At 40.3% G+C, this 72,089-nt stretch overlaps 3 protein-coding genes across 3 annotated transcripts; 1 reads left to right on the top strand and 2 right to left on the bottom strand.

Moving 5' to 3' along the window:
- Window positions 1–30,641: 30,641 nt before the first annotated feature.
- Window positions 30,642–31,538, top strand: LOC135932600 (uncharacterized; the record flags this gene model as incomplete). Its single annotated transcript, XM_065470077.1, has 1 exon — window positions 30,642–31,538. A coding segment is annotated over one exon (897 nt), but the record flags the coding sequence as incomplete, so codon positions are not given.
- A 3,556-nt stretch (window positions 31,539–35,094) lies between these two features.
- Window positions 35,095–43,516, bottom strand: LOC134620831 (gastrula zinc finger protein XlCGF57.1-like). Its single transcript, XM_065470123.1, has 3 exons — window positions 43,137–43,516; window positions 40,422–40,515; window positions 35,095–36,363 (listed from the first exon to the last, which is right to left on the bottom strand). Exons 1-3 carry the CDS (start codon window positions 43,514–43,516, stop codon window positions 35,095–35,097), a joined length of 1,743 nt encoding a protein of 580 aa, XP_065326195.1.
- Window positions 43,517–57,251: 13,735 nt separating this feature from the next.
- LOC134620822 (zinc finger protein 85-like) lies at window positions 57,252–58,703 on the bottom strand. The gene is made up of 2 exons (XM_065470075.1): window positions 57,640–58,703; window positions 57,252–57,387 (listed from the first exon to the last, which is right to left on the bottom strand). Exons 1-2 carry the CDS (start codon window positions 58,585–58,587, stop codon window positions 57,277–57,279), a joined length of 1,059 nt encoding a protein of 352 aa, XP_065326147.1. The 5' UTR covers window positions 58,588–58,703; the 3' UTR covers window positions 57,252–57,276.
- Between the last annotated feature and the right edge of the window lie 13,386 nt (window positions 58,704–72,089).

The following is a 72,089-nucleotide window of genomic DNA, read 5'->3' as shown; positions in this document are numbered from 1 at the left end:
GAAACGCTTGGGCCGCTCTGCCCGCCACGGTTTCAAACTGGTCATGTGACTGTATGGCCACGTCTCATTGGTAAAAAAAAATTACCGGAAACGCCACTGACGGCATGTTATCTAATGTGTTAAACTAATTTTTTTTTTAAAGTAACGAGTCGAATTTTGCAAATGTAGCGGAGTAAAAGTACCGTTTCTTCTTCATAAATGTACTCAAGTAAAAGTAAAAAGTATTGTGCAAAAAAGGTACTTAAAAAGTACATTTTTTTCAAAAACTTACTCAAGTAAATGTAACGGAGTAAATGTAACTCGTTACTACCCACCTCTGACAGAGGCCCCTACACCTGCACTGTCTACAGCGGGGAGGGAAACATCCTGATGAAGAAACAAGTGGACCTGAAAGTTGCAGGTCAGTGCTGCAGTGTGCGTGTGTGTGTGTGTTTGTATGTGTGTGTGTGTGTGTAATCCAAGTTTCATGGGATCTGCTTGAACTTCATTTTCATATTATGGGTATCATTTAGGTTTTATTGGGTACCAGTACCAAACCGGTACTTTTTTTTTTTTCTTCTTCTCTCCCCTCCTTTGTATTTACTTATTTGGGCATCTAAATGTATATGTACAGACATAGATATATGATCGTTTATATTATGGTAATTATATTTTATGCAAAAAGGAGGGGGAGAGGAAAGAAAGGGAAGGAGGGAAAAAAAAGCATGTATTTAGTGCATGTGGTTTTCTAGCCAGGTTGTGTTTTTTATTTTTGATTTTTGCACTGTGTTTCTTTCTAGGATATAAAGCTTTGTTTAACAATGCAAACAGTAATTTCCATTCCATATTTTTGTGATAAAATGAATATTGTTGGATGAAACTATGCCTTTAATGTAAATCCCTGCCTGATATGTCTGAAATGTACAGAGTGGCAATGTAAATAAATATGTACAGTGGCAATAAAAATAAATAAATAAATAAATAAAAAATAACAATGTTAGCCTTTTCTGCTGCTACAGGATGTGAGTGAAGTTGCGCCCCCCCCCCACACACACACACACACACACCTTCTTCAAATCCAACAAAAGTGGTATCAAACGTTTGTGCCGCTATAATTTTAAAGATATTAACAAAAATTTCTAGAGGTCAACAGAGGTCAACCAGCCCCCCCCCCACATTAATGGAATCCCAAAAGGGAAAATCCAAAAGGAAATCCCAAAAGGTTGATTCTGTTCATCTGGACATTTTCAGTTGGAGAAATGTTTCGTCACTCATCCAAGTGACTTCTTCAGTCTCAGCTGACTGCAGGTTTCCCCAACCTTATAAACAGTACATTTACATAGTGAAGGAAACCAGCCCACTGAATGAACAATGTGCTGGGGGGTTAGTTCCATGATTGTTAGTATGCAAATTCTTATGACCATTGATCAATGACAACTAATCAAAGTCTACTGATGAATGGCCATGAGTACCATTCACAGAAAGTGGGGAATGGCTACAATCACAGCATTGTAGGATGGCAAAAGATGTACCCTTGGGCCCCCCTTCTCGATTCAGAGATGGTCAGCATCCTGACAGCCCGATGGACGAAGCTCTCTCTCAGTCTCTCTCTCTCTCAGCTAGCTATATCCAACTTTTTCATCCAGACTAAAAAAGTACACACAGATAAAAAAACTAAATACAACAACAAAAACAACATGACAGAAATATTAAATGAAGGAAGAAAAATTGAAAAATATTACAAAATTAGCTACATTTACAATTCATAATGTCAGGATATCACACATACTTACTAGTGTCTTAAAGAAATATCCACACGCCACAACCAAGGGGGGGGTCGTACCCCGTACATATGGATTATATTATGCTGTGTAGAGATAGTCTCGATATGCTAGAGAACTTTAATATTTAATGTGCTAAACGAGGCCTGGTAAGTCTGACATGCAGCTCTATGGTTTCTTGCACCTTCTTTGAGGATTACATGGTCTGAATTTGGGGAAAGTGGCAGCCGTCATTTCTTGTGAATAATTTTTCACTGTAAGTAACTAATGTGTATTTATATAGTGCTTTTGTTTTTCCGCCACTGTAAATAAGAATGCGCTCTTTCCTTGATTAGATAAAGGTTACTCTGACTCACTGCTCCACCTTGTGGCTGAAATTGCTATTACATAGAAGTGCAGCTAAGCCCCAGGTCCAACTTCAATTTTTTTTTATTTATTTGTTCGTCTTTTGATAATTAAACTCTAATTACTTATGTCTGTAGTTGTAGATGGTTGGTGGTTATGAAACACAAGAAGTACTGCACTGACTTGAACATCCTGTCAGTGTTTTAAATATAAGATTACATTTTGCTGCTCTATAAGTTGTAATATAAAGTTGCAGAAATCTCTGTTATATTCAAGGATTACTAACAAATACTACTATTTCCCCGGTGAACAAAAAGATTAAAATGTAACTGGGATAACACTTTAGAGTACTAAGATTCCTCACATCATGTTCACCAGGGAGGACAAAGGATAACTGTTTGCTGAGCTGAGCACTATATGCAGTCCGCCTTTGTTTTCGCGTCTCTGTTCACTTTGAAATAGTTCCACACGGCTCACTTGTCTCGCCTTCTCCCAGCTCCGAGCTGCAGCCGGGGCCTGGGGGCGGGCACTCGGCACCTGTGATTGACCCCTTACATGCCACTCAAACATAGACAGGTCTCAGACCGTGGTATCAGTCCCCAGTATCGGGGGACTTTTAACGAGTACTTTAGAAAATGTGGTATCGAGGCCGATACCAGATACCAGTATCGATATTGGTGCTTCCCTAGTGGTGATGCCAACAAAAAACACATTTCCTGTTTGTATACATTTTTTACAAATAAGATATTATGGGAGAAGGAGGGAGGAGTGTGCATAACACAGGATGAATGGACTCAAATATGGAAAGAACAATGGAAATGCACTACCTCACAAAGATGGAGGGAATTTGGATGGAAAATTTTGATTAGGTTCTTTATCACCTCTTACCAAAAGATTTATTATGATGGGAATCCCCCGTATGCTGGAGAAAATATGGACACAGATGACTACACCTCTGATATTTGAAGGCAGAATTTTAAAGCTTGGGTGAAATGGGGTCAATGCAGTTCTTAAGCATGCATGCAAATGTTCATTAGTCAGCTGTGAGCAAGTCATTCCCATTCATCTTTAAATGCCAGATTTTCACTTCAGGAAGCACACAGCCCCACTCCACTGTTGGCCAACGCCCTCAACGACTTTTACTGCCGGTTTGATGAGACATCAAGCAGCTTTCACAACTCAATAGAGAATTGCCCAACAATAGAGGCACTTTCATCACCATCACTCATGGTAAATGGACTAATTCTTATATAGCGCTTTTCTACTCTCCCGGAGTACTCAAAGCGCTCTATACAACACGCCACATTCACCCAGTCACACCCATTCTCACAAGCAATACCTCTATACTGAGTGCTTTCTAACTCCACTCACACACATTCATACTCCGCTGGATGCATCGGAGAGCAACTTGGGGTTAGTATCTTGCCCAAGGATACTTGGCATGCAGACTGGAGGAGCCTGGGATCGAACCTCCAACCTTCCGATCAGTAGGTGACCTGCTCTACCTCCTGAGCTACAGCCAGCTCCAGCTACAGCAACCCCATCCCCCCACCTTCCCCATTACCACCACAACAGATGCTATGAAAGACTTCACCCACAGGAGCAACCTCCTCACTTCACACCTATGAGGATTTCACACCACCTTCTCCCACTACAACCCTTCATATTCATGAAGCAGATGTGAGGAAGCAGTTTAACCCTTTAGAAATACTAAAGAACAAATTCAATTCAATTCAATTCAATTCAATTGTATCTATCTAGCGCCAAATCACCAGAAAAGTAGCCTCAAGGTGCTTTATATTGTACAGTAGATACAGAGAAAAGCCCAACAATCATATGACCCCCTATGAGCAAGCACTTTGGCGATAGTTCGAAGGAAAAACTCCCTTTTAACAGGAAGAAACCTCCGGCAGAACCAGGCTCAGGGAGGGGCGGGGCCATCTGCTGTGACCGGTTGGGGTGAGAGAAGGAAAACAGGATAAAGACATGCTGTGGAAGAGAGACAGAGATTAACACATAGTTAACACATAGTAAGTGAGAAAGGTGACTGGAAAGGAAAAAATCCTCGTGTGTCATAGTGGTCTGATCAGACAATATATTTACCCTTCTGTGCCATTTCATGTTTAGGTCAGTTATGTTTGTTTAGGTCAGTTATATTTCAGTTATATTGAGACATCAAGCAGCTTTCACAACTCAATAGAGAATTCCCCAACAATAGAGACACTTTGGTCACTCATGGTAATGGTAAATGGACTGATTCTTATATAGCGCTTTTCTACTCTCCCGGAGTATCAAAGCGCTCTATACAACACACAAACTCCTCCTCAGACAATATATTTACCCTTCTGTGCCATTTCATGTTTAGGTCAGTTATGTTTGTTTAGGTCAGTTATATTTCTTTGTGCACTCATTTGGTTTGTTAAGTTTGCAGTTCTTTGCCTGAGTTCAGTTTTGTTTCTTTGACATTTTTTATGAGCTTAACATTAATTACTTTTGTAAATATAATATTTGGGTTAAATGAATGAAAACTTTGTTTTTCTAATACTTCTTGTGACTCCTTCTGCTTTTTCAACTTGGTTCATCACACAGCCCTAAATATTTGTTTAATGTCCTGGTCAAATATTACTCCAAGGTGTTACTGGAGGCCAAGGTAATGCCATCCAGAGCAAGTATCTGGTTAGATACCATATTTCTAGGTATTTTAGGGCTAAGTATAATCAGCAGCATAAAGTTAGTTGTCACCCAGGTCTTTATATCAAGCTCTGCTGTGTTCAAGCTATTAATTACTGCGTGCAGGAGAGCCAAAACACACATCAAACATTAAAGTTCAGTTATGCCAGCTTTAACCTTGGGATGCCTCAGCTTCTCTTTTATATCCCCCACACTCAACTCTCTGCATCAGGAAGCTCCTGCCACTGGTCACCCTGGGAGTTTCGTCCTTCTACACCCTAACAGTTAGCAGATAACGTAGTGAAGCATCGCCAAGCAGTTTTCACAAGGTCATGCTGACACAAAATTTGACTCCGACTTTAAACATTGGTCACTTCAGGTGTTGCTCTGATATACAGGAAATGACATCACGGCTCAAACTCTTTGTCAGTAAACCATTTCTTTATTTAACATATAAAATTTTGGTTTAATTGTTGCAGGATTTCATTACACAAACAAGCTGAAAAAAAAACTGCAGAACACATGGATCAATGCATTCAATAAAAATATAACAGGAAACAGATTTCTTAATCAAACTGCTGGAACAAAGCGAACCACTCAACACAAACACTACAGTAGAACAGTTTAGAAAGCTTAAAATGTAACAAGAGGCACATTTTCATTCAGAGCTGCCTCATCAGATCTTTACAGAAGACTCCACCTGAACTCTGTGGAGCCTGATCTCAAGGGTTTAAGTCTGACCCTGAAACCAGAAGAGGATCTTTCTGTCTCTGCAGATTCACTGTGATCCAGAGATGGCAATGATTTCAGTCCTGCATCACGCTGATGTTTGCACAGAGAAGATAATTTAGTAAATGTTTTTGAACATTGGTAACAGTAAACTTCATAATCATTATGCAAATTTTTACTCTGTGAATGGTACTCATGGCCATTGACCAGTGGTTGTTGATCAATGCTCATAAGAATTTGCATATTAATGATGAAGAAATTGACCTCACAGCCCATTGTTCATTCATTGGGCCGGTTTCAGTCGTTATTCAAATGTACTGTTTACAAGATTAACGTAAAAGCGGGAATCAAGACATAACAGTTTATTTGTAACATGGAATCGTTTCTGAGTGGAGTATGAACTGAGATTACTCAAACTCTTTCACAGATGAAGTTCTCTTTCATGTGTCTGCGTTCATGCTTAGTATGAGCACATGATTGTGAAAAGGTTTTGTCACAGTGTCTGCACTTGTATGGTTTCTCTCATGTGTGGACTCGTTTATGCTTTTCAAGCTGACGTGCACTGATGAAGGATGACCCACACTGATCGCAGACATGCTTTTTAACGCCACTGTGAAGGAGTTCATATTGTTTGAAGTCCTTTGAAGTGGTGAAGCCTCTCCCGCATTCTTTACAGTAGTTCATTTTGTCTCCAGTGTGTCTACGTTGATGTATTTTCAGAGTCCTTCAATGACTTCAAGTTTTTCCACAAAGGTCACAACAAAAGTCTTTCCCACAGGGACGACAGGGTTGAGAACTTGATCCATCTGTGTCGCTCTGCTTCTAAACAAAAACACAAAGACAGTGTAAGTCAGTCCTTCAACATTTTTATCCTGAACGTCACCTGAAATAAAGAGCATCTCTGCCAAAGTCCAACTACATTTTACTGTTTACATTATCACACTCAGCTCAATTTAATGTGCTATAAAAACAATAAGAGTAAAAACATTAAAGTAATACTAGTTTAATGCTACAATAACAATAACACAATTCTCAAACACTATCCCTAAAAACCTGTGATTAGAGTCTGAATAATCATTCACAGCTGCCTTTCCATGCAGTAGAATTGCTAAGATGCTAACACACTTTGATGAGCAGAGTTGTTTCAAACAGTTGGGCTGACAAGATAAAAATATAAATACATACCTCACAGTAACTGCACTTGTAGAGTCTTTCTGGTGTGGATCTGCTGGTGTGTTTTCAGGTAACGTGGAGATTTAAAAGTCTTCTCACACAGGTCACATTTATAAGGTCGTTCCTCAGTGTGGGTAAACATGTGATGTCGTAAATCTGTGTTTGTGGTAAACTGTTTACCACACTGATCACAGCTGTACACATCATGTCTGGTGTGAATGCGTAGGTGTGTATTTCGGCTCCCTATCAGGCTGAAAGTTTTTCCACAAATGTCACAGCTGTACGCCTTAATTCTAGAGTGGGTAACTAGATGACTCTGTAAGCTGTTACTGTGAGTAAAAGCTCTTCCGCACTGATCACAGGTGTACGCTTTAACTCCACTGTGGATGAGCTGATGTGATTTTAAGTGTGAAATGCGTTTAAAAGACTTTCCACAGTCGTCACAGTTGAACGGTCTCTCTCCAGTGTGGATGAGTTTGTGTGTTTTTAAGTGTCCAGACCTGGTAAAAGACTTTCCACACTCGTCACAGCTGAACGGTCTCTCTCCACTGTGGATGAGTTTGTGTGTTTTTAAGCTTCCAGACTCGATAAAAGACTTTCCACAGTCTCCACAGCTGAACGGTCTCTCTCCAGTGTGGATTAGTTTGTGCGTTGTTAAGCTTCCAGACCTGGTAAAAGACTTTCCACAGTCTCCACAGCTGAACGGTCTCTCTCCAGTGTGGATTAGTTGGTGTCTTTTTAAGCTTCCAGACCTGGTAAAAGACTCTCCACAGTCTCCACAGCTGAATGGTCTCTCTCCGGTGTGGATGACCTGATGCATTTTTGGGAAAAATTTTTTTACTGTGAAAGCTTCCCTAAACTCGTCACGGTTGTATTTTTTTCTTCCACTTCTTTCTTCAACAAAATTGTCAGCCTCCTGAGAGCGCTGACTTCTCGATCCACGTTGGTCCTGCAGTGACAGAGATACAAACAGAGGCAGTGATTTGTGGGAAATACATTATTCTAACCGGCCTTTTATTAGTGGTATTTTGTGAGCTTTATAATTATTTTCATACACACATTGCAAATGTGCTCATGAGAGTTGGCATTCAGTCTTTTGAGGGTCAATGCAAACTCGCTTACAGACACAGATAAATATTAGACTTGTTTCTAGGGCAAAGATTAGAGACATTTGGCTGTGCCTGTACGCCTGCTCAGTGAGATTAGCACAGAATGTACTCTGGATGTTTCAGAGACGTGTACGAGGAGAAAAACAGCAGGAAACACAGAGTGTGAGACGGTGAGGACGGTTTTTAAGTGTTATAGAAGTCAAGTAACTGACGCATATTATGATATTTGCTTACGTATTGTGAGGCTAGACGCTTGAAATTCCGTCTCCACCGTTGCTCGACACTGCGTGTATAGAGCAGGTAGTGCAACAATAGAAAAATAGTTGCGGGACGACACTGTGTAGCGTTTGTCTAGGACAGGGGTCTGCAACCTTTAACACCCAAAGAGCCATTTGGATGCGATTTCAACGCAAAAGAAAACTCTGGGAGCCGCAAATACTTTTTGACATCTAAAATTAAGATAACACTGTATATATTGTTTTTTTTTATGCTTTATGTGAACAACTAAGGTGTGTTGCCTAAATCCATGAAGTGCTACAGAGAAAATTAGAATTTTTTATGTAATCAACACATTTTGAACTCTTCAAGAAATATAACAAAAGCAAAGACACCCAGCTGAACTAAAATGATCCATGTAGCAAACAAAAACTGCTGTGAGCCGCCACCCTTATATCGCCTTTGGGCTTTTGGATCCTTGACCTGACTTTTAAAAATTAATTGGTAAAAAACACTATGCTACTGAAAAATTAAAAATAGATATTTGCAAAATTCTGCCCAAACATGTATCTTACCTGGTCAATGCGTGCCGCGGGGCGCGGTCTGCAGCGCCGCTGCAGGGGAGGCGAACGCACCTGAGCGGGTTACAGGAGGAAATCAGAGAGCGGATGAAGCCGCAAAGGGAGCAGCAGGCTATAAAGGACAACAGCATAGGGTGCAGGTAACTGCTGAAGAGGAAGCAGGTATCAATATGTGGGAGGAGGTCAGACGGGCCCAACAGGAGGCTTGTTCCCAGGAAAAGAGGGTGGTCTTTGGAAAGGAGCCACGCTGGACTGGTCCTTATGAGGTGATTGCCAGGACGCCTACAGCAGTTCAACTTAAAGGGAAAGGCGACACTTGGTTTCACTGGTCGCAGTGTGCACCAGCACATGAGAGCTTGGTTGAGGAAGACTCGTCTTCAACCAACACAGGTGTCAACAAACAGAGGCAGAATAAATCCTCTCACCTGTGCAACGGGCCAACCAGTAGTCTACCTGGGAGGCCGAAGAAAGAAGAAGAGCATCGCAGAAGGTCACCGCGTCACCAAAAAGGAGTGGTAACAAATTGAAAAGAACATTAGAAAGAGTGAAGGTCTAGGCTAAAGCTAAAATCCACATAACATCATGGAGATGCCTGAGCCCGAGGGGCGCAGAGACAGGAGGTGTATTCCAATGTTGTATTTGATTTTACGTATCTTTTGAGTATTGATAATGATTGCGGCCGCATGTTTTCTTGTGTATTTTTTGCAGTGCGCACCTTGTGAATTGGTCAGGCGCAGATGCCAGTCCAGCACAGCACTTCCTGAGACAGTAGTTGCTAAAACAGGATCGGTGAAAAGACTAAAGCGCGAGGTGTCAGGTAAAGGTGATGAGTGTCTCAGCATGAATCATGGCATAGAATTGAATTATGTTAAAGGGTCTACCAGCTCATTCACGTTTGATTTGTGTGACGTCATTAAGTGTGCAGGAGCTGGTAGCAGCTGGAGAGCATCAGGGACACAATACACGTACTTTAGCAGCCAGACGTAAGAGAAACATTTTGGCAAAAAGAGGGACCCAGGGCACACATGCATATGACCCTACGTTAAACTCTCCGACCTGGATAGACTCGATAGGAGTGCCCAGGGGAGTTCCAAACGAGTATAAGCTGGCAGACCAAGTAGCTTTAGGATTTGAAAGCATATTGATTTGGGTGACCCCTAATAAGAAAGTGGATCGCATTAGCTATGTCCATTACAACCTGCTGATACTCTTTAACCTTACCAGGGACGCGAAAGGCGGCGTGTGTGCCATGTTCGCAGACATGTGCTGCACCTTTATCCCCAACAACACTGCCCGAGATGGCTCAGTAACCCAAGCTCTGGAGGGCCTGAAAACTTTGTCTAAAACCATGCATGAGCACTCAGGTATTGAAAACCCGCTGGAGAGCTGGATGGCATCCGTGTTTGGACGATGGAAAGGTTTGGCCATGTCAGTGATGTTTTCTCTGACCATACTTTGAGGGATATTGGTCACCTGTGGTTGTTGTGTCATTCCTTGTCTCAGAGGATTGTTGGTAAAGATGATGGCTAGGGCTCCGAATCCCGAACGGGGGGATTCAATGTACCTGGTGAACTTAGCCGCTAGGCAGTGGGCTGAGGAGTGATACAACAAGGTGTGGTGACATTCCTTTTCTGGAATGTCAAAAGAGGGAAATGTGGAGATACAGAGTTGCTTTTATTGCTGCCATATAACCTGCATTGCTATAATTGCATTAATAACATTCTTTTACAGCATCATCCCATTTAATACTATTTCTTTACAGGATTGATATTGCCTTAAAGTTGTTTATTGAAGATGTTCATTTAAGGATTCTTTTATTACGTTGACTTTTATTACAGGAATAACCGGAAGTAGTTCATACATATTGCATAGTGCTGATTTAGAGTTGATGTTCTCTCCATTAAGGGTTTTAAGCCTCACTGGCGCGATGTCCATGTGATACATGCTGAGAAAGATGAGAGCATAGAAGGATAACTGCAATACATGCTTACAATACACATAATCTAGGAATGTGCCAGGCCTCTGTGGCCTCTGAGGCCTTAACTCATTTTTGTGTCTCACTGTACTTTTGTTCTCCTTGGTAACAGATGACTAGAGGTAATAATTAGACCTTAGAGACTTTGCAGATTTAAGGTTATTGCCTTATATGGTAGGTGTTAGTAAAATGAGAAGTTCTATGTCTGATTATAGCCATTAAAGATGTACAAGATGTACCCTTTTCTGCAAAACAATGACTGTACATAATGTATTTTTGACCTGTAATTGACGCCATGGGGGGCGTGTACCCCACTGCTTTATAAGTGTTCTCAAAGTGCATTTTTGTCAGAAGACATGGGCTGATGTTTTCTCCTGGCTGTTAATAAACTCACGTTTGATTGCACGTTTCTGGGGCCTCCGTGGTTTGTTCGCACCGTTCTACACTGATTGATTCCCAACAACAACCAGAGTTACATAAGGCACGCGGGATTATAAGGGGCACTGTTGATTTTCAGAAAAATCAAAGGGTTGATTTTAAGTGCGCAGTATTTTCCAAAAACAAGGTAATAACGACGGCCCGCTAGCATGCTCTACCAAAAATAGGCTTTGTTGTGTATCTGACAGACGAAAGTCAAACCAGTTCCACACCACTGAAGTTGCAGCATTTCTACAAACCAATTCTGGTTCATCCGTTTCATTTAACGACCCACTTTCTCTTCTCGCCGCCATGTGCTTATGTAAACATATGCACTGCGCATGCGCGTTTTACCCATATTCTATCGCAATATTTCATTTTCCTATCGTTGCCCAAAATTACACCGGTATTACCGTGATCGGTATGATATAGCCCAGCCCTACACGTGTCAGTATTTATGTCTCCAGATTGTTTGTATAGTGAGCCATTAAGACTGTACTCTTGGTACAGTTTTTATTTTTGCTGCTTTTGTCTTACACTGTCAAATAAACACAGATTTGCAGCGTTTGTATGTGTTTGCAAAAGCAAATGTGCCAGGCCTCAAAGACAATGGGTGGTTTGCACAACAAAAACAGGATGTGAATCGAGCATACACTGTAAAATGTAATTCTAGATGTTTGTTATTTCAACATATTATTCTATATCAGTTTGACGATAGATGACTGAAGTTGTTGTTATAACATAGAATTACAAGTTAAAAACGTCCCAATTACACCAAAAAAAAAGCTAACTTGAAAACTCATGTCCAGCTAAATCAGCAACTTATGTGAACTTGACAATGTGGGTTAGTTAAGCACAGCAGGATTCAAAACTGCCTCACGTGACTGCTACCGAGGTGCATCATGGGGAACTGGCGGTTAACGACATGCTCACTTTACTTGGACGTTTTCTAATCGTCTTCTTTGGAATATGCTTTCAAGGTGAGTAACATTGGTTATAACTATAAGGAAAGAGAGCTACAAAAGTTGGAACATGTTTTGAATTTATGGCATGATGTGTGTTTTTCTCTTTTACCGAAGCGTTTGCTTTAGCTAATGTAACTTTAGCCGACAAGGTCCAGCTTGTGTGTCATGACCAAACTTGACCTAATAAACTAACATATGGCCTTTTTAATGGGTTTAATTTGGCACTGACCAAATCACAAGTATTGTGCCGCTAGCTTTAAAGTTGTACACTCAACCACTGTTGCGATATTAGCAAGCTAACTCAGCTAATTAATAAAGCTTATTTCATATTGTCTCTGTACTTGTAAATTTCTTTCAAGTTCACAGGCTGTTGTATTTTGGTGGAAGTTCATTTTGGCAATATTTCCAATAACTGGCTGGGTTCAAAAATAACTTTTTGGCAGGACTCCGATGCTTGTTGTCATCTGTTTACCCCTATGTAATCACTTAAGTTGTTATTAACTGCTGCATGCTAAGCTGCAAGAGTGCACTGAGGATTGAGACAAAATATGGTCTACAAACCAGCATTATATTAGTTTTTATCAGATAGTCCTCCAGTGTGTTTATTTTTTGCTTTAATTCTATTGTGCAGTTATTTGTTACCCTGAAATGCTTCATGCTTATTAACAGCTCACCATTTTAACTTATTTTTGAACTCTTGTGATCAGTATGACTAGATTGTGTGAGTTTCCATACTAAAAGAGCTTAGTGATAAAATAATTGGAATAAGAGACACTGATTTTTGGCATGATATACTGCAGAAGTTTTTTTTTTTTGTGTGCATAATTTAACTTTTAATTAAACTGCATTCCCTGTATTGTAACAAAACTAACATTGTTTATATGTCAGAAAACTAGCAAACATGAATAAATGGCAAAAACAATATAATTATATCATATATTTTTAATTTTATTTTAGGTCTGTGAAGCCAAACTTGATGCTGGGGATATATTTTTGTCAGTGGAGTCAAATGGTAAGTTACAAATTTGTGCATTTTGTCATACTGGAAACACCACAGATTATATTGTAACTTAATAGCTCTGTAGAACAAATGATATAAAGATTGTAGTGTCAGGGTACTTCTTAAGAAGTAATATGGCACATGATCACATGCAGGTGGCATAAAATAAATATTCAGACGTGTTACCAACAAATGATTCATTAACAAAAGCAATGGAGCAGACTGTTTAGGTTCTCGTGGTTGTAATAACATCCATAACTGCAAGTTTGTCATTAATTTATTTTCACAGGTCTAGATGATCACATTTGACTTTGTCATTTAAATGAGGTGGACTTGCAAACTTTGTACTCTTTTGGGTAAATTGCTGTCCACTACATATACACAGAATGTGCACAGTTTTTCAGATCTAAAAAGGGAGTATGTAATGGACTTGCTGGCTTTAATGTAAAAAGCCTGTTGTGTAACTTTAATGAGGCAGTTGGACTAAAACAGTATTGCTCATCAAGGTAAACATCTGAGGAATAAGGAAATTGTTACTTGTCCTTTTACTCAGTGTTCTTTTAATCGCACGTTTACTAAAGTTTTACATCACATAAGTCATTTTCACAATCATTCTACTTTAAAAGATTTCAAGACAGAGCTTATTGTTCTCTGAACTTCCTTGTTTGCTGAACGGCAGGTAAAGTGCATCTTTTTGTTTGTTTGCTTTTGTGTGTTTGTGTTTTCTCTAATGGGCCTCAGATGACGGTTTGCTTAAATTTGGGTCTCAAAGAATCTTTTTTTTTTTCTGCCTGTACTCTCCACCCCTCTTCTATTGCTCAGGTTGAAGCAGAATTTGCCCGTCTTACGGTGTGTTCACACCGAACGCGATAGGCGCGAGCGAAAACGCCCCAAACGCCCCTAATTTGACGCCTGCACATTCACACCTCGACGCGTGTCCAACAGAAATCCACCGCGCCTCAAAATTGCATATTTTGACGCGGGTGAACCGGAAATGTGGGAGGGATGTGGGAGGAAGTTGTGCCAGACGGTATCTTTGCTAGATGGCAGCTGTCGAGCTAGCGCTTGAACATGACAGCATGCATAAAAGCAGAACGGTCTTTGTACATCAGTGGGAAATTAGCGGTGGCGTGCTAGCTTTTGTGCGGCTTCCCCGGGTCAGTGAAAAATGTAAAAAGAGAAATGAATGAACTTACCAGGTTGCCCGAACTGTTCACATTTCTTCCTCCAAACTCGGTCCTTTATATTCCTGTCTCGGTACACAAAGCAGCTGGTGTCGTACAGCTCCGGGTTGTTTGCTACGGTGTTGATTAGCCTTCCCTCCATTGAAGAATGAAGGGCTTTGGCTGAATCTGCCCCTTTGACCTGGTTACAGCCACGTCACCAGGCTCCTGATTGGTTGACGCGGCGCGATTTGACGCTGGAGTTCAAATTTTTCGAACTCGAGCGGTAGAGGCGAAAGACGCGTATGCACAAAATGCAACACAAAAACTCACGCGCGTGGTTTTTTCCGCGAGTCAAACGCGCCAGACGCGCTACACTGACGCGCGTTTCAGGCGTTTTGGCGTTTTCGCGACGCAAATCTGCTTCAGAATTTTCACCGGACGCGCAATCGCGTGTCATCAGCCTCTTTCCATTGACTTTACATGTAAACCTGACGCTCTGGCCGCCTCTATCGCGTTCGGTGTGAACGCACCGTTACATCTGTTGACCTGAAAGGGTTCCTTTTTGCTGTGCTTGACCATTATGGAGAGGTTCGTGGAGCTGTACAAAGAGAGAGCGGCATAGGAGGGCTAACTAGGCTCATAAGATGCTTCAATGATGATGTAAGTGTTCAACTGCGAAATGTTCTCCTTTGTTTAAGTTTTAGGTTATCCAGTTCAACTGATGAACTCATTGAAAGAAAGCTGATAAGTAAGTCTGTGATCATATTTCACAACTGGACATTTAGTGAGGTAACTTTTACAGAATCTATGTATATTGGTGGTAGGTTGGATATCATATTCTACTTGAATGTCCTGATAAGCCTGATTCAAAATCTCCAATGATAATCATATATTGATGGAATTATGTATCAAAAAGCTGTGAATTTGGAGCTGTCTACATGCTTCATAAACACTGTTTAAAAAGTGTTTTTGTTTTCTTTTTGACTTCTTTGACCAGAGCCCTACACAAAGGAAGAGGACAGAGGACCTTATTTTCTAAAGGAAGATCCCCCACACACTTTCAAGACTGTGAAGGTTAGCATTGTTTCTTTTAGTAAATTTAATAATGACAGCACCACAGTGGATTTTAAATGAAACATGTGGCATCTATGAAACAATAGTACATGTGTACTTTTTCCTCACCAAATGTACTATTACAAGATCTTTGACACTGGATTTGGTCTAGGTTTCAGAGAAACTAACTGGCAAGCTAGCATTGATATTATTAGTGTCTTATTTTTATTCATGTCTTCACCAGGGTCTTTAACATTTCGCTGCTGTACTGTTCACTTCAACTTTACGTTTGATTTCTCACATTGTATATTGTAATGGCAGAGATATTAGGATATTTAAGGGGCTGCAGTGGCTGCTACAGCTGTGGGGGGCAATACTTTGGTGAAATGTCCTGGACCCTGGAAAAGAGACTGTGTAGACTGGGTAAGCAATTAAAGGTTACTGGCCCAGAGTCATTGGGCAGCTGGGTAAAGGTGGATGTTGATATTCAGTGCCAATTATGCAACCTGTCCAGCCATGTCTATATGCTCTTTTTTCATGCTGTTAATATAGGGGGAAAAATAAACTTTAATCAATAAACTGATTAAAGAAGCATTGTCTATGGAGCCATAATCTGATCCTGTAGTGTAGCTGCAGTTTGCAAATTTCATGTATTCTCAGCCAGATTTGGTTTAGAGCACAGCCAATATTTAGCATAACTAGATTTAAATTCACACACTGGTGATGGCAGCTACATTGTAGCCACAGCCGCCCTGGGGCGCACTGACAGAGGCGAGGCTGCCGGACACTGGCGCCACCGGGCCCTCTGACCACCACCAGTAGGCAACGAGTGAAGTGTCTTGCCCAAGGACACAACGACTGAAACTGTCGGAGCCGGGGCTCGAACCGGCAACCTTCCGATTATAAGACGACCTGTCAACTCTTGAGTCACGATTCAGTCATCCACCCATGTGTGTGAATGACTGAATGTGTAAAGCGCTTTGGAGTCCTTAGGGGACTAGTAAAGCGCTATACAAATACATGCCATTTACCATTTAAATTGAAAATTTTGTTTGAATTCTGCAATTGAAGACATGCTCAGTTATTTATGAACATGGTCTTTGTTTAAAGCAAGAAATGGATTTGTAACACGGGGGTGCATATCTCATTCTGAAAAAACTTTAAGTGTTACCCAAAGCCAATCACCATCATCCAAAGCATCAGTATGGCTCTTCTTTGGAAAGACATGAATTCTTAAGCACAAGGGATATTGTGTACTTGTAATTGTGTAATTTTTTTTTTTGTCTTTGAACCCTTTTATAGCCGACGGGTATTGAAGACACGTTTTCTAAGAGGATGAAAGTTGGCATTGTGATGGTGAAAGAAGACATCATCGATGTGTTGGTTGTCCTTGAGGCGGCAGTAATCCTGTCTAATCTGAGGGATGTCTCAAGTGCCATTTCCATGCTGATGGGCCTTCTTTTTGCCCTCAACATAGACTATACAAAGGAACTTAAGGACATCTTTGAAGTCATTCAGAACATCCTAATGAACATTGGTGGAAGGCAGTGCATCTAACTAGTGCATGGTCTAAGAAACAGACTCTTGCAGAAAGCCATGCAGAACTGTAATTGTATGCTCACAGCATACAATTGCCTTAGTGTTAAGGACAGTTTTTATTTTACTGTTTGTTCTCATTCTCACTTTTGTATGTCACTAAATGACTACACTTTACATTCCAGATTAGACAATTACTCATTTGTTCATGGTTTAAGAAACTTATGTGAACAACAATATAATGGTGGACTCTGCAGATGCTTATCTCATGCAAGTCAATAGTTTTTCCTTTGTTTTGCAATTGAGCAGACTCAAACTGATGTTTCTGAAATATTCATATTATCAAATGTTTCAGAAGCATGCACTCATTTTCAGAGATATTGGTTCTGTGGAATTTGTTGCAATTGTAAACGAAGACAAATACAAGAGTTTGATGTCTTAGTTATTATAAACTGATCTTTACTGTCACTTATCAAAGGTTTTGTACTATTTTAATATTTCACGTTTTATGCTAACAGGTGTGACTGAGCACAATGAAGTTTAAAAATTTTGCAAATGTAAAGAATAACTTTTCTAAAATAGCAAGTGTCCCGTTGATACATTACATTAATGCAGACTTTATGTTGTTACTTCACAAGAATCACTACTGCTCCTAGAGTATTGGTCAGAATTTAATCTTCACCCAAACTGGGCTCAAGACCAAGTTCAAATTTATTGTTTCACAGGGAGCAGCCTTTGAGTTTTGATGGATTGTGAGAAAGATGAGCTACGCCACTGATTTTTCTGTTTCTCAGATGACTAAGATGGCACAATAAATGGTGAATGTTGGGTGCTCATTAGTAATTGTCTTGTCATGTTCTTAAAACAAACTTTCTGTATGAAATGATCAGATACACTTTAATGGAATCTGTGGGGTTTTTATTTTTTTTTTCTCTAAACAACAGAAAATTAATTTAAAGGAATGTAGATATTTAAACCTGAGATCTAAGAAAAACCTAACAGGTAGTTTTGCTGAAATGGATGTTAGAAAGCTAAAAAAAAAACAAACAACTTAAGATGTTTAATGCACATTTTTCTTTACATCCAGTCAATCAACTCTGATAATTAAAATGAAACTGATTTACAAGTTCACTCAGGCACCTTAAGGAGCTCAGTTAAATAATAAACTTAAATCAACTTAGCTAACAGATTATGTTAGTTAAGCTAAAATAGATTCCTAAGTTAAAAGAACTACTAAAGTATTTGAATTAACTAAAAAACCCAAGTCAACTGAACTAGGACAAGAGTTCAAACAATAGATTATTTTAATTTAGCTGAAAGGGCTTTCCCAAGTAAAAATGACAATTAAAGGAGTTGAACTGACTAACAAATCTCAGCCAACTAAACTAAGACAAAAGTTTAGACAACATGTGATTTTTCCATTAAGATAACAATTGGTTGTGTTATAAGAACAAACTCTATTTCTTGACTTAACTCAAAATTTTAAGGCAGCCCTTTACCTCATATTTTTAAGTTGAAACAACAAGTTATATTTTACAGTGTACGACCTGTACAACTCTCAGCAGGGGTGATTAACACCTCGAGACTTGCACCAGAAAATAAAAAAAAGTCAGTAATTCTAGTAGGTGTTGGTTTCAAGGGATTTCTGCAAATGTGCGCAGGGTTAGTAAATCTAGTGTTGGAATTAGCTCGGTGCTTACCTTTAGATGAGCCCACAAACCGAGAGAAACTCCGTGATGAAGCTGGAACTCTTTCCAAACAGGAAACAGGTCAGGGAGCAGAGACCCACGTGGTTCACGCTGATCTCAGCTACGATCCAGGAGACAAGTGTGTGCAGATCGATGCAGATATCGATCCAAACGTTGGTAGTGGTATATGATCGATACTTTAGTTTGTTTCTCTGCTGGAGGTTCACTATTTACTCGCTGTGGATGAAAAAGCAGCTCTGTCTGTGTGAACACCTCTTCTTATGCTGCAGACGCACTTTGCTCCGCCCCCTTCTTCCTGCCCTGCTGGGATTTGTTACTGTGCCGTCACGTGACTCAGATGCGCTCAGAAGACACTTTTGGACTGCAGAGAGAGAGAAAGAGGAGCAACATGTGGAGATATTTTATGACTGTAAATGAAAATGCTGGAGAACAGCTGGAAGGCTGTCAAGCCACAGGGGACCACAACAAGCTGTAGAGTTCAGCTTATTTTTCACACCTCAGTTAAATGCTTTGACTGAAGTCTCACTGCACACACTCAAACTTAGTGTTTGTGTACACCTTGGTCATTATAACCTGACACTGATCAGTGCTGCTCTGACGACCACACTCACATCCATGTAATCATTTAACTGGGATGATCTGGATTTACTGCACAATGCTGAATGTGTCCTTACAGTACAGGGAATAACTCTCTCTGTGTTCCAGTAGAGAAACTCTGGGTTTGTGTGCTGACGAGCATCACTCACAGTATGATACAAAGGCTCACTCATACCTTTCCACACATGTGACAAATTCAAAAAGATGCTGAAACCTTTAGAACATCATAAACTACACATTGTTGTACTCTTTTAGGATGGAACAGCTTTCAGATTTATTTACTCTTAAAGGATAAAAGATGTTTTTAAGAATTTTGCATTCAAGAGGAGAATGTTTAAATAAGTCATGTAAATGAGAATTTCAAAGTTGGTGGCTGCAGTATACACAAATTGGTGTATCTCAAAAATAAAACTATGAAGACACTCAAAATTAATTTGGAAACTGTTTTATGCAACTTTTTTACATTTACAATTTTGAGGGATGAACCTCTGAAATTACTTTAACTAGAAATTTGTGTAAAAATACCACTATTGTAATTTATGTAGTTACTGATGACTTAATGCATACATATGATTAAAATTTGGGATATAATGGTTGTATTGATGTATAGCAACTTAAAATACTCCCAGAAATGGCACTACAACATGTAAAAATATAAAGATAAGCTCAGGCGGACTGGGTTCTTTAGTAGGTCTAAAGGGTCAAACTGCGTCCTCACATCATGAATATGAAGGGTTGTAGTGGGAGAAGGTGGTGTGAAATCCTCATAGCTGTGGAGTGAGGAGGGGGCTCCTGTGGGTGAAGTCTTTGATGGTGGTGATGGCTCTGTGCTGGTGGGAGTGGGGAGGTGGGGGGATGATGGACCAAAGTGTCTCTATTGTTGGGGAAGGTGGAGGTGTCAAGGCTGCTTGATGTCTCATCAAACCAGCAGTAAGAGTCGTTGAGGGTGTTGGCCAACAGCAGGTCGTCAGTGGAGTGGGGCTGTGTGCTTATATCCTTACTCTCATTTCCCTTAGCGTATCTGTAACATGCAAGTTCTGTCGGTGCTGTGCTACTGGAAACTGAATTTCCATCACACTATATGTTGTGATGATCTCAGTTCAGTCATGGTGTGTTCTGCAATCCTGCTGAATTGTGTTCCAGTCCCATCGACTGTGTATGAGCGTACAAACAAGCGTGTGGCGGGGATGAATCGGAAAGTCTTGAGCCTCAGTATCACATCATCACAGTGGGTGTCAAAGTAATACTCGGGCATTTCGGAGTCTGGCGAGTCTGAGAGGTCCCATGCTTGCATGTCTCCCTCTGAAAAATGAGAACAATAACAAGATAGTAGTAGCCCCTGTCTCACTCTTAGTTCAAAATTCCGAAATCCCGAATAAAATGATCTCATCAACCCGTGAAAGAAACCCCAGTAGATGCGTAAAAACTAGTTCAATTAAAACTAGTGGTTTGATTAAATGAAACACTTGTGAACAAGCTGACATTACCCATTCAGAAGAAATTCCCACTTGTGCCGTTTTTAAAATAAAATGCATGCATCGCTGCAAGCTGAGCTATTGTCAGAATTATAAAATTAGTGTGATTAAAACACTATTACCAACACTTTTGACTAGATGTAAATAAAAAGCATCCCCTCTTTGTTAAGGTGCACTGTGAAGCAAAACGACTTCCACTCCGCCCGCAAAACAAAGAATTGCTTTTAAGAACACGTATGTCTGTATAACTGAATGTTGAGATACACCAAAGTGATAAAAATAGTTTGGGACTCTGACCAGCAACATGCAGCAAGACCCAGACAGCGTTTTCTATCTCCCAGCTGGAGGTTTTTGTTTGTCTGTGACTGCAGAGTCAGATATTTGTTGAGCTTCACACTTGCAGAGGTGAGTCAGTTTGCAGAGATCCCTCCCACCCTGGCTTTCATGTGCTAGATTTCTTATGTGAAACAGTAATATTTCACTGACTGCTGCTTATACCACAGGTTAATACACTCTACTGATCCCTGATGGGAGAATCATCACCTCTGCCAGCAAAGAAGCCTGGTGGATGTTTGTTTACAGTCTGATGATGCGACATCATGCTCTGCATCTTCAAAGTTTGTCTCTTGATCATTGTTCATACACAGTTGTGTAAAGTATGCTCATATCTAGTAGAGCAGGGCAATATGGCCCAAAATATTTATCACGATATATATTTGAAAATATATATTTGAAAATATATATCGGTTACCGAGGGAGAGTTTCTGAAAAGCTGCATGATGAAGGTGTGCGACGTCTTGTGTCCAGACAAAACGCAGATTTTGGCAAATGTGAGCCAGAAGAGAAACGTATGTCAAAGTGTAACCGCCATGAAACTGCCCTGGGACAAAATTGTTGGGCTTACAAGAAATCGAACGTCAGTGTTGTGTGGTGAAAAAAGTGGACTTGTTGGCAGGATGCAAGTACAGATGCAGGAAATGAGTTAGGGGGCAATTTAACCCCCCCCGCCCAAAATGGAAACATGTCATGGTTTCAAGTTAACTTGCTCTACTGGTTTATCTTCTTTTCCTCTTCCCAGCTACACATCACTCTGCCTCTTTATCGTTTCTGTTCTCCATTTAGACCGAGATAACGTCAGACTGTATATTATGTATATATATATTATGTATTATGTATGTACTGTATATTATTATGTATATCAAAAAGCCCCGAAGAACATCACACCAGGTATCCTGCAGTGTGGAAAACTTGTTTTCTGACGATGTTTGCTACCCTACAATCCGTCCTGCTCTGTAGTAAAATCAGTGATATTTGACCGTCCTGTTGCTCCCATTGAAATGTATACAGCCTATTTAAAATCTAAAACTTATAATTGTCCGTAGCTACTTTTGTTACCACTGTCCTGTTTGAAATGGATACTAACGAGCTAACTGACTGAATGCCCATTAACCTTATAACTCCTGGTGTGTGTGTGTGTGTGTGTGTACAGAGAGAGTCAGGTTCATAATGGATGTTAGGAAGTTGTTTTTTTTTCTAAAGGAGCCATATTCAGGTAAAAGTGTAAAAGTGTAAAATCAAATGATCCGTCAATCAAGAATAATGTTGGATCAGTGTTTCAATATTTATATCTTTTATTAGATGTACATGTGGTTTGGTTATTTGCCTTTTGGTTGAAAGTACACGGAGACAGGACTTTGTTAGTGATCTTAATATTTTTTTCATATTAATGTCATTTTTCATCTAATTGAATACAATTTATTTGTGTATGATTGTCAGTCCAAAGAGGGAGAGAGGAAAGAGGGGAACGTGGGGAGAAAGTTAAAGGCCAGGAAGAACCAGGTAAGAAAACAGAAGGGGAACAGTGACAGGCAACAGAAACTGTTAAACTGACAAAGAGAAAAAACCTGATTTTACTCACACAATCTGGAAGTTTTTCTCTCCCTGTGTTAAAGCTGCTTTACAGAATCTGCAAAACAAACTGGGTTGAAACATTTTTGACGCTCAACATTCCAACATAACATTATCATTGATCAATTAATAACCAATGGTAATGGGGAGATTAAAATTAATAATATTTATGTATGTGGTTCAGCCACAACTCTACTAAAACCTCAGCCAGTAATAGGTAGGCCAACTTTTGGACCGTCCAGTTGTGTGTATGACTGCCACAGTACCTACATCGCATTTGCTCACTATCAGAAAGCCAAACGGAGCCCTGGTGGAGTGATAAGATAAGATAAGATAAGATAAGATAAGATAAGATAAAATAAGATAAAGCTTTGTTAATCCCTCGGGTGGGTTCCTCTGGGAAATTCGGTTTCCAAAAGCACAGCACCGACAGAAGTTACAGAGCGTGAGCAGAATATTATATATACACACATATAAATACAGAGACATATATAAATAAATTATACAAAGGGGATAAATAGAATACATAGGACTAAAAAATAAAAATAAAATACAAGTGAAAATACAAGTGAATTGCACATTTCAAGTATTGAAGTCAGGAGTGAGGAGCTGTGAAGAGAAGCAGATGCTCTGTTTATAATCTAAAAATGTTTTAAGCTTGTTTCAAAGATTCTGTACTGCAGCTTTAAATGTTTTCTAAAAGCACACACACACTTATCAGTGTTTCTCAAACTTTTTACAGTGTGAGAAAATGTCAAGCTCTCAAGTACCACGATGAAAGCATGAAACTCATAAATCTGACAACACAAAATTAGTCTTATTGAATTAGTAAAATAAGTGTCTGCAATAAAGATTTGTTCATACATTGTATACATTCTACCACAGGCAAAGGTGCTTCCATTTTTATAGTTTTTATTCATATTTTGTAATATTTATTCTGTTTTGGCATATTTCTTATATATCTGTATCGTATTATACATTCACATTAAAAGTGAATCTCTGTCCATAAATTGCACTCAGTTTACTTTTTACTCACTATGAGCATCATTCATTATCCTCCCACAGTAATTAAGGTTAGCATATGTATTTTTTTATTCCAATCCATTCTTCTTTTGCAGCATTTAAATAACCTTTATTAGATTTGATGGTTTTGTTACAGACTTTTCAAAAAAGTGTTTTGCTTTTCCTTCACACATGTGGGATTAAATTTGTGTTAAATGAAGTGATGGCGATTTTCACCTTAGTGCAAACAACTCATGTGAATTTCAAAGATGTTCTAGCATTCCCGTTGGACAGCTGTTAGCCTCTCCACGATGTCATCCATCCATACCGAGATGTTATCCAGTGTGCTCATAGAGCATGAGTGTTCACGACAGCCGTGAGCCTCTCTGAGATGTTGTCAGATGTTGTCGGTCTCAGTACTCACAGCAGCCACAAGCTTCTCCAAGATGTCATCCGTGCTGCGTAGAATGAACCCATTCTGAGAAGCCACAGCTCGCTCCATTGTTCCAATCAACATAGTGGGCAGCCTTGTGGGGGTTTGAACAGCCGTTTCCGCTTTCTTTATTCTTTAATAAGCCAGGGCTAAGCCAGTGCCGATCAGCAAGAACCCTGTAATCATGGTTCCGAAAAGGTGTCTTCAATGTCTTACAGTCAGGCTCACCCGAGCCCAGGCTTCTCATTGAGAAGAGGGTGTCAATTGCATTCAGGGGCCAGTTGATCAAATTCATAATTCGTCTTTTAGGTTTTAGAGGACAGACTGTGAGAGAGTGTTCCAGGGAAAAAGGGAGAAAATACACGAGACTAGACAAGGACACAAGACGCTAAGCAGGGAAGATAAGGGAAGGGGGAGGAGAAAAGTGTGACTGCCTTCGCCAAGAGAAAAAAAAAAAAATTTGGAAGCTTTCACTTAAATAAATGAGGGGAAAGTCATACCTTAATGTTCAGTGGTGACGACAACATAAAAACTGTTTGTGTTAAATCAATATTTAAAACTGATTAAAACAAACAAACAAAAAAAAAGCTTAAATCTTATGGATGTATCTAAAATTTTATTGTGATAATGAGGAAACATGACTACCAACACACAGTATTCCCCTGCAGGTTTATATTCAGCTTTCTTGGAATGCCATGTCTCCTCATTATCTAACGTGTCAGTTTAAAGGGACTCAACTCTGCCTGTGTCAGCATTTCTTTCAGCTCTTCTTTCACAAATTCCTCCATCAGTGAATCAGCTCTCACACACATAAAGTTTCAAAGGTTAGAGAAAATGATCCAAATACTGTCATAAAACAACACTGACATGAAGGGCTCATCAATCAGGTACATGAATGAAATTCAACATAGATAATATAGGAAGAAAACCCAGTTAGATACTTTTCACCTTAAGGTTGTTCAGTGTTTAAACAGCTGGAGCTGAAACATGAACTAAATGTTAAATAAAACTAAAATAAGTACAAAACACTGTGAACATCCTTTGATTCATTAGAACTACAACTGACCGTCACTTACAAATGAAACAGATGATGAAAGCTTATTTTTTCTTATAGTCTATATGTGAATGAAGTTTGATTAATGGTCATCATCATAAAGTTCACAGAGCTCTGAGAGATGCACGGATTGTTTCCATGGCAACCAAAGGTGACGTCACTTCCAAAGGTTCCAAAAGTGAAAAGTAGAATAAACACCAACTATTTAATGCACCACACATCACAGCTAGCTACATCCAACTTTTTCATCCAGACTAAAAAAGTACACACAGATAAAAAACTAAATACAACAACAAAAACAACATGACAGAAATATTAAATGAAGGAAGAAACATTGAAAAATATTACAAAATTAACTACAAACCGGATTCCAAAACAGTTGGGACACTAAACAAATTGTGAATAAAAACTGAATGCAATGATGTGGAGATGGCAAATGTCAATATTCCATTCAGAATAGAACGTAGGTGACAGATCAAAAGTTTAATCCGAGAAAATGTATCATTTTAAAGGAAAAATATGTTGATTCAAAATTTCACGGTGTCAACAAATCCCAAAAAAGTTGGGACAAGCAGCAATAAGAGCCTGGAAAAAGTAAATTTGGGCATAACGAAGAGCTGGAAGACCAATTAACACTAATTAGGTTAATTGGCAACATGATTGGGTATAAAAAGAGCTTCTCAGAGTGGCAGTGTCTCTCAGAAGCCAAGATGGGTAGAGTATCACCAATTCCCACAATGTTTGCACAGAAAGATAGTGGAGCAATATCAGAAAGGTGTTACCCAGCGAAAAATTGCAAAGACTTTGCAGTTATCTGTCATGGTCCTGGGTCGGTGACCCAGTGTTTTTAGTTTCTTGTGTCTGAGTTATTTGTATTATGATCTTAGTTCCATTTGTTCCCCCAGCTTATTCTTTAGTCCAGTATCTTAGGTTGGCTTTCTTGTATTCTCTTTAGTTCTCTGAGTATTTAGTAGCTGCCCTCTGTGTCTCTTTGTTGTTGTTCTTTGTGTTTCTTAGTTGCTCTGTCTCCCCTAGTCTAGTTCGTGTCTATGCTACTTCCTGTTTTACTTTGAAGGTTCATGTCTCTTGTGAGTGTATTCTACTTTGCTCCCTCGTCTCGTCAGTTCTGATTTCTCCCAGCTGTGCTCCCCTTCTGTGTCTCATTCCCCTCGTTACTTCCCAGTGTATTTTAGCCCTGTGTTTCCCTGTGTCAGTGTCGCGTTCTCCCTCATACTGTGTGGATCTCTCTGTGAGTTTAGTTTGTGATTTTCCAGTTTAGTTTAGGTTGCTTTTGTATGCTTTTTCCCAGCCAGCAAATAAAGCTGTGGTTTTGAGTTCATCCTTTGTGTCTACGAGTTTGCGTTTGGGTCCTCTCCCTGCCTGCCACACAGCCGAAACATGACATTATCATCATCAACTGTGCATAACATCATCCGAAGATTCAGAGAATCTGGAACAATCTCTGTGCATAAGGGTCAAGTGCGTAAACCCATACTGGACGCCCGTGATCTCCGGGCCCTTAAACGACACTGCACCACAAACAGGAATGCTACTGTAAAGAAAATCACAAAATGGGCTCAGTGCTACTTCCAGAAACCATTGTCAGTGAACACAATCCACCGTGCCATCCGCCGTTGCCAGCTGAAACTCTACAGTGCAAAGAAGAAGCCATTTCTAAGCAAGATCCACAAGCTCAGGTGTTTTCACTGGGCCAGGGATCATGTCAAATGGAGTGTGGCAAAATGGAAGACTGTTCTGTGGTCAGACGAGTCACGATTCAAAGTTCTTTTTGGAAATGTGGGACGCCATGTCATCCGGACCAAAGAGGAAAAGGACAACACAAGTTGTTATCAATGCTCAGTTCAGAAGCCTGCGTCCCTGATGGTATGGGGTTGCATGTGTGCGTGTGGCATGGGCAGCTTGCATGTCTGGAAAGGCACCATCAATGCAGAAAAATATATTCACGTTCTAGAACAACACACGCTCCCATCCAGATGTCATCTCTTGCCGGGAAGACCCTGCATTTTTCAACAAGATAATGCCAGACCACATTCTGCATCAATCACAACATCATGGCTGCATAGGAGAAGGATCCGGGTACTGAAATGGCCAGTCTGCAGTCCAGATCGTTCCCCTATAGAGAACATTTGGCGCATCATGAAGAGGAAGGTGCGACAAAGAAGGCCCAAGACGATTGAACAGTTAGAGGCCTGTATTAGACATGAATGGGAGAACATTCCTATTGCTAAACTTGAGAAACTGGTCTCCTCGGTCCCCAGACGTCTGTTGAGTGTTGTAAGAAGAAGGGGAGATGCCACACAGTGGTCAAAATGGCCTTGTCCCAACTTTTTTGGGATTTGTTGACACCGTGACATTTTGAATCACCATATTTTTCCCTTCAGATGATAAATTTTCTGAGTTTCAACTTTTGTTCTGTGATTTATGTTCTATTCTGAATAAAATGTTGACATTTGCCATCTCCACATCATTTTATTCAGTTTTTATTCACAATTTGTTTAGTGTCCCAAATTTTTTGGAATCCGGTTTGTACATTTACAATTCATAATGTCAGGATATCACACATACTTACTAGTGTCTTAAAGAAATATCCACACGCCACAACCAAGAGGGGGGTCGTACCTCGTACATATGGATTACATTATGCTGTGTAGAGATAGTCTCGATATGCTAGAGAACTTTAATATTTAATGTGCTAAACGAGGCCCGGTAAGTCTGACATGCAGCTCTATGGTTTGTTGCACCTTCTTTGAGGATTGCATGGTCTCAATTTGGGGAAAGTGGCAGCCGTCATTTCTTGTGAATAATTTCTCACTGTAAGTAACTAATGTGTATTTATATAGTGCTTTTGTTTTTCTGCCACTGTAAATAAGAATGTGCTCTTTCCTTGATTAGATAAAGGTTACTCTGACTCACTGCTCCACCTTGTGGCTGAAATTGCTATTACATAGAAGTGCAGCTAAGCCCCAGGTCCAACTTCAAATTTTTTTATTTAATTTGTTCGTCTTTTGATAATTAAACTCTAATTACTTATGTCTGTAGTTGTAGATGGTTGGTGGTTATTAAACACAAGAAGTACTGCACTAACTTGAACATCCTTTCAGTGTTTTAAATATAAGATTACATTTTGCTCCTCTATAAGTTGTAATATAAAGTTGCAGAAATCTCTGTTATATTCAAGGATTACTAACAAATACTACTATTTCCCCGGTGAACAAAAAGATTAAAATGTAACTGGGATAACACTTTACAGTACTCAGATTCCTTACATCATGTTCACCAGGGAGGACAAAGGATAACTGTTTGCTGAGCTGAGCACTATATGCAGTCTGCCTTTGTTTTCGCGTCTCTGTTCACTTTGAAATAGTTCCACACGGCTCACTTGTTTCGCCTTCTCCCAGCTCCGAGCTGCAGCTGGGGCCTGGGGGCAGGAACTTGGCGCCTGTGATTAACCCCTTACATGCCGCTCAAACATAGACAGGTCTCAGACCGTGGTATCAGTCCCCAGTTCGGGGGACTTTCAACGAGTACAAGTACTTTAGAAAATGTGCTATAAAATGTAGTTGGGACCAGGAAGCAGAGTTGCAGTCTTACACGCCTCTCTGCAGCTTCTCTCCTCCTGCTACCCCCCCAAAAACCCATCTCCATTGAGACTGTGTCAGCTCCCAAACAGACAAAAAACAAACCAAAAACCAGCAACAAACAACTTAAACATAAAAAATCAAAAAGAAAGAACAATACAGAATCCACATCTGAACCAAAGAGTAAAACAGTGAAATGTGGATTATTAAATATTAGGTCTCTCTCCTCCAAGTCTCTGTTAGTACATGACTTAATAATTGACCAACAAATCGATTTACTCTGCCTTACAGAAACCTGGTTGCAGCAGGATGATTATGTTAGTTTAAATGAATCAACACCCCCGAATCATTCTAACTACCAGAAACCTCGAAGCACAGGCCGAGGGGGCGGTGTGGCAGCAATTTTTCACACCAGTCTATTAATTAACGAAAGACCAAGACAGACTTAATTCATTTGAAAGCCTGATGCTTAGCCTTGTCCACCCCAGCTGTAAAACTCAGAAACCAGTCTTACTTGTTATCATCTATCGTCCACCTGGGCCTTACACAGAGTTTCTCTCTGATTTCTCACACTTTTTATCTGATTTAGTGCTCAGCTCAGATAAAATAATTATTGTGGGTGATTTTAACATCCATGTAGATGCTAAAAATGACAGCCTCAACATTGCATTTAATCTGTTATTAGACTCAATTGGCTTCTCTCAAAATGTAAAAGAACCCACCCACCACTTTAATCACACTCTAGATCTTGTTTTAACACATGGCATAGAAACTGAACATTTAACAGTGTTTCCTGAAAACCCTCTGCTGTCTGATCATTTCCTGATAACATTTACATTTACAATGATTGATTACACAGCAATGGAGAGTAGACTTTATCAAAGTAGATGTCTTTCTGAAAGTGCTGTAACTAAGTTTAAGAATATAATCCACCCACTGTTATCATCTTCAATGCCCTGTACCAACATAGAGCAGGGCAGCTATCTGAACGCTACTCCAACAGAGGTCGATTATCTTGTTAATAATTTTACCTCCTCACTACGTACGACTCTGGATACTGTAGCTCCAGTGAAAACTAAGGCCTCAAATCAGAAGTACCTGACTCCGTGGTATAATTCTCAAACACGTAGCCTAAAGCAGATAACTCGTAAGCTGGAGAGGAAATGGCATGTCACAAATCTAGAGGATCATCATTTAGCCTGGAGAAATAGTTTGCTGCTTTATAAGAAAACCCTCAGCAAAGCCAGAACATCATACTATTCGTTACTGATTGAAGAAAATAAGAACAACCCGAGGTTTCTCTTCAGCACTGTAGCCAGGCTGACAAAAAGTCAGAGCTCTACTGAGCCAACCATCCCTTTAACGTTAACTAGTAATGACTTCATGAACTTCTTCAGAAATAAAATTTTTATCATTAGAGAAAAAATTACCAATAATCATCCCTCAGATGTAATATTATCTACAGCTACTTTTAGTACCATTGATGTTAAGTTAGACTCTTTTTCTCCAATTGATCTTTCTGAGTTAACTTCAATAATTACTTCCTCCAAACCATCAACGTGTCTTTTAGACCCCATTCCTACAAAACTGCTCAAAGAAGTCCTGCCATTAATTAATTCTTCAATCTTAAATATGATCAACCTATCTCTAATAATTGGCTATGTACCACAGGCCTTCAAGCTGGCTGTAGTTAAACCTTTACTTAAAAAGCAATCTCTAGACCCAGCTGTCTTAGCTAATTATAGGCCAATCTCCAACCTTCCTTTCATATCAAAAATCCTTGAAAGAGTAGTTGTCAAACAGCTAACAGATCATCTGCAGAGGAATGGCTTATTTGAAGAGTTTCAGTCAGGTTTCAGAGCTCATCACAGCACAGAAACAGCTTTAGTGAAGGTTACAAATGATCTTCTTATGGCCTCTGACAGTGGACTCATCTCTGTGCTTGTCCTGCTAGACCTTAGTGCAGCGTTCGATACTGTTGACCATAATATCCTATTAGAGCGATTAGAACATGCTGTAGGTATTACAGGTACTGTGCTGCAGTGGTTTGTATCATATCTATCTAATAGACTCCAATTTGTTCAAGTAAATGGAGAGTCCTCTTCACCCACTAAGGTCAATTATGGTGTTCCACAGGGTTCAGTGCTAGGACCAATTCTATTTACATTATACATGCTTCCCCTAGGCAGCATCATTAGAAGACATAGCATAAATTTTCACTGCTATGCAGATGATACTCAGCTCTATCTATCCATGAAGCCAGGTAACACACACCAATTAGTTAAACTGCAGGAATGTCTTAAAGACATAAAGACCTGGATGGCCGCTAACTTCCTGCTTCTTAATTCAGATAAAACTGAGGTTATTGTACTCGGCCCTGAAAATCTTAGAAATATGGTATCTAAGCAGATTCTTACTCTGGATGGCATTACCTTGGCCTCCAGTAATGCTGTGAGGAACGTTGGAGTCATTTTTGACCAGGACATGTCCTTCAACGCACATATTAAACAAATATGTAAGACTGCTTTCTTCCATTTGCGCAACATCTCTAAAATTAGAAATATCCTGTCTCAGAGTGATGCTGAAAAACTAATTCATGCCTTCATTACTTCCAGGCTGGACTACTGTAATTCGTTATTATCAGGATGTCCTAAAAACTTGCTGAAAAGTCTTCAGCTAATCCAAAATGCTGCAGCAAGAGTACTGACAGGGACTAGGAAGAGAGAGCATATTTCTCCTGTTTTGGCTTCCCTTCATTGGCTTCCTGTTAAATCCAGAATTGAATTCAAAATCCTGCTCCTCACTTACAAGGTCTTAAATAATCAGACCCCATCTTATCTTAATGACCTTGTAGTACCATATCACCCTATTAGAGCACTTCGCTCTCGCTCTGCAAGCCTACTTGTTGTTCCTAGAGTATTTAAAAGTAGAATGGGAGGGAGAGCCTTCAGTTTTCAGGCCCCTCTTCTGTGGAACCAGCTTCCAGTTTGGATTCGGGAGACAGATACTATCTCTACTTTTAAGATTAGGCTTAAAACTTTCCTTTTTGCTAAAGCATATAGTTAGGGCTGGAGCAGGTGACCCTGAATCCTCCCTTAGTTATGCTGCAATAGACGTAGGCTGCCGGGGATTCCCATGATGCATTGAGTTTTTCCTTTCCAGTCACCTTCTCACTCACTATGTGTTAATAGACCTCTCTGCATCGAATCATATCTGTTATTAATCTCTGTCTCTCGTCCACAGCATGTCTTTCATCCTGTTTTCCTTCTTTCACCCCAACCGGTCGCAGCAGATGGCCGCCCCTCCCTGAGCCTGGTTCTGCCGGAGGTTTCTTCCAGTTAAAAGGGAGTTTTTCCTTCCCACTGTCGCCAAAGTGCTTGCTCATAGGGGGTCATATGATATGATTGTTGGGTTTTTCTCTGTATTTATTATTGTGCTATCTACTGTACAATATAAAGTGCCTTGAGGCGACTTTTGTTGTGATTTGGCGCTATATAAATAAAATTGAATTGAATTGAATTGGTATTGAGGCCGATACCAGATACCAGTATCGATATCGATATCGGTGCATCCCTAGTGGTGAGGTTAACAAAAAACACATTTCCTGTTTGTATACATTTTTTACAAATAAGATATTATGGGAGAAGGAGGGAGGAGTGTGCATAACACAGGATGAATGGACTCAAATATGGAAAGAACAATGGAAATGCACTGCCTCATAAAGATGGAGGCAATTTGGATGGAAAATTTTGATTAGGTTCTTTATCACCTCTTACCAAAAGTCTCCAAAAGTTGAATCTGTTCATTTGGACGTAGCATTTTGTGGGAGAAACGTTTCGTCACTCATCCACTCATCCAAGTGACTTCTTCAGTCTCGGAGACTGAAGAAGTCACTTGGATGAGTGACGAAACGTTTCTCCCACAAAATGCTACGTCCAGATGAACAGATTCAACTTTTGGAGATTTACTTTCCTGGATGATTGAGAATGCATCAAGAAACTCTTACCAAAAGATTTATTATGATGGGAATCCCCCGTATGCTGGGAAAATATGGACACAGATGACTACAACTCTGATATTTGCAGGCAGAATTTTAAAGCTTGGGTGAAATGGGGTCAATACAGTTCTTAAGCATGCATGCAAATATTCATTAGTCAGCTTTGAGCGAGTCTTTCCCATTCATCTTTAAATGCCAGATTTTCACTTCAGGAAGCACACAGCCCCACTCCACTGTTGGCCAACGCCCTCAATGACTTTTACTGCCGGTTTGATGAGACATCAAGCAGCTTTCACAACTCAATAGAGAATTCCCCAACAATAGAGACACTTTGGTCACTCATGGTAATGGTAAATGGACTGATTCTTATACAGCGCTTTTCTACTCTCCCGGAGTACTCAAAGCACTCTATACACACGCCACATTCACATTCTCACAAGCAATACCTCTATACTGAGTGCTTTCTAAATACACTCACACACATTCATACTCTGATGGATGCATCAGAGAGTAACTTGGGGTTAGTATCTTGCCCAAGGATACTTGGCATGCAGACTGGAGGAGCCTGGGATCGAACCTCCAACCTTCCGATCACTAAGTGACCTGCTCTACCTCCTGAGCTACAGCCAGGCTTTTATATCAAGCTCTGCTGTGTTCAAGCTATTAATTGCTGCGTGCAGGAGAGCCAAAACACACATCAAACATTAGAGTTCAGTTATGCCAGCTTTAACCTTGGGATGCCTCAGCTTCTCTTTTATATCCCCCACACTCAACTCTCTGCATCAGGAAGCTCCTGCCACTGGTCACCCTGGGAGTTTCGTCCTTCTACACCCTAACAGTTAGCAGATAACGTAGTGAAGCATCGCCAAGCAGTTTTCACAAGGTCATGCTGACACAAAATTTGACTCTGACTTTAAACACTGGTTACTTCAGGTGTTGCTCTGATATACAGGAAATGACATCACGGCTCAAACTCTTTGTCAGTAAACCATTTCTTTATTTAACATATACAATTTTGGTTTAATTGTTGCAGGATTTCATTACACAAACAAGCTGAAAAAAAAAAAACAAACCTGCAAAACACATGGATCAATGCATTCTTTAAAAATATAACAGGAAACAGACTTCTTAATCAAACTGCTGGAACAAAGCGAACCACTCAACACAAACACTACAGTAGAACAGTTTAGAAAGCTTAAAATGTAACAAGAGGCACATTTTCATTCATAGCTGCCTCATCAGATCTTTACAGAAGACTCCACCTGAACTCTGTGGAGCCTGATCTCAAGGGTTTCAGTCTGACCCTGAAACCAGAAGAGGATCTTTCTGTCTCTGCAGATTCACTGTGATCCAGAGATGGCAATGATTTCAGTCCTGCATCACGCTGATGTTTGCACAGAGAAGATAATTTAGTAAATGTTTTTGAACATTGGTAACAGTAAACTTCATAATCATTATGCAAATTTTTACTCTGTGAATTGTACTCATGGCCTTTGACCAGTGGTTGTTGATCAATGCTCATAAGAATTTGCATATTAATGATGAAGAAATTGACCTCACAGCCCATTGTTCATTCATTGGGCCGGTTTCAGTCGTTATGCAAATGTACTGTTTACAAGATTAACGTAAAAGCAGGAATCAAGACGTAACAGTTTATTTGTAACATGGAATCGTTTCTGAGTGGAGTATGAACTGAGATTACTCAAACTCTTTCACAGATAAGATAAGATAACCTTTATTAGTCCCACACGTGGGAAATTTGTTATCTAATTACTAATACGTTAGTTATAAAAAATTACAAGAAGAAAAAGATAAGAAAGAAAGAAACTCAGAACGAGCAGAGCTGCTGTAACAGGCTGCCGCACACGGGGGGCGCCGTGATGAAGTTCTCTTTCATGTGTCTACGTTCATGCTTAGTATGATCACATGATTGTGAAAAGGTTTTGTCTGTGTCTGCACTTGTATGGTTTCTCTCATGTGTGGACTCGTTTATGCTTTTCAAGCTGACATGCACTGATGAAGGATGACCCACACTGATCGCAGACATGCTTTTTAACGCCACTGTGAAGGAGTTCATATTGTTTGAAGTCCTTTGAAATGGTGAAGCCTCTCCCGCATTCTTTACAGTAGTTCATTTTGTCTCCAGTGTGTCTACGTTGATGTATTTTCAGAGTCCTTCAATTAGTTAGTTTTTCCACAAAGGTCACAACAAAAGTCTTTCCCACAGCGATGACAGGGTTGAGAACTTGATCCATCTGTGTCGCTCTGCTTCTAAACAAAAACACAAAGACAGTGTAAGTCAGTCCTTCAACATTTTTATCCTGAACGTCACCTGAAATAAAGAGCATCTCTGCCAAAGTCCAATTACATTTTACTGTTTAGATTATCACACTCAGCTCAATTTAATGTGCTATAAAAACGATAAGAGTAAAAACATTAAAGTAATACTAGTTTAATGCTACAATAACAGTAACACAATTCTCAAACACTATCCCTAAAAACCTGTGATTAGAGTCATTCATTTAATCATTCAGACCTGCCAGTAGAATTGCTAACATGCTAACACACTTTGATGAGCAGAGTTGTTTCAAACAGTCGGGCTGACTGTTTGAAACAATACATACCTCACAGTAACTGCACTTGTAGAGTCTTTCTGGTGTGGATCTGTTGGTGTCCTTTCAGGTAACGTGGATATTTAAAAGTCTTCTCACACAGGTCACATTTATAAGGTCGTTCCTCAGTGTGGGTAAACATGTGACGTTGGAACTCTGTGTTTGTAGTAAAGTGTTTACCACACTGATCACAGCTGTACACATCATGTTTGGTGTGAATGCGTAGGTGAATATTTCGGTTCCCTATCCGGCTGAAAGTTTTTCCACAAATGTCACAGCTGTACGCCTTAATTCCAGAGTGGGTAACTAGATGACTCTGTAAGCTGGTACTGTGAGTAAAAGCTCTGCCACACTGATCACAGGTGTACGCTTTAACTCCACTGTGGATTAGTTGGTGTCTTTTTAAGCTTCCAGACTCGGTAAAAGACTTTCCACAGTCTCCACAGCTGAACGGTCTCTCTCCAGTGTGGATGAGTTGGTGTGTTTTTAAGCTTCCAGAGTGGGCAAAAGACTTTCCACACTCGTCACAGCTGAACGGTCTTTCTCCAGTGTGGATGAGTTTGTGTGTTTTTAAGCTTCCCGAGTGGGTAAAAGACTTTCCACACTCGTCACAGCTGAACGGTCTCTCTCCAGTGTGGATAAGTTGGTGTCTTTTTAAGTTTCCAGACTCGGTAAAAGACTTTCCACAGTCTCCACAGCTGAACTGTCTTTCTCCGATGTGGATGAGTTGGTGTCTTTTTAAGTTTCCAGACTCGGTAAAAGACTTTCCACAGTCTCCACAGCTGAACTGTCTCTCTCCAGTGTGGATGAGTTGGTGTGTTTTTAAGCTTCCAGAGTGGGTAAAAGACTTTCCACACTCGTCACAGCTGAACAGTCTCTCTCCAGTGTGGATCAGTTTGTGTGTTTTTAACTTTCCAGACTTGGTAAAAGACTTTCCACAGTCTCCACAGCTGAACGGTCTCTCTCCAGTGTGGATGAGTTTGTGTGTTTTTAAGTGTCCAGATGTGGTAAAAGACTTTCCACACTCGTCACAGCTGAAAGGTCTCTCTCCGCTGTGGATGAGTTTGTGTGTTTTTAAGTTTCCAGACGTGGTAAAAGACTTTCCACAGTCGTCACAGCTGAACGGTCTCTCTCCGGTGTGGATGACCTGATGCATTTTTAGGGAAGCTTTCACAGTAAAATCTTTCCCAAACTCGTCGCTGTTATATTTTTTTCTTCCACTTCTTTCTTCAACAAAATTGTCGGCCTCCTGAGAGCGCTGACTTCTCGATCCACGTTGGTCCTGTAGTGACAGAGATACAAACAGAGGCAGTGATTTGTGGGAAATACATTATTCTAGCCGGCCTTTTAGTAGGGGTATTTTGTGAGCTTTTATTAAATAAGTATTTATACTTATTTTCATACACACATTGCAAATGTGCTCATGAGAGTTGGCATTCAGTCTTTTGAGGATCAATGCAAACACGCTTACAGACAGAGATAAACATTATACTTGTTTCTAGGGCAAAGATTACAGACATTTGGCTGTGCCTGTACGCCTGCTCAGTGAGATTAGCACAGAATGTACTCTGGATGTTTCGAGGAGAAAAAACAGCAGGAAACACAGATTGTGAGACGGTGAGGACGGTTTTTAAGTGTTATAGAAGTCAAGTAACTGACGCATATTATGATATCTGCTTACGTATTGTGAGGCTGGACTTTAATATACAAAAGTTGAGATCTCTGTGAGTGACGATTTTCTTGATTTTCTTTTCCAATATAAATATTTATTGCACTTATTAACTACACATCAACTTCGTAACAGTTGAGACTGAACATAAAAACAAGAAACATAAAAACAATAAATGCCTCACATTTTGTCGTTGCCGCAAAATGTTGTACTGCTTGAAATTCCGTCTCCACCGTTGCTTGACACTGCGTGTATAGAGCAGGTAGTGCAACAATAGAAAAATAGTTGCGGGACGGCACTGTGTAGCGTTTGTCTAGGGTGTTGATCATTTTCCTAAGTCCCTCGTTTTGCACAGTGTTGATGGGAGCCATATCTTTAGCAAGGTGATAAGTAATAACCTCCGTTCAACGGGTATGGGGAAGCGCTGTATAAGGTTCCCGTTATTGATGTTTGGGTGGATTTTCTCCAGTCACTTTCTCGTCATCCCTGAGGTGCTCTCCATTGGTTTTTCCCAGCCAATTTTAGCAGCCAGCGTCTGTATTAGTGATGGGATTTCCGGCTCTTTCGGCTCGGCTCACTAAAAAGAGCCGGCTCTTTCGGCTCCGAACCGGCTCTTCAGGTTGTTTCGTTGCTTTAATTAATTTATTATTACAATAATATAAAATTGTGCAAAAAAGGAATTACTAATGTGAAAAAAGTGGTTTTATTTATATATGTTTATATATAAATAAATACAGTTGCCCCTAGAAACACGTACAAACTCCAAGAAGCTCGACAAACTCTAAAACACATTTCTAGCGTTAACTGAACCTCCGAAACAGAGCTACCTAGATCACTTAAATTACACAATAGAAAGCATATGTATATTGTTTGTGTATTTATACACAAGCACTCATATATATTCAAATAATAATAAAAAAAAAAAAAAGTTCATTTACCTCTTACTACCACACACCGGTCATTGGTACTTGCTGGCTTGTGTAGCCTCTAGGTAACAAAAGCTCAACAATTCTGGAGCACTTCTGTTGTCTTTTGTACATGTTTTGGAGTTTTTACGTGCTTCTGAGGCTACGTCCAAAAGTACACGGGTATTTTTGAAAACAGAGATTTTCCGTTTTCGTTTTAAAAAATAATCCCGTCCACATGTAAATGCAGAAATGAAGGAAAACGCTGCTAGGAGCATGCCAAAGCAACAGGTGCCAATATATTCCTAAACGTGTAGAAATGTTGGCCAATCAGAAGTCTAGAAGCCTCGGTGGAAAATAGCAAACAAAGATGGGGCATATGTATGTGTGGAGGGACAGTAACTGTGTGTGTATATGTAAGCATTTAAACACTGCAGAGAGTACAATTAACAGTAACAGTATTGTAGAAATTAATTTCACCGAAACAAAACGTGACGCACAGTGTGACGTCAAAAAAGGCGTGTGACGTCAAAAAAGGCGCACATCTTTGACGCTGTGTTTTCTCCGTGTTCCTCATCCACGCGTTAATGCAAAAACGGAGTTTTAGAAAATATCCACCCTGACAGGCATTTTTTAGAAATCTCCGTTTTCAAAAATACCCGGGTGCGTGTGGATGTAGCCTGAGTTTTTACGTGTTTTGGAGTATGTACGTGCTTTAGGGTTTGTACGTGTTTTGAAGTTTGTACGTGCTGCTTTGTCTCTAGGGGCCACCGTAAATATACTTTTAGTTAGTCACTCCACATAAAATGTAATAAATAAATCATATAATACAAAAACCAACTAGTCACTGTTCAACTTTTAACTATTTAAATTTTCAGCTTTTCCTTTTAAACAAATTTAAAATGAAACAACACAAAACACTGCAAACCACAGCACAATTAAATATAAATTAAGATATGAAAAAGAAGATGCATATTCTCTGTCATATGGGCCTGCATGAATAAACTTTCTGAATCCTTTATCATCTGCAACTGAAAATAGTTGTGGATGATTACTGTACCTTTTTAATGTGACGTTGTTGTCCCTGGCTCTTTCTCTCTCTCTCCCTCCCGCTCTGTTCCTGTGCTACTGTGACTGTAACTACCGCCCCTCCCCCCTCTGCCCAGCGCAAAGCACAAGGCTCGCGTGCGGAGTGAAGCAGAAAAAAAAAGTGCGAGAGAGAGGGTGAGAGAAAGAAAAAAAACCCACGGCTCGCGATAAGGAGCCGGCTCGCGTCGTTCACTTCAAAGATCCGGCTCTAAGAGCCATTTCGTTCGCGAACATCATAAGGCTCTGCCCTTGTCATTTGTTGAGCAGGAAGAGTGAGCGCTTGTTTTCATGCAGATTAAGTCCCGGATCAAAATGCGGTGCAATCGTCATCGTCTTTTCTTTTTTTAATCCTTGTCATTTGGAAATGAGATCGCGATTTTCTAACGATTAATCGTGCAGCCCTACTTACAGTGATCACGCGGTTGCTGTAACAGTAGCCTACATTCAACAGCTGCAGCCCTCCTGCTGCCAGCTGTACACATCAACACCAAAAACAACAAAAGCACAAGCAGCGCACAGGTTTTAAGCCAGCGAGGCATCATTGTAGAGGCAGTGAAGGTGAGCCCATCTCACCTGCAGCGGCATCGCAGACCACGAGCCGCCACAATAATAAAACATTTTTTATTTAATTATAAATAAATTCTTTCTCCTAATGATTTCCTGGGTTTTAACTAATTAATAACCCCAAAGGAAACATCACAAAAAACACTTAAGGTCATGAAAATTAATTGCGATTTAGTAATTCACTGAGGCATCCACCCTATTTATTGAAAAGTATCGTATCTGTATTGGTATCGGATCCATACCAAAATATTCAGTATTGCACACCACTACCATCAAGCGGTGCAGCTTCGTAGCTGAGCAAAGTCGTACTGAAACATTTGACTAATTTTTGAGCACCATGTACATAAAATCGTTCTGAGGTCAATAAACACAACCAGAGTTACATAAGGCACGCGGGATTATAAGGGGCACTGTCGATTTTCAGAAAAATCAAAGGATTGATTTGAAGCGTGCAGTATTTTCCAAAAACATGGTAATAACGACGGCCTGCTAGCATGCTCTACCAAAAATAGTGCTTTGTTGTGCATCTGACGGACGAAAGCCAAACCAGTTCCACACCACTGAAGTTGCAGCATTTTTACAAACCAGTTTTGGTTCATCCGTTTCTTTAAATGACCCGCCATGTGCTTATGTAAACATATGCACTGCGCATGCGCGTTTTACCCATATTCTATCGCAATATTTCATTTTCCTATCGTTGCCTAAAATTACAGGTATTACCGTGAACGGTATGATACAGCCCAGCCCTACACGCGTCAATATTTATGTCTCCAGATTGTTTGTATAGTGAGCCATTAAGACTGTACTCTTGGTACAGTTTTTATTTTTGCTGCCTTTGTCTTACACTGTCAAACAAACACAGATTTGCAGCGTTTGTATGTGTGTGCAAAAGCAAATGTGCCAGGCCTCAAAGACAATGGGTGGTTTGCACAACAAAAGCAGGATGTGAATCGAGCATATGACCTGTACAAATGTCAGCAGGGGTGATTAACACTTGAGACTTGCACCAGAAAATAAAAAAGTCAGTAATTCTAGTAGGTGTTGGTTTCAAGGGATTTCTGCAAATGTGCGCAGGGTTAGTAAATCTAGTGTTGAAGTTAGCTCGGTGCTTACCTTTAGATGAGCCCACAAACCGAGAGAAACTCCGTGATGAAGCTGGAACTCTTTCCAAACAGGAAACAGGTCAGGGAGCAGAGACCCACGTGGTTCACGCTGATCTCAGCTACGATCCAGGAGACAAGGGTGTGCAGATCGATGCAGATATCGATCCAAACGTTGGTAGTGGTATATGATCGATACTTTAGTTTGTTTCTCTCCTGGAGGTTCACTGTTTACTCGCTGTGGATGAAAAAGCAGCTCTGTCTGTGTGAACACCTCTTCTTATGCGGCAGACGCACTTTGCTCCGCCCCCTTCTTCCTGCCCTGCTGGGATTTGTTCCTGTGCCGTCACGTGACTCAGATGCGCTCAGAAGACGCATTTGGACTGCAGAGAGAGAGAAAGAGGAGCAACATGTGGAGATATTTTATGACTGTAAATGAAAATGCTGGAGAACAGCTGGAAGGCTGTCAAGCCACAGGGGACCACAACAAGCTGTAGAGTTCAGCTTATTTTTCACACCTCAGTTAAATGCTTTGACTGAAGTCTCACTGCACACACTCAAACTTAGTGTTTGTGAACACCTTGGTCATTATAACCTGACACTGATCAGTGCTGCTCTGACGACCACACTCACATCCATGTAATCATTTAACTGGGATGATCTGGATTTACTGCACAATGCTGAATGTGTCCTTACAGTACAGGGAATAACTCTCTCTGTGTCCCTGTAGAGAAACTCTGGGTTTGTGTGCTGACGAGCATCACTCACAGTATGATACAAAGGCTCACTCATACCTTTCCACACATGTGACAAATTCAAAAAGATGCTGAAACCTTTAGAACATCATAAACTACACATTGTTGTACTCTTTTAGGATGGAACAGCTTTCAGATTTATTTACTCTTAAAGGATAAAAGATGTTTTTAAGAATTTTGCATTCAAGAGGAGAATGTTTAAATAAGTCATGTAAATGAGAATTTCAAAGTTGGTGGCTGCAGTATATACAAATTGGTGTATCTCATAAATAAAACTATGAAGACTCTCAAAATTAATTTGGAAACTGTTTTATGCAACTTTTTTACATTTACAATTTTCAGGGATGAACCTCTGAAATTACTTTAACTAGAAATTTGTGTAAAAATACCACTATTGCAATTTATTTAGTTACTGATGACTTAATGCATACATATGATTAAAATTTGGGATATAATGGTTGTATTGATGTATAGCAACTTAAAATACTCCCAGAAATGGCACTACAACATGTAAAAATATAAAGATAAGCTCAGGCGGACTGGGTTCTTTAGTAGGTCTAAAGGGTCAAACTGCGTCCTCACATCATGAATATGAAGGGTTGTAGTGGGAGAAGGTGGTGTGAAATCCTCATAGCTGTGGAGTGAGGAGGGGGCTCCTGTGGGTGAAGTCTTTGATGGTGGTGATGGCTCTGTGCTGGTGGGAGTGGGGAGGTGGGGGGATGATGGACCAAAGTGTCTCTATTGTTGGGGAAGGTGGAGGTGTCAAGGCTGCTTGATGTCTCATCAAACCAGCAGTAAGAGTCGTTGAGGGTGTTGGCCAACAGCAGGTTGTCAGTGGAGTGGGGCTGTGTGCTTATATCCTTACTCTCATTTCCCTTAGCGTATCTGTAACATGCAACTTCTGTCGGTGCTGTGCTACTGGAAACTGAATTTCCATCACACTATATGTTGTGAGGATCTCAGTTCAGTCATGGTGTGTTCTGCAATCCTGCTGAATTGTGTTCCAGTCCCATCGACTGTGTATGAGCGTACAAACAAGTGTGTGGCGGGGATGAATCGGAATGTCTTGAGCCTCAGCATCACATCATCACAGTGGGTGTCAAAGTAATACTCGGGCAATTCGGAGTCTGGCGAGTCTGAGAGGTCCCATGCTTGCATGTCTCCCTCTGAAAAATGACAACAATAACAAGATGTTATATTTTGTTGCATAGATACTCACACACACACACATTTAACCTACCATTTGGTTTATTTAGTTGTCAGACGGCCTTATGATTTTAGGCTTGCACAGGGTAGAATGCATGCCAGTCTTCGGACAAGTCGCAAAATCATCAAAAACAAGGCGTTTTCTAATACCCTCGTACGCAGTGTTGAGCCTATCCCTCTTGATGGTGTCGTCAATCTGGCTAAAGAGACGCAGCATTGCTCTCCAGTCGCACAACTGTATAAAAAACATGTCCTTAAACCATGTAGTGCGCTCTTCTATGTTATTCTATAGTCTTCTATGAATGTTATTTGTGACCATCTGTTGCGTTAAAACTAGTAGCCCCTGTCTCACTCTTAGTTCAATATTCCGAAATCCTGATTTTTTAAATAAAATGATCTCATCAACCCGTGAAAGAAACCCCAGTAGATGTGTAAAAACTAGTTCAATTAAAACTAGTGGTTTGATTAAATGAAACGCTTGTGAACAAGCTGACATTACCCATTCAGAAGAAATTCCCACTTTTGCCGTTTTTAAAATAAAATGCATGCATCGCTGCAAGCTGAGATATTGTCAGAATTATAAAATTAGTGTGATTAAAACACTATTACCAACACTTTTCACTAGATGTAAATAAAAAGCATCCCCTCTTTGTTAAGATGTACTGTGAAGCAAAACAGCTTCCAAAACAAACAATATACTGAAAATGTAACAAAGGCAGAGGTTAAGAGTAATTCAGGCTTTTCCTTGCATGTTATGTAGCTGATACCTGCTGTCTTGTGTGGTCTCCTGGTTGTCTGGGCTGTTGTCAGCTGCATGAGTGTTACTGCCTGCTACACAGATTTCCTCAGACGGACGTGATCTGACATTACATCTGTTAGTCTGACGTCTGTCCACAGTCGAAGACTCTATGACTGAAGCAAAAATGTCTTTAAACGCCGCCAGAGAGCGTTTGACAGTCTGAGGAGTGATCAGTGACTTTGCTGTCAAAGGAGGCACTGGAGCTCCTCCTAGAGGTTTTAATGAAACTGCCGTGTTGCCATTTTTGGGAAGAGCGAGTCTGGGAGATTTGCTCTGTTTAGACTGTTTCTTCCTTTCTTTTTTAGGTTCAGGCCTCTTGGGATGAAGCTGCTGAGGCTTTGAGGACATGTTCTCCAAATCTTCAGCTACGTTGTTGACATGCCACCATCCGCCCAGGGCTCTCCTTCTCCATTTGGCTGAATCTGCTTCCGTCAGCCGCTCCTTAAGTCGACTTTGCGACACGGGCACTTTTGGTGTGACTGATAGTTTTCCAATAGGATCGTGCTGATATCAGTCTGACTCTGAAAAACCCCACACAGGGAAACATTGGGAGAGACACATGTTACGTCTGGAGAAAGGGAGACATAATCAGATCGAAAACAGTGATGTTAAAAGTAACAGTTTCTCAGGTGCCATTGTCTAGATATTGAACTTTGGTTTTATTATATTAATTTCCTCTTTATGATAGAATGAACTTTAATGTCCTCTTGTTTAACCTTCACCCAGGACTACCCGAAGCTAGCGTGCAGCTAGCAGGCTGCACTCTGCTGGGACAGGACAAAGGACAAAGGCATTATGTTGTTTTTTCTGAATCTTTGGTTTTTATTTAGCCTTTTCTCCACTTTTGTTCAATGAGTCTTAGTTGCACACTGCCTTTGAAACACATGTTCAACAAGAAGCCACAGAAACCTTTATCACATTAAAGTCTCATTGTTTCTGTACAGATTTTCATGTATTCTCATGTGTTTGGCTCCCAGAGTGTCGATTCCTCCTCCTGTCTCATCTTCCTCTGTTCTCTGTTACCTGGTCTTTCAGAGTACTGTTAGGGTGATATTCTGCCAAGTGTGAAGTTGATGAGCTTCACAGTTACAACAGGTTAACATTTCTGAATAACATGATGAAAGTACAAGCATGAACATTTTAAACATGTTTTTATATTTATTTATATTTCAACAATATGTTTGAATGTTTTAATCCAGCAGTTTAAGGTCGGGCTCAGACTAAAGTCTGTGCTAAGACGACACCATTGCAAAATGTTCATTGTGTTTTTCAGAGGTGGGCTTTCTGCATCATTACCCTGTTGCATAATCTGAGTGAGCTAAAGGGCATGAACTGATAGCTTCATATTCTCCTTCAGGATTATCAGATAGGGAGCAGAATTCATGTTCATCAAGTGAGACAAATTGTCCAGAAGCAGCAAAGCAGCCCAGACCATCACACTACAACCGCCATGTTTGACTGTTGGTATGATGTTCTTTTTATGAAATGCTGTTATTTTCAGTGCAGATGTAAGGGGACTAAGACTTTCCAGAAAGATGAGCCTTTTGTCTCGCCAGTGCACAGATTATTTTCCCAGAAGACTTGGGGATCATGGAGATCATTTTGGCAAATGTGAGATGAGCCTTCGTGATCCTTTTGGTCACCAGCAGTTCTCGTCTTGGGATTCTCCCGGTGTTTGAGGATGGAAGCAGGGTTCCTACAACTTCAGCAAAGTTAGATTTAAGACTTTTTTTGTCACTCAGTATTTAACAATAACAACAAAAAAAACTTAAATTAAGAGTTAGATTTATTAAGACTTATAGACTAAACAGGGGTTAGAGGTCAACATGTTGAAATTTGCGTGTGATCAGTGATGAGGGGTTTCTGTATTACCCCTGACATGCTATTTATTTTACAGTCAGCAGACTTCAAGTCTGAAAGACTTTCTTCAAAACATACAACATGCCTCATACACACTTACACTGCTGCTTTTATCCATGATAATTCTAGCTCACAGACAGGAAAAAATCATGTCTTTGAATGTTTGAGACATTTTAATAACAATTAGACTTATTCTGAATTTTTATGGATCTGATCTGAAGTCTGAGGTGTTTCTTTGGATGATGTTAAAGACGGAGTACTGTCTCCTCGGTAACCTGGACCTCTGAAGGTTTAATAGTTTTTTCTTACTAACATTAAAAATTGAAGAAAACCGAAGTTTTAATTTAACGATTCAGAGTCAGTATTTTGAAATCTTAAAATGTAAATTATGAACCTGCAAATCACCAGAATCGGTTCACTTCTATTACATCATCTCTGGTGAGGTCCTGTCAGGTTACAGCTAAAAATCTAATACAAGACCTGGTCTGAATCAAAATCAGTACCTTCCTCCTGATTTATGTGCTTATTTATGTATATATGTATGTATTTATGTATTCTAGTCTTTCCCCCTGTCCTCTGCCCTTCTACCCTCTCCTCCAGGCTGTCCTCAGGCCTGTAAGATGCTGCTGTCATGTTGTCGGTCAGGTTCTTGCTGAAAGAAGCAAACATGAAGATCAGAACTAAACACACAGACAACACACTGGTGAAACTGGAGCTAAAGAAAGACCAAGAATTCAAAATAATGAAACATTGAAAACTCACAGCAAACAGAACTTGGAGTAATCCAGTAAGACTGGAACTCTACATGCTGAGATAGCAAACAAATCAAGAACTAAAACACAGATCACAAAGTAGAAATCAACATTATCAATAAAGACAGAAATCAGAGATTCAACTATATCACGAGGCTTCAGATGCACTTTTAGAATATTGTTGAAGAAAAAAATGCTCACAATTATTTGAAGTATTACTATACTTGTGCTGTTTTCTTCATCCTGCAAAGCTGTTCATGTTCAACATGACTGATGAACAGATCCACACAGTCATTCAGTTTGTTTGGAGGAAGCAGCTCATCTGAGGTCATGTGATTATCAGCAGGTTTCAGTGGAGCTGATTTAACTCTTTGGTGCAACAGAGCAGCTCAAACAGAACTGTAGAGATGAGCTGTGTTGATCCTGAGGACTTAGTGATGTGTAGAAATAATGAAACCTTGATGTGTGACAGTTTCTGAGGCTCCAGGTTGAAGATGTGTTTTAAATCCGCTGCTTTGTTGAGTCATATTGTCCTACAAAGAAACCGATCCTGACAGAAGACAGGATCTGTGATCAGAACTCCTTGAACTCTTCTCTCTAATGTTTCATTTTAGGTCCACAAACACTTTCAGCAGTAAGTAGATCCACACTGACAGGAGACATGACTGTGAAGCAGCACCATCAGACTCTGATCGTCTCCAACATCTTTAAAAACTGCTTTGACTTTTTAGATCTCTGTCCTGTTACCTCCTGCTGTGGTCTGCTTCTCTCCTTCAGCTTTCTCTATAACTCTGCTGCAAACTGCTGCTGCTGCCATCTGTTTAGCTCATGGTGTGTTTGTGTCCTCTCAGTCTGTCAGGTGGAGGAGGGGGCGGAGTCTGTCCAGCTGCCCTTCAAAACCACAGAAAACCTGCCTGAAGATGTTAGAGTGAAGTGGAGGGACAGATACAACAAGCTTCACGTGTATCAGAACGGCTGGAGGCCTGAAGAACAGCACCAGGTTTACAGAGACCGAACGAAGATGGATGAAGACCTGCTGAGAACTGGAGACCTCAGTCTGACCCTGAAACAGCCCACAGTGAGTGACAGTGGGAGATACAACTGTGTAGTTGACAGCAGGAATATCTACAGATACAAAACGGTGCTGCTTAAAGTCAAAGGTTTGTTTATTTGTTTCTATCTGACTGTCTTGTGATTTGAGTTTGACTTGTTAGAATGATTATGTTGGATTATGTTTCAACAGCAAGCAAACTAAATCTAGTTTCAACCAGTCTGGGCATCAACAAGTGGGAAAATGAGATTTATGAAACTGACTTAGTAGCCTTGATACTGTTTTATTGGTGATACTTTAACGCGACGTTTCCATAAATTTAATTTGCGACTACTCTCACTTCTAAACTCATCATCATACACAGACACTAATAACTGGAGCTCCAGGTACCACAGTTTACATTAGCAACAGCTTAATCTTTAAGTACCTTCTATCCATTTCTTCCTCTTAACCGGGGCAGCAGCCTAAGCAAAGAAGCCCAGTCCTCCCTCTCCCTCCCCAGCCACCTCTTCCAGCTTGACTGGGGAGCACCAAGACGTTCCCCGGGGCCTCCTTCTGGTGAATATATGCCCAAAACACCTCACCCAGGTTAAAACTCATTTCCACCACTCGTATCTGCAGCCTCGTTCTTTCAGTCACTACCAAAGCTCACGACCACAGGTGAGTGTAGGGACATAAACTGACCGGTTATTTGAGAGCTTCACTTACATTCAGCCACATTCCAGTGTGAGTCAGTGATGCTCTTTGATTCTGACAGTCTGGAACAATGAGGTTGTACATTTTCTTCTCACATGTAATTCTGATGTGAATAAAATATAATTTCAGTGTTTTAGTTTTTAGAGGTGCTTTGACTGGAAATGAAACTTCATTGTCTGACTGTGTTGTGTCTCCTCTGCAGGCAGAGTTCAGGTCCAGGATCAAACAGGGGACATCAGGAACAGAAGCAGCTCCATTGACCCGACTCCTCTGATGGCTGATCAATCAGTTTGATCTGTGTGTTCTTTGATTATTGATCAGTGATGTCAGAGTGGAGTCAGTGTGATGTTGTTGTTGTGTGTTTGAGACTTTTAGTGTCCATAAAGGTCTCTGCTGCCGTAGATCCTCTGAACTGTGACAGAGGTCTCACTCTGGAGGAAACTCTCAGCACTTTCCAGCAGCTCCTCCATCATGGAGGACGTTCCCTCACTGTAACAGGTGGAGGAGAGAGGAGAGGAAGCACGGGTGGATCCTCTGAGGAAGAGGAGCGTTCCTACAAACCACATGATCACATGACCAGAATGGTATAGCTACAAAGTCAGATTAATGGGTTTGCAGGTGTCCTTAAAGTCAGAGTTCTCAGATACAGAAAACTGTCACTCTTTTTACCTGTTATGTCACCGTGGCAACTGAATGAAACACTGCATTTATGTCAGGTTTTTAATTTTTTTTTTTTTTCATTTTATTTACATGTTTGAAGTAAAGCAATCTGTCAATCAATAACCATCATTGTAATATTAATCTCTCCACGTTTCTATTTAAAGGTCAGTCTCACACAAAGCAGACCAGTGATTTTACTTTACTTCCATATGATGTGTAGTTTGTATGTCTTTTGTCTTCGTACTGGTCATACTGGGTCTTGTACCATTTTTGAGTTTTGCTTTTGTATTTATTTATTTTAATTTTGTTCCAGTTTCTAGTCTTGGTAGCTGGGGATCAGTCTGCCAGGGCCTCCACTCTGGCCATCGCCTAGAACATTGCACCTGACACTACGGCGCATCCTGCAGATGGTGGGCCTGCAGGAGGATGGGCCCATGTCCCTTTTTTGGGCTGTGCCCGGCGGTGCCCCATGGACTATGGCCCCATAGGGGTCAGATTTGGAGGACCATTGGGTCAGATCTGAGGGTCCTCCAAATCTGAGGCCATGGTCCTCAGCCGGAAAACGGTGGAGTGCTCACTCCGGGTCGGGGACGAGTTCCTGCCTCAAGTGAAGGAGTTTAAGTATCTCAGGGTCTTGTTTACGAGTAATGGGAGAAGGTAGATCAACAACGGAGTGGTGCCGCGGCTGCAGTGCAGTGATGCTTTCCTGGTCCGTCGTGGTGAAGAGAGAGCTGAGTTTAAAAGCGAAGCTCGTGATTTATTCGTCGATCTACGTTCCTACCCTCACCTATGGTCACCAGCTTTGACCGAAAGAATGAGATAGCAGATACAAACGGTGGAAATGGGCTACCTCTGAAGGGGGACTGGCCTCTCCCTTAGAGATACAGTGAGAAGGATGCCCTCTTGGTGCCTCCTGGCTGAGGTGGCAGATCCAGGACACGCTGGAGAGATTATGTCTCTTGGCTGGCCTGGGAACGCCTGGTGTTCCCCTGGACAAGCTAGAGGAGGCTGCTGGGGAGAGGGAGGTGTGGGCTTCTCTGCTTGGGCTGCTGCCCCCGCAACCCGGCCCTGTATAAGAGGAAGAAGATGGATGGATTATTTTATTTTTCTGCTTTGGTTAAGTTTTTCTTTTGTTTATTTTTATAATGTCATTGTTGCAATGTTGAGCTTCATTTTGTATTGTATAAAGTTCTTCTTTAGTTTGTATGGAGCTTTGGTCCTTCCCCAGTACAACAATTGGTAGATTTAAGTAACATCAGCCTTCACCAATGGCTCTCTGACAGCAAATATGTTTTACTGTTAATAGTAAGAGTTAGATATCTGGATCAGTTGCAGGCCTGGTCTGGCCTGAATCTGTCATCCTTGTGTCTTCTGGATTCATCCTGCTGTGCAAGTGGAATCCAATAAAGACCCAGTTTGCTGTTCCATTACAGTACCCTATCATACTTTTGAGTTCGGTGTTGCTGCTATCTGAGCAGATGCACTGAGATATATATATCTATGATATAGATGAAATATTATTAGTATAAAACAATGTGAGGATCAGGCTTTGCATTTTAGACACTGTACATTTTAGACTCCTGATTTAGAAACAAACAAAAAACAAAACATAAAAAAACAGTTCAAGGTTTCAAACTTAATCATGTCAGAGATCAGGGCAATAGAGTTTGATCTTTGGTACAGACAGCTGGCTGTTCCTGTGTGTGAGTGTATTTGTATTAAATTTTTCTGTTTTATTTGTCCTAATTTATTTCCTGACATCCTTCCTACCCCCTTGCCTGCTTCCTCTCCATTGGCTGTCCCCAGGTCTGTGTGTGTTTTCATAGTAAACATGAAGATGTCTGTACTGTGCCAAGCTGGTTTGAAGAAAAGAATGAAAAAAAAATGCAAACAACTGCACTTACTGTGAATTTCATCCAGTTATGTGTTCCCAATTCTTAACAGTTAATCTGCAATAAATCTGTTATGTATAACATGTAAAGTCTGATAATTATAAATGAGGGATATAAAGTTTCCACAGTCACTGAATCAAAGCAAATGAACAAATCAGGAATCCAACAGTGCACAGGGATAATAAAAGACACAAGGAAATGTCAGAGGACAGAGACAAATGATCTGGCAAGGACAAAGACTAACTTCAGACACAAAAAACAGCTAAAAAACACCTCTAATAAGGTTAGCTTGATTAGCAATAATAAGCACAGGGTTATGAAGTTCCTGACCTCATACTCCTGCTCATTCTGGTTTTCCTGCCATGTTATCTGATTATTGTGAAAATATTTGTAATTCTTTTGCCGGTGGCATCAGCAGTATAAGATCAGAGTTCAAACCTGGAACTATCACCTTTCCAAGTCTCTCAGTCAACCCTGTTATCTGATTTTGATTTGGTTTCCATCTCCAGGACATAGTTTCTCATATGCACACTTCCTTCTGCCCAAAGCATACTGTTCCTCCAAATTTCTTTTTGAGGATCTCTCACAGATGTCTCACTCCTCTATTATCAATCGGTCTCTATCATCCGAGCGCACGCTGTATTACTTTACAACATCCATCGCTAACCTTGAAATATTTCTTGATGGGGACACTGTGCAGAAGGACGTTGGATGGGAGGATGTATGTATATAAAGCACATCTGTGTGCTGGTGTGATGTTCTGAAGTGGACTGCTTGTATCTCTGTGCTATATTTTCAGAGCTCATTTTCAGAGGTCAACATGAATCAAGTCTTCATGTGCTTTCAAGCCTCGTCTCTTTTTTGATTGTTACTCTGGATGTTTTGCCACTGGGGTCACTCTTGTGCTCCTAACCCACTACTGCCTGCTGGAGATAAGTCCCTTGACTCTCTGCATTGTACTGGATGGAGACTGGGAAGAGAGATCCTTGCACTCAGAACATTCTCCGTACATGTTTTCTGTGTGATGGCTTTCACAAGATCATCCAGATCGACAGTGATCACTTTCAAGTGGTGAAGCTTCTGCACAACAACCCAGATTCTCATGCATTTTGCACATATATGTGTCCCAATAAGTCTCGAGGGGTAACAAGGTGCAGTTCAGTTTCTTTTCTTTCCTTGATATTATGGTGTGTCTTTCTCCACCTTTGCATTGACTTCATATTAGTATTTATTTATATCACGAAACTGAACATAAATCTCAACAACTCAAGTAATTTCAACTGTACAACTTAAAAATCAGGTAAATAGAGTAAAATCAACAAATATTCACATTAATAAATCATTTAATCCATTGACTCTACTCACTCCTGTAACTGGTACTCAGTCTACTCTTTATATGAGTAACAGGACTGAAAGTAATAGGAGTGAGTTTTTAGCATACAGTTTGCAATATAGCCACATGGCATCCTTGCTAGTATGAGGACAGTGAGCACAATCTAATGATTTTCCCCAACATTTTATTTTTAAAATAATCAAATAACAACTAAGATATAATTAAGGTAATGGGGCTGTATGTTGATATTCAGCCATAGTTAAAATATCAAATAAATGAGAAAACGTACTTTTGGTCTTTGCATGGCTTTTAAAAGATTCACCTTATGCAACTTCCTGTTGTGCATGTGACTTCTGCAATGTTCCACATTTTTTACACGGGATAATATGTTAGGGTAACAGGACTGGGTGAAAATGCACATTGTGAACCCGCGGTTTGATTCACACAGACCGACTGTGTTTGTGAAAGTATGAGGGCTGGTGTGACAAAACCCACGACCCGACACTACGTGACATTACTAACGTGTGGGGGCGGAGCCAAGTTGCCATAAAGCGCGCGGTGCGTTCCAGTACTTTATTTTAGGAGAGTTCCCAACTGAGGGAGGCACGTGACCCTGTGTTGCAGGTTAACAGTTAGATTTGTTTACAGACTCCACTCTGTGTGTTCATCGTGTGTGGATCCGCAGATTGGTCGTTTTCACGAGCGGTCTTCTCAGTCTGTCAGCGTGTCTGCGGTTTGACATGATTAATGACCTCGGCAAAAAGAAAGTCTCCAGCTCTGTAAATCCACACACTATCAATATTATCTTTAGACGGCACAAAACACAGTCTGAGGGGGCTGTAGTGACGTGCTAAGAAACTAACTCAACTAATTAGAAACTAACTAATTAGAAATACACTTAATCAGCAGTGGTGATGTTTTATATTCCCCATAAGATCTGGGGACCTTGGAAAGGTGTAACGAAGGGCCAGAGAAGAGAGTGGCTGTTAGTGAATCATCCAGCAGGTCGGTGTTGAAGTGTTGAGTTTTAGATGAATCTGATTTTGTCTTTCAGATCAGGGAAGGAATACAGAAGTCAGGAGGTGGAAAAAAAGCAAAAAGGCAAAATCCAAGCAGAGTTCAGTTAAAAGCTGTGGGGCACAAAGATTACAGGGCAGCAAACAGAGACTTTGAGACATGTTGTAGACAAAGGTGGGTTGATTGCACACGGGCCTGTTATGTTGTAAACTGTTGGGCTGGGAAAAGGAGAGACTTGTAGTTAAATCACACTTTAATATTGCATAAAAGAGTGATGATCACATCATGTGAACATCTCAAATAAAACCTAATACAGGTACTGTTTCATGTCCACTTTAAACGCAGTGAATGCAGGTCCTCCTACATGTGGTATGACTGTAGTTTATTGGCACGTTGTCAGTGCAGATATTTTCACTGCTGCTTATTCTCTGGCTTATGCTAGTTTTGCCCCACTCAGGAAATAAGGGAGTAGTTTTTGAGGATTGATTCATAACTCCGGGAGAGACACAAAGACTTCAATGATGCTGTTCTAGGCTGTCAGTGCTGTGACAGGTCTATGGGAGAGTGCAGCCTGTCCACCCATTTTAAATTTCATTTCAATTCAATTCAATTCAATTTTATTTATATATATAATCACAACAGCAGTCACCTCAAGGCACTTTATATTGTACAGTAGATACAGAGAAAAACCCAACAATCATATGAGCCCCTATGAGCACTTTGGCAACAGTTCGAAGGAAAAACTCCCTTTTAACAGGAAGAAACCTCCGGCAGAACCAGGCTCAGGGAGGGGCGGGGCCATCTGCTGTGACCAGTTGGGGTGAGAGAAGGAAAACAGGATAAAGACATGCTGTGGAAGAGAGACAGAGATTAATAACAGATATGATTCGATGCAGAGAGGTCTGTTAACACATAGTGAGTGAGAAAGGTGACTGGAAAGGAAAAACTCCGTCATAGTGGTCTGATCAGACAATATATTTACCCTTCTGTGCCATTTCATGTTTAGGTCAGTTATGTTTGTTTAGGTCAGTTATATTTCTTTGTGCAGTCATTTGGTTTGTTAAGTTTGCAGTTCTTTGCCTGAGTTCAGTTTTGTTTCTTTGACATTTTTTATGAGCTTAACATTAATTACTTTTGTAAATATAATATTTGGGTTAAATGAATGAAAACTTTGTTTTTAATAATTCTTGTGACTCCTTCTGCTTTTTCAACTTGGTTCATCACACAGCCCTACATATATTTGTTTAATGTCCTGGTCAAATATTACTCCAAGGTGTTACTGGAGGCCAAGGTAATGCCATCCAGAGCAAGTATCTGGTTAGATACCATATTTCTAGGTATTTTAGGGCCAAGTATAATCAGCAGCATAAAGTTAGTTGTCACCCAGGTCTTTATATCAAGCTGTGCTGTGTTCAAGCTATTAACTGCTGCGCGCAGGAGAGCCAAAACACACATCAAACATTAGAGTTCAGTTATGCCAGCTTTAACCTTGGGATGCCTCAGCTTCTCTTTTATATCCCCCACACTCAACTCTCTGCATCAGGAAGCTCCTGCCACTGGTCACCCTGGGAGTTTCGTCCTTCTACACCCTAACAGTTAGCAGATAACGTAGTGAAGCATCGCTGACACAAAATTTGACTCTGACTTTAAACACTGGTCACTTCAGGTGTTGCTCTGATATACAGGAAATGACATCCCGGCTCAGACTCTTTGTCAGTAAAACCATTTCTTTATTTAACATATAAAATTTTGGTTTAATTGTTGCAGGATTTCATTACACAAACAAGCTGAAAAAAAAAAAACCCTGCAGAACACATGGATCAATGCATTCAATAAAAATATAACAGGAAACAGATTTCTTAATCAAACTGCTGGAACAAAGCGAACCACTCAACACAAACACTACAGTAGAACAGTTTAGAAAGCTTAAAATGTAACAAGAGGCACATTTTCATTCAGAGCTGCCTCATCAGATCTTTACAGAAGACTCCACCTGAACTCTGTGGAGACTGATCTCAAGGGTTTAAGTCTGACCCTGAAACCAGAAGAGGATCTTTCTGTCTCTGCAGATTCACTGTGATCCAGAGATGGCAATGATTTCAGTCCTGCATCACGCTGATGTTTGCACAGAGAAGATAATTTAGTAAATGTTTTTGAACATTGGTAACAGTAAACTTCATAATCATTATGCAAAGTTTTACTCTGTGAATGGTACTCATGGCCATTGACCAGTGGTTGTTGATCGATGCTCATAAGAATTTGCATATTAATGATGAAGAAATTGACCTCACAGCCCAGTTGTTCATTCATTGAGCCGGTTTCAGTCATTATGCAAATGTACTTGTAACCCACATAAAATGAGGGTACCACTTTAAGGAGTGATAAATATGAGGAGAGATGGACAGCCTGCCCAACCAATCGAAATGCACAGGTCCCAGTATGCTTTGACCAATGGGAGAGCAGCCTGCCACTGTATGTCCCACCCACCTGCTCTGTGTTTGCTGCTATGTGTGGAGGTAGTCGCGTGCTGGCAGGAGAAAAGAGAGTCTGAAGCTTTTGAGCTGGAAAAAGTATTAGATATAAGTTGCAACCAACTATGCTGCACATAAGTTCGCTGATTATCAGCTACCTTCCATGTTAAGAGTAGCCACAGTGAGTAAACAGGCGAATGCTGCAGTTTTCTGGCGACTTTAGTAAGGACCGCGTGGAGCTAAACTGTTAGCCTTTGTTAGCTCTGGTTGCTATCAACTGCCTTAAAGTTCATCTCAATCTGCTTCCAGAAGTAAGGTAACACTTGAAGCGCAACTTATGTTTATTTTCCTTCACGTCGTATTACTGTTATGAAAGAGAAAAAACAACATGTCCTGTTACGTTATTTAGAGCCCCGCATTTTCCGACCGAGAGACACCATACCATTGTCTTCGGCCGTGATGCACTGAGATCGGTGAGCACATGTTGTATGTCTCAGTTAGTTCACGTCTGTTTTACATTTTATCGTTGAGAAACTGAATTTATCTGAATTGTTTGATTAATAGTTGTCACATATGCACTGACTTTACTTGGTGTACTTTAGTTTGTGTAAGAGAGATGTTTTATTTTTGCATATTTGAGTATTTTAATTACAAATTGATGTTGAATGTGATGTCAACAAAATCCTAAGTTGTGAATTATAGCTAGAACAGCATAATTAATATTTGAATTGCTCTTCTGACCCTGTCTGTTGACAGGTCAGGGTTTTTTTTGTATGCTGAATTGTTCCTGAGGTGGATTCCTCCGGTGAAATAGATGGCGAGCCTTCGCACCTGGACTTAGAGAGACTGAGATTCGCTTCTTTTCCACTTGATGATCTGCTGCACCTTGCGGTGTGGTACTGTGGACTGTATCACTCACACTTTCACAAACAGCTGGTTATACATAAGACCACTGACTGACATTCTCTCACCCCTATTTTCTTTCACACCCTGGGAATTTTTTGGACTATACCCCTTGGACATTTTTTATTTGGGACTTTAAATAATAAGCTGTTGTGTAGAACATTATCCACATGTGAAAAGAGTGTGAGATTTTCATTTGAATGTACATTAGATTTGTGTAGTCTGTTTCTATAAGAGTTAAGGAGTCAGATTACTAGGGTGCACCCGAACATTGAAACCCGAACATTGAAACCCGAACATTGAAACCCGAGCATTGAAACCCGAACATTGAAACCCGAACACTGAAAAACAAAAGTAACACTTGGACAAGTCGTGGTTCTAGTAGTTTATGTGTTTTACTTTTCTTTTATTTTTGTAAGTTTCCTTTCTACCATTGTAAAGTGTCGTTAACCTGTGCTTGTCAACCGTATAGTGTATTTCACTAAAGTCGGCTGGTTCTTTTGAGTTACATTCTTGTCTCTGTATCGTATTTAAACACACCCCTGTGCTCCTATAGTCGAACCTATTGGCCCATTGATATATTCTTTCCAACAATTCCCCTTACTGTGTTACATACTGTTTACAAGATTAATGTAAAAGCAGGAATCAAGACGTAACAGTTTATTTGTAACATGGAATCGTTTCTGAGTGGAGTATGAACTGAGATTACTCAAACTCTTTCACAGATGAAGTTCTCTTTCATGTGTCTGCATTCACGCTTAGTATGATCACATGATTGTGAAAAGGTTTTTGTCACAGTGTCTGCACTTGTATGGTTTCTCTCATGTGTGGACTCGTTTATGCTTTTCAAGCTGACGTGCACTGATGAAGGATGACCCACACTGATCGCAGACATGCTTTTTAACGCCACTGTGACGGAGTTCATATTGTTTGAAGTCCTTTGAAGTGGTGAAGCCTCTCCAGCATTCTTTACAGTAGTTCATTTTGTCTCCAGTGTGTCTACGTTGATGTATTTTCAGAGTCCTTCAATGACTTAAAGTTTTTCCACAAAGGTCACAACAAAAGTCTTTCCCACAGCGATGACAGGGTTGAGAACTTGATCCATCTGTGTCGCTCTGCTTCTAAACAAAAACACAAAGACAGTGTAAGTCAGTCCTTCAACATTTTTATCCTGAACGTCACCTGAAATAAAGAGCATCTCTGCCAAAGTCCAATTACATTTAACTGTTTACATTATCGCACTCAGTTCAATTTAATGTGCTATAACAATAAGAGTAAAAACATTAAAGTAATACTAGTTTAATGCTACAATATCAATAACACAATTCTCAAACACTATCCCTAAAAACCTGTGATTAGAGTCTGAATAATCATTCAGAGCTGCCAGTAGAATTGCTAACATGCTAACACACTTTGATGAGCAGAGTTGTTTCAAAAAGTCGGGCTGACAAGATAAAAATATAAATACATACCTCACAGTAACTGCACTTGTAGAGTCTTTCTGGTGTGGATCTGTTGGTGTGCTTTCAGGTAACGTGGAGATTTAAAAGTCTTCTCACACAGGTCACATTTATAAGGTCGTTCCTCAGTGTGGGTAAACATGTGATGTCGTAACCCTGTGTTTGTAGTAAACTGTTTACCACACTGATCACAGCTGTACACATCATGTCTGGTGTGAATGCGTAGGTGTGTATTTCGGCTCCCTATCCGGCTGAAAGTTTTTCCACAAATGTCACAGCTGTACGCCTTAATTCCAGAGTGGGTAACTAGATGACGCTGTAAGCTGGTACTGTGAGTAAAAGCTCTGCCACACTGATCACAGGTGTACGCTTTAACTCCACTATGGATGAGTTGGTGTCTTTTTAAGTTTCCAGACTCAGTAAAAGCCTTTCCACACTCGTCACAGCTGAATGGTCTCTTTCCAGTGTGGATTAGTTGGTGTGTTTTTAAGGTTCCAGACTCGGTAAAAGACTTTCCACAGTCTCCACAGCTGAACGGTCTCTCTCCAGTGTGGATTAGTTGGTGTCTTTTTAAGCTTCCAGACTCGGTAAAAGACTTTCCACAGTCTCCACAGCTGAACGGTCTCTCTCCAGTGTGGATGAGTTGGTGTGTTTTTAAGCTTCCAGAGTGGGTAAAAGACTTTCCACACTCGTCACAGCTGAATGATCTCTCTCCAGTGTGGATGAGTTGGTGTGTTTTTAAGTTTCCGGAGTGGGTAAAAGACTTTCCACAGTCTCCACAGCTGAACGGTCTCTCTCCAGTGTGGATGAGTTGGTGACTTATTAAGTTTCCGGAGTGGATAAAAGACTTTCCACACTCGTCACAGCTGAACGGTCTCTCTCCAGTGTGGATGAGTTGGTGTCTTTTTAAGTTTCCGGAGTGGATAAAAGACTTTCCACACTCGTCACAGCTGAACGGTCTCTCTCCACTGTGGACGAGTTTGTGTGTTTTTAAGTTTTCAGACTTGGTAAAAGACTTTCCACACTCGTCACAGCTGAACGGTCTCTTTCCACTGTGGATGAGTTTGTGATTTTTTAAGCTTCCAGACGTGGTAAAAGACTTTCCACAGTCTCCACAGCTGAACGGTCTCTCTCCACTGTGGATGAGTTTGTGTGTTTTTAGACTTCCAGACTGCGTAAAAGACTTTCCACACTCGTCACAGCTGAAGGGTCTCTCTCCAGTGTGGATGAGTTTGTGTGTTTTTAAGTTTTCAGACCTGGTAAAAAACTTTCCACAGTCTCCACAGCTGAATGGTCTCTCTCCGGTGTGGATGACCTGATGCATTTTTAGGGAAGCTTTCACAGTGAAATCTTTCCCAAACTCGTCATGGTTGTATTTTTTTCTTCCACTTCTTTCTTCAAATAAATTGTAGGCCTCCTGAGAGCGCTGACTTCGCAATCCACGTTGGTCCTGCAGTGACACAGATACAAATAGAGGCAGTGATTTGTGGGAAATACATTACACGTGTCAGTATTTATGTCTCCAGATTGTTTGTATAGTGAGCCATTAAGACTGTACTCTTGGTACAGTTTTTATTTTTGCTGCTTTTGTCTTACACTGTCAAACAAACACATATTTGCAGCGTTTGTATGTGTGTGCAAAAGCAAATGTGCCAGGCCTCAAAGACAATGGGTGGTTTGCACAACAAAAGCAGGATGTGAGCATATGACCTGTACAAATCTCAGCAGGGGTGATTAACACCTCGGGACTTGCACCAGAAAATAAAAAAGTCAGTAATTCTAGTAGGTGTTGGTTTCAAGGGATTTCTGCAAATGTGCGCAGAGTTAGTAAATCTAGTGTTGAAGTTAGCTCGGTGCTTACCTTTAGATGAGCCCACAAACAGAGAGAAACTCCGTGATGAAGCTGGAACTCTTTCCAAACAGAGGAAACAGGTCAGGGAGCAGAGACCCACGTGGTTCACGCTGATCTCAGCTACGATCCAGGAGACAAGGGTGTGCAGATCGATGCAGATATCGATCCAAACGTTGGTAGTGGTATATGATCGATACTTTAGTTTGTTTCTCTCCTGGAGGTTCACTATTTACTCGCTGTGGATGAAAAAGCAGCTCCGTCTGTGTGAACACCTCTTCTTATGCTGCAGACGCACTTTGCTCCGCCCCCTTCTTCCTGCCCTGCTGGGATTTGTTACTGTGCCGTCACGTGACTCAGATGCGCTCAGAAGACGCATTTGGACTGCAGAGAGAGAGAAAGAGGAGCAACATGTGGAGATATTTTATGACTGTAAATGAAAATGCTGGAGAACAGCTGGAAGGCTGTCAAGCCACAGGGGACCACAACAAGCTGTAGAGTTCAGCTTATTTTTCACACCTCAGTTAAATGCTTTGACTGAAGTCTCACTGCACACACTCAAACTTAGTGTTTGTGTACACCTTGGTCATTATAACCTGACACTGATCAGTGCTGCTCTGACGACCACACTCACATCCATGTAATCATTTAACTGGGATGATCTGGATTTACTGCACAATGCTGAATGTGTCCTTACAGTACAGGGAATAACTCTCTCTGTGTTCCTGTAGAGAAACTCTGGGTTTGTGTGCTGACGAGCATCACTCACAGTATGATACAAAGGCTCACTCATACCTTTCCACACATGTGACAAATTCAAAAAGATGCTGAAACCTTTAGAACATCATAAACTACACATTGTTGTACTCTTTTAGGATGGAACAGCTTTCAGATTTATTTACTCTTAAAGGATAAAAGATGTTTTTAAGAATTTTGCATTGAAGAGGAGAATGTTTAAATAAGTCATGTAAATGAGAATTTCAAAGTTGGTGGCTGCAGTATATACAAATTGGTGTATCTCAAAAACAAAACTATGAAGACACTCAAAATTAATTTGGAAACTGTTTTATGCAACTTTTTTACATTTGCAATTTTCAGGGATGAACCTCTGAAATTACTTTAACTAGAAATTTGTGTAAAAATACTAATATTGCAATTTATGTAGTTACTGATGACTTAGTGCATACCTATGATTAAAATTTGGGATATAATGGTTGTATTGATGTATAGCAACTTAAAATACTCCCAGAAATGGCACTACAACATGTAAAAATATAAAGATAAGCTCAGGCAGACTGGGTTCTTTAGTAGGTCTAAAGGGTCAAACTGCGTCCTCACATCATGAATATGAAGGGTTGTAGTGGGAGAAGGTGGTGTGAAATCCTCATAGCTGTGGAGTGAGGAGGGGGCTCCTGTGGGTGAAGTCTTTGATGGTGGTGATGGCTCTGTGCTGGTGGGAGTGGGGAGGTGGGGGGATGATGGACCAAAGTGTCTCTATTGTTGGGGAAGGTGGAGGTGTCAAGGCTGCTTGATGTCTCATCAAACCAGCAGTAAGAGTCGTTGAGGGTGTTGGCCAACAGCAGGTCGTCAGTGGAGTGGGGCTGTGTGCTTATATCCTTACTCTCATTTCCCTTAGCGTATCTGTAACATGCAAGTTCTGTCGGTGCTGTGCTACTGGAAACTGAATTTCCATCACACTATATGTTGTGATGATCTCAGTTCAGTCATGGTGTGTTCTGCAATCCTGCTGGATTATGTTCCAGTCCCATCGACTGTGTATGAGCGTAAAAACAGGCGTGTGGCGGGGATGAATCGGAATGTCTTGAGCCTCAGCATCACATCATCACAGTGGGTGTCAAAGTAATACTCGGGCAATTCGGAGTCTGGCGAGTCTGAGAGGTCCCATGCTTGCATGTCTCCCTCTGAAAAATGAGAACAATAACAAGATAGTACACTGTAAAACCTGACAAGTTAAGTTAACTCAAATGATTTGGGGAAACCGATTGCACCAATTGATTCAAGCTTTATAACTTAAACAGTTTTGGGTTATTTAAGTACTTCATTAGAGTCCCGAGAACCCAAAGCAAATATGATAATGTAACTCAAATGCATTATGTTTATTTACTCATTGTATTTAGTATGTTTTAACTTAAACCATTAAATTTGTTGTACTAAGATGCTGTATTTATTCAAACTTATTTAAAGTGTTACATGCTCATATTCAAATTAAGTTAAATTAACTTAAATAGTTGTATTTAAACAACTTAATCCAATTGGGGAAACCGATTGCACCAAATGGTTCAAGTACTATTAACACAAAACCAAGATATTGTTCTTTCCATTAAGTTTTTATTAACTTTAACTGCAGAGAAAAGACAGAATGAATACAACCATACTTTCAGTCATAAACTATGACTGCTAAAGCCATTATCAAATAACAAATAATTAGGCATTTTAAAATGTGTGCTTTTAGGAAATTTTGAATGTTTTTGTAGCATTTTGAAAATCGATTAAATATAAAAAACACAAATTTAGTAATGTAGACCTGCTACATAGGTGTACATCATAAAAAACAACAGTCTAAAGGCAATTAGAGCCATAACAATCACAATTTTAAGTAACATTTAGTATAATAATGAAATCACATGCACTACAGCAATGCAACTATAGAACACAGCTGAACTAAGGATGTCACTAACAAAAAATATTCTCAAAGGTATTTGTGACCTCGAATCAAGTGAACTGGCACTCATAACACAATTAAAAAATAAAGCTTGGAAGTATATTGTACATATTGACTAATTATCAGTTATCTTCCAAAAGATTTCCATGTAACTAAAATGTATTCTTAGAAATAAGCTTAATGTGAAGATTTTTTTCAATCACAAACAAAACGTCAAATATTGAGTGTCTCCTTATTCTTAGCTTTCTCCACATTGCTTTTTAGAAAGCAAATTACCCTGAACAAATTAAACTATTGAAGCCATTCACAGATAACTGAAAAAGCACGAATATACTGACAGTGAAAACAAACATCATCTACACACTTTTTTTAGTGTCTGCAATTTTGGTTTTAGTTGCTTTCTCTCATCGTCTAGCTTCAGCAACACTACTTGAATGAACTCAAAAAAGCCAGTACACTTCTCAGGATAGCTCAGATGCAGAGCATAGATTAGCCCTAACAAACACACCAGTGCATCAGTCCATGAGTGATGAGTCATAACAACCTGATCTTCAATTACTATGAACACTTGGCGTGGTGAGAAAGGAACTCCTCCAGGCACCTCCTCTTCATCGACATCAGCAACCAGAGCAATTGTGGCTTCATAGAACTCAATTTCATCCTAAGATATATAATACAGAGTGCACAATTATTCATCTGTAATATCTCTATTAAAAGCATAAATACAAATGGTCAGGTAGCTTTCTTCAGTTTCTCAAATTCTATATATCATAACATGTTATAAGTTGACAGTGAAGGTTCATTTTTCATTCATCCAGGTAGTTAAATCAAGGAAGAAAGAAGTTTATAAGTCATTCAACTTCACGTCTTCAACTTTCAACCCAAGTCCAGATGACTTATAAACTCCTTTCAACTTTTTTAAATTCAAATGTGCAAATTATTGTAATACCCAAGTACCTTGCATGTTTTGAAAATCTCTGAAGAATCCTTCTTGAGGTACATTGGTAGGCTGGCCAAAGGTGCTGTTCTAGTTGCATAGATGTCGTTTTTGACCTAGAAAATAAATAAATAAATGTATAGAAATATATACAAACATAACAATGGCAACTGCCAAGCAAGCAGAATAATAATTAGTATTTTTAAATACCTGTTTTCCATATGCCAACAAAAGCTGCTCCATCCTTTCACCGACCCGTCCAGTTTTCCTCTTTTTGTATAGTCCAGTCAGCTGAGGAGCATAATCATCCAGTGCAGCATAAAACACATGTGGCAGATTCTGATTGGTGATCCGATGAAATTCAAAGTAGAGCTGAGGAGTATCCAAAAATATTATAAGCAAAACACAGCATACTATATGAGCAGCAAATGTTACATACATAGTTTTACTTACCTGTGTCTCATGAAAGAGTGCTGGCCATCTGTCCTTGAGCTCTGATACAGGAGGAGAAGTTGTGACAATCTCTTCACGCCGGAGTGCAAAAGTGTGTATCATATGCTGATGAATGAGAGGAATGTCTCTTTCTGCTGAGGTCTTCTTGAACTCCTCTACCATCTCAAGTCTTCTGGTTTCCAGAGACTCCCTTGTTTCTCCAGAAGGATAAGAAGGAAGGAAGTTGACCTCACCTCTCCTAGGTCTTTTAATATTGGCCCTTGGTGAAACTCCATCTGGGTTTGTTCTGCTGCGCTTTCCAGCATTCACAGCAACATCCATGATGCCAGCTTTAGCCAACTTCTTTCTTTGGTTTCCCATTTTATATCTCAGGCTATTCTTCCACCCTTCCCACCCAGTGTCAGAATTCCTCTCTTTCAAACAGGGATGTTTTCTAACTAAAGCTTCTGCAGCCTTGCCAATTTGTGTTGTACTAGGGTATGCTTTTAGTTTGTAGATTTCTTCCCCCATTGTCTCAAGTATGTTGTGTTTTTGATCTCGTGTCAGTGTAATTACTTTCCCATCTTTATCAAATGCTGCATTACCCTCTCTTAATACATGTTCCACTTCATAAGAAAATGGCGGAACAATAAAAAACTCTGGCCATCTACTAATACGCTCTGGTGAATCTATGGTATCAGTGCTATCAGTCTGAAGGATTGTGTCATCAGTGCTCGTTGAAATCCGGTCCAGCTCAACTAACCTGACAACTTTAACAGATGCTATAGCTGGCAGGTCTTCTATTTTAACCAAATTACACAAGGCATTATCAAAATCTGGGTCATGAAACTGAAGCCGAAAGTCAAAAGTCAAATTTAGCCTAGATTTGATCTCATCTATGAGGGCTTGCACACTGTTTGGACGAGATGGCAAAATAAGTTTTTCAGCGTTATCCTTATCAAGTATGACCCTTAGCTTCAATATTCCTGTTGCCTCCATCTGAATTTTTTATTTCTGTAACAGAGAAGTTTCACATATTATAGTGGCATTTTAATGCATGTTTGTGTTTGCAGTTATTTACAAAATATTAATAGTGCAAAAATATAAAAACATTTATGTGAATACAAAAAAACTGAATAGATGAATTACCTTTACATTGGTTCACAAATTGGTGGAATCAGCTGATGTCTCAGTTCTGTTTCTTTAGTCAGACACTGGAATGAAATGGTTTGTTGTTAGAATGAGTTCATTTGCTATCTTGTAAGCAAAATGCGGCATGTGGTCAGACAGTTGGCACAGAGATCTTACACTGTGACGGAGACCCCTCTGTTGATTCTCTGCTACTTCATATGAACGCAAGTGCTCAACGTAATAAGTGTCATAGTCTTTCAAGAGAAAATAAATGTTGTTTCTGATGAGCAGTACATTAAGAATCTCTTTGAACTCTGGCAATGCAGCATAAGCACCTGTGCATACAAACATGCTAATTGCAAAGTTTGTGCCATTAATTGTAACCTTTTTTGTTGCATATATTGTGTCGCTGTCAGCAATACCTGAAATAAATGGCTGTGTATCTGCAGGTAATGTTGAAATGTACAAAGACTCCATTTTGGATGTTTGCACAGGTGGTTTGAAAAACTTTGATGAGGACAAATAAAATGCCATCATGCTTTGATGTCTTTCTGCCAAAGTTTTTAGTACATTTTTGTAGTTGTGAGTGTCATGAATTATTTTTTTGAAAACCTTATGCTTTCCCTCAAATCTCATTGTCCAAAGATGAACTAAGGGACCAAAGCACTTTATTAAGTGCGGGTAATGCTCGATGTAATGATGCTTTGGCCTGAATCGAACATTTGGAAACACTTCCTGAAAGAGTTGTCTGTGATCTAATATTTTACAGGCCATGTACTGAATGGTCTCGTCACTAAAAGTATGAGACATGGCAAGCTGAACCACGTCCTTTAAATCCATTAGCACTTCCCAAAAGGCGTCTCTTTCTGGAACTTTGGAGCCAATGAGAAGAGGCAACAGTCTAAGAAGGGCATGATTTTCATGCCCGTTCCCACCAATGGTCCCTCGCCTGGCAAAATTTGAGGGTATTGGATGAGGGCGATCAACTTTGTCAGAATGTTGGTATGGAAAGCGCAGAATTCCTCTGTTTAAGTCTTCTAAGGTAAAATATCTCTTAGAAATCAAACCTTTTAAACAATGTGCCAACTCCACTGGAACGACACCTTCAAACAGGTCATGTAGGAGGTCAGGTGGGAAGCCTGTGACAGGATGAAAGAAAGAGAGATGGTCAGAAAGAACACAGGTGTTTTTAACACCATAGTTTTCCTCAGTGTCATCATTCTGAAGCTCTTGCACAAGATTATCATGAGCATCTTTTGTTCTCATTACATAATTCCCTGTAACAGCATTTTCTGTTTGCATTTCTGTTTGGGTGGCATGACAAAACCTACAGAAATATGTAGATCTGAAACTCTCACTGAAACCAGCAAGTCCATGGGCAGCAAGGTTGTCTGTTTCCAAGTTTCCAAGTGAGGAATGATTTCCTGCCCGTGCACTGCTGGCTCTGGGTTCACTGTGTAACTGACACCACCAGCAGGACGCTTGCATTAGAGCCTTTATTATGTGTTTGGTTTTGGTTTCTGCTAATCAGAATCAGAGAAACTTTATTAAACCCTGATGGAATTTGAGTAAAAAAAACAAAAATAAATAAAGTGGGCCATGAGTCATGCTCGAAACAGCAATATGCATGCAACATGTGATATATGTGTACATGCTCATCCAACTGAGCTAAACCTGCGCCCGAACTTGTTTAATCACCAACACTGGAGAAGGCATAGAGTGGGGACAACCTAAGTAGCCTATAATATATAAAACAGGAAAAGACCGCCGTGCATTTATTTCAACAAAGTAACTGTAATCTGATTACCACCTATGTAAACGTTAACTGTAACGGAATAGAGTTTCTCATATTGTGTATTTTAAATATGTCAGTACATGTATTCCATTACTCCCCAACACTGACTACATCTCTGCATGTTGGAACGTTTTTAGTTGATCATTTAAAGCTATTTCTGCTCCTAGTGGTCCATTTTTGCAGCTGGGACCTAACCCAAATGTTTCCTTAGGAGTGTTTTGGGAGAATGTGTTCATCCATTCAGGACAGAAAAGGACACTTGGATAATCTGTGCTGAGGAGCATTAAACTGTTCTTGATACATCGAGAGCTCCTTCAGACACAGCAGCCTTTTCACTCTATTTAAATATGTAAAGATTAAAATGTTGTCATTTCTTTGTAAAATGTTCCCTAAAGATAATGTTACTTGTAATCTATTATTTGAACACTAAATCAAACCCAAACATTCCTTTGATTTCTGTTTTTGTGTCTTCACAGTTTCCCAGCATGCTCTGGCTGTGGTGGTGGAGGTATATGAGGGGGAGACTTCTGTCCTCTTGCACTATGTTTACAAAGGTTCGATACCTGAGGACAATCCCACAGTGATGTGGACTCGCAGTGACCTCAGTCCCAAATCTGTCCACCTACAAGGAAAAGGAGGAGACGATCTTAAAGGGCAAAACCAGCGCTACAGTGGGCGCACATCAATGAGTCGTTATGCATTAAACACAAAAGACTTCAGCCTCACTCTGAGGAAACCCAAACTGACTGACAGCGGTATTTACACCTGCTCCATCAGTGCTGGAGGAGGAGAACAGAGACTGAGTGACATCCAGCTGCAGGTCAAAGGTCAAACCTGCTGCATGAAAGAGTAAAAGTCAGTACAGTAGATGAAGCTCAAATAGTCCCAAAAGCAACAAGAAAGCCAAGTTTTTTCTGAATAGTTCTGAAAGTCTTGATTAACCTAACAGAAAGATTTCCAATGGACCGAACCTTAAAACGAAACAACAAACATGAGCAGGAAAGTAAACTAAAATAAGATCTTACTGATACAGCCTCTGTGGTATATGGCATTACATTCTTTTAGTTGTGCAGAGTTGTCTTCTCTTCTCAGGGAGACAAATGTCAGTAGACTTTTTACATATTGTCCATGATGAAAAAGTCAAGATTTCTTTTAAAACACTGAAACATTCATTATGATCCCTCAATTGTCTGTAGCTGTAGCACCAGTTCATAAATTCCAGTTTAGTTTCCACTCAAAGCAAAGAGTAGTGAGTCACATTAGTGAAGTCAGAGGTCAGAAATGCAGAAACTTGTCATTTGCCATGAGTGTGACTGCTATTGGTCCTATATTTGATATTTGGTTTCCTGTCCTTTCAGATCATCACGTGGAGGTGAAGGTGGAGGAAGGCTCAGAGTCTGTCACCCTGCCCTGCAAAACAACACCTGACCTGCCTGAGAACACCAGAGTGGAGTGGACTCGCTCTGACCGTGAACTCTTGATAGTTCAGGAGTATTCAAACAAAGGTGGCAAACTTATGAAACAGGACAAGTTTTACAGAGACCGAACAGAAATGAATGAAGACCTGCTGAAAACTTCAGTCTGACCCTGAAACAGCCCACAGAGAGACACAGGAGGATACATCTGCACCATCTACAGGGACAAAGACATCCTGAGACAGAAAGTAGTGCTGCACTATGTCAGAGGTCAGAGCTGGTGGACAGTGGCTCAGATTAACTTCACAATTCAAAGGTCATAATTTATTTATGCATTTATTTTTTGTTTCTCCACAGAAAAACTTCCACTTTGGGCCACAGCTGTCGTAGTTCTTCTTGTTCTTGTGTTTTTTGGGGGTCTCATATATAGTTTTCAACACTATTTCATGTCAGGTGAGTCTCTTGTGCCAGACACACTAGTGGTTAACAAGTGTCCCCTGGTGGCTCCTTAACTGTCACTCAAAGGTCCAGAAGTTGAAAGAATTGCTGTCCTTCAGCTTTCTTTAAAACTCTGAAAACTTGCTGCTGCTGTTTGTACAGTTCATGTTGTTTGTTGTCCTGTCAGACTGTCAGGTGGAGGTGGAGTCAGGGGTGGAGTCTGTAAAGCTGCCTTTCAAAACCAAAGCAAAAAATATACCTGAAGATGCTAAAGTGGAATGAAAGGACAGATACAACAACAAAGTCCATGTGCACCAGAATGGTTGTGATAGGATTGAAGACCAAAGCCCAGCATACAGGAAGCGAACAGAGATGAACCTGCTAGAAACTGGAGACCTCAGTCTGACCCTGAAATACCCACAAACAAGGACAGAGGCACCTACACCTGCACCGTCTACAACAAGGAGGGAGGAAAATTCCAGATAGACAAACAGGTGGAGCTTAAAGTCAGAGGTCAGTGTGCACTTAGTTTTACTTGTATTTCATATAATATTAACTTGATTCACTGATGATGATGGGAAAATGTTGTGCTTCTGCAATATTCTTTATATTGAGACCAAGTCGTGCCATCAAAGTGCCTTTGTTCACTTTGACTCTGTCCCCAAAAGTAATCAGTTAAATGAGGCACATTGTGTCTGTGCCAGATCTCTTTGGCTGAATGAATATACTGAGGCTATACACATTCATTAATCACCTGGATTAGATTACTTTGTCTTCATTTGGCTGCTCATTTTAAAGGTTGCCACAAGTTATCCTCCCACATCTCCCCCTCTTCCAGCATCCACCCCTAACAGTCTTGCTGCTCTCCTTCTGTCACAAATCACCTTTGATGTTGATCTCCACCCAATCCACCCCGCCTGCATTCTCCTTTCTCACCTCCCTTTGCATTGTCCATTCCTTTCAAGGGTTGACTCCAGGTAGGTAAACTCATCTACTTTCACTACTTCTGCTACTTCCATGTTCACCTTCCCACCTGTCTGCCTCTCATGCATGCACTTGTATTCTGCTCTGCTTCTACTGACAGTGCACATCACCCTTGTTTGTGAAAATCAGTTCTCTCTAAAGTGAGAGGATACTTGTTAAACAACAGGATGTGTTAGAAAGTCTGATCAAAAAAGGTCCACTGCCCTCTTTTCTTTCCACTCTTAATCTTTCTCATACCTGCCCTCACTTCCTCCTTACTAATCCTCTGAAATAATGATTCACGGTTTCCTTTATCTGTGCTTCTCACTCTTTCATTTTCTTCATTCATCAGCCTCTCAAACTACTTCCATCTCCTCAACACACTTTCTTCACTCGCTGGTACATTTTCATCTTTATCTCTAATCATCTTAACCCAGTGGTTCCAAACCTTTTTTTGCTAACCCCCCTTTGTTTTACAAGAAAATCCATTGCAGTTTATTTCACACAAGAAACCTTTGTAAACATTTGAACAAATAAAATTAAACATCAATAAATTGCAGGTTCAATAAAATAAAATAAACTCTTTTAAATGACAGAAAAACAAACCATCTTCATAGTGTGATTCTTTTAGGTCCTCCGTGTACAATGGAGTGAAAAACATAAACAACTCCCTGAAAGGAAAAATCTGAAATTAAGGTTTGTTGTGTAAAAATTACACATTTAATCCTGACATCGTTTTAGTGGCTGGTGTGAGCTGCTTGTTGCTGCAGATCTTCTCAAACCTGGGTGGAGTTTTAAAACCACCACTCTGAGTTCATTTTCAATGTCCAGCTTTGAACTGTAGTTTTTTTTATATTGATTGAAGCCACAGCAGAAAAGACTACCTCACATAAGTAGGATGTGATAAAAGAAGTAAGGCCAGCCTCTCTTACCTAGCAGTGGGTAAATTTTCTCCACTCCAATCCAAAATGCAGAAAGGGTCTGCTGCAATTTACCTCCAACTGATGAGGAAGAAAAAGCTTCTGCTGCCTGTTCAGCTCATGTTGTGCTTGGTTGTCCTCTCAGTCCCCCAGGTGGAGGTGGATTCAGGGGTGGAGTCTGTCCAGCTGCCTTTCAAAATCAGAGTTCGTCTGATAAAAAAAACTCCCTAAAGTGGAGTGGACGGAGAACAAGAAGAAGGTCCATGTGTATAAGAACGGCTCTGACCAGCCTGAAGAACAGCACCAGGTTTACAGAGATGAATGAAGACCTGCTGAAATCAGGAGACCTCAGTCTGAAACTGAAACACCCCACAGACTGGAACACAAACACCTACACCTGCACCGTCTACAGCAGGAAGGGAAACATCCTGCTGAAGAAACAAGTGGAGCTTAAAGTCAGAGGTCAGAGCGTACATAGTTTTGCCTTGGATTTGATATTTGATATCATATTCATTTTTGACCTTTTTAAACAAATCTTTTTTCTCCAGCCTGATTTTTTTTTTTTAATTTTTTTTAACTAGAAATGCAGCAATGAGAATTATTGCAATACAAGAACTAAAAATAATGGGTCAGTTACTGATGATACTAAAAACATTTTATCTGACCGTTTTGGAAAGGCATATTAAAGCCATATAAAGTGATGGCTGTTGACTAACCTTTTGCTTCGCTGCACCCAGATTTTTCAACCGCATCAATTAAGACCACATTTTTACATTTGCACTTTTTCAGGGGGAAATTGCCATACAGACAATATTGATTTATAAATGATTAACTAACAATCTTGTCAACACAAAGTTCTTTATTTGAAGCAGATTTCTACAAGAAAGTTAAGTTACTGAGAAAGTGCTTAAAGTGCTTTGGCAATCTTTGGCAATATTGTAGACAATGTTAAACTTAATCATCGTCTGATGACCTTTTTTGCTGCTGCCTGCAGCTTAAAGTCAGTGGGGAGAGGGGACACTCGGGCAGTGCATTTATCACAGCATACAATGTGTTTTCTGGATACACTGTGTATCAGTATTGCCGGCCATGGTCTTTCCACACTCACCATAGTAAATGCAGTGCATCATGTTGCCAGCTTTATAACAGATAACCGCCTTAAAAATCTTCTGCAGAAGAACCAAGACTGAAGAAAACCATGAATGAACATCTGAACATTACCTGATGCTGCTGCAGTGAAGCAGAGGAATGTTACAGAGGTTTGATTAGAGAGCTAAGAATTTTGCAATTTGGCATAATTTTAAAAAGTTTTAATTTCGTTAATAATAAACATTTTTGGGGAAAAGAAGAAAAACAGTGCTGAACCCAATGGTAGACTGGTGCATAATAAGAAGAAAGATTGTGCAGAAAACAGAGATTTGAGATGGGAAACTGTTCTTGAAGTACATTTGGGTCAAAGAGGGACAAAACCTGCAGCTCAGAATCAGTGAGATGTCGACTTTCAGCCCCGACGGCACGAACACACCGAGAAAGCCAACATCTCAGCGCTCTGTGTTTGTCTTTGTGTGGAATCTGTTTACCTGCTCTCATTTACTGTTGTAGCTATTTGGTGGTTCCTGAAATAGTTTTGTGAGCTCCTGGAGTTCCTGGCAAAATTAATTTATATTGAAAGATGAATTCAGGATTTAATGAATTAATGTTGCTTTATTCAAGCTAAAATCAGTTTAAATCAGTTATTGAAACCCAGCCTACTGCTCACCTCTGTCTATGCGCCTGCATTTTCAAACATAAACACGTAGGCCGACAGGACTATCAGAGGTCCCACCCCTGACTACCTTTGGTTGGTGTAGACCACGATATGGTAGATAGACCATGATATACGCGAAAGGCTGGTGCGACCTACGATTTTCTTTTAGTCGGTTTAGGGTTGGTTTAGGGTCCGGATGGCTTGAGGATAGAAGCTCTTCTTGAGTCTCTCTGTCCTTGCCCGGATGATGCGGAACCTTCTACCAGATTGTAGAAGTTGGAACAGTTTGTTGCCAGGATGGGACGGGTCTGGGAGGTTTGCCTCTATTACTGCTGTTCTTGCTGATCTGCACTGCGCCCATTAAATATCGTATCCAATTTAAAATACTGCTGCTTACTTTTTAAATTATCAACAACACAGCGCCGAGCTACCTTATCGAATTCCTTAGATTGTCCTTGTTAGAGCACTAAGATCATCTACTCGGGTAATCTTGGTGCAGCCGAGATCTTGGCTGAA

The sequence above is a fragment of the Pelmatolapia mariae genome, linkage group LG3_W (genome assembly GCF_036321145.2).
Source record: "Pelmatolapia mariae isolate MD_Pm_ZW linkage group LG3_W, Pm_UMD_F_2, whole genome shotgun sequence".
Lineage (NCBI taxonomy): Eukaryota > Metazoa > Chordata > Actinopteri > Cichliformes > Cichlidae > Pelmatolapia > Pelmatolapia mariae.
Note: the sequence above shows the minus strand (reverse complement) of the source record. Positions and strands in the feature narration are given on the sequence as shown.

Coding starts and splice junctions, on each gene's coding strand:
- LOC134620831 (XM_065470123.1), bottom strand. CDS start 43,516: ATGTCCTCAAAGCCTCAGCAGCTTCATCCCAAGAGGCCTGAACCTAAA. Junction 40,516..43,136: donor GAGACCACACAAGACAGCAG/GTATCAGCTACA, acceptor AGATCAGCGTGA/ACCACGTGGGTCTCTGCTCC. Junction 36,364..40,421: donor GTTTGTGGGCTCATCTAAAG/GTAAGCACCGAG, acceptor CTGTCACTACAG/GACCAACGTGGATCGAGAAG.
- LOC134620822 (XM_065470075.1), bottom strand. CDS start 58,587: ATGCATCAGGTCATCCACACCGGAGAGAGACCATTCAGCTGTGGAGAC. Junction 57,388..57,639: donor ACCAACTCATCCATAGTGGA/GTTAAAGCGTAC, acceptor ACCCACACTGAG/GAACGACCTTATAAATGTGA.